Source organism: Pagrus pagrus (genome assembly GCF_965226575.1).
Source record: "Pagrus pagrus genome assembly, chromosome: 16".
NCBI classification, from domain to species: Eukaryota; Metazoa; Chordata; class Actinopteri; order Spariformes; family Sparidae; genus Pagrus; species Pagrus pagrus.
Genome location: NC_140200.1, coordinates 25,125,084 through 25,197,172, shown reverse-complemented (window position 1 = coordinate 25,197,172; position 72,089 = coordinate 25,125,084). Strand labels below are relative to the sequence as shown.

Here is a 72,089-nt window from a genome sequence, read left to right as displayed (position 1 = left end):
TGTGAAATGTTATTTTATTTGTGAAAATGCTAAAGGGGAGATTTCACCGTTTTTGTTTGATACCTACAGACCTCATTAGACCAGGTCCAGATCAAAAACCACTGTACCCAGACTTCTCAAATCTGGATTAGATTAATCTACAGGCCCTGGAGATTCATTCAGACACAGTTTCTGATCTGTGAAACCTTTATTCTATTTGTGAAAATGCAATAAAGGCAGATTTCACTGTTTTCTCAGCATATAGAGCAGACCACATTAGACCCGGTCCAGGTCAAAAACCACTGTACCCAGACTTCTCAAATCTGGATTAGATTAATCTACAGGCCCTGAAGATTCATTCAGACACAGTTTCTGATCTGTGAAACCTTTATTTTATTTGTGAAAATGCAATAAAGGCAGATTTCACCGTTTTCTCATCATATAGACCACATTAGACCTGGTCCAGGTCAAAAACCACTGTACCCAGACTTCTCAAATCTGGATTAGATTAATCTACAGAGGCTAAACATTCATTGTAACACAGTTTCTGATCTGTGAAACCTTTATTCTATTTGTGAAAATGCAATAAAGACGCATTTCACCGTTTTCTCAGCATATAGACCTCATTAGACCAGGTCCAGGTCAAAAACCACTGTACCTAGACTTCTGGAATCTGGATTAGATTAATCTACAGGCCCTGAAGATTCATTCAGACACAGTTTCTGATCTGTGAAACCTTTATTCTATTTGTGAAAATGCAATAAAGGCAGATTTCACTGTTTTCTCAGCATATAGAGCAGACCACATTAGACCCGGTCCAGGTCAAAAACCACTGTACCCAGACTTCTCAAATCTGGATTAGATTAATCTACAGGCCCTGAAGATTCATTCAGACACAGTTTCTGATCTGTGAAACCTTTATTTTATTTGTGAAAATGCAATAAAGGCAGATTTCACCGTTTTCTCATCATATAGACCACATTAGACCTGGTCCAGGTCAAAAACCACTGTACCCAGACTTCTCAAATCTGGATTAGATTAATCTACAGAGGCTAAACATTCATTGTAACACAGTTTCTGATCTGTGAAACCTTTATTCTATTTGTGAAAATGCAATAAAGACGCATTTCACCGTTTTCTCATCATATAGACCACATTAGACCAGGTCCAGGTCAAAAACCACTGTACCTAGACTTCTGGAATCTGGATTAGATTAATCTACAGGCCATGAAGATTCATTCAGACACAGTTTCTGATCTGTGAAACCTTTATTCTATTTGTGAAAATGCAATAAAGGCAGATTTCACTGTTTTCTCAGCATATAGAGCAGACCACATTAGACCCGGTCCAGGTCAAAAACCACTGTACCCAGACTTCTCAAATCTGGATTAGATTAATCTACAGGCCCTGAAGATTCATTCAGACACAGTTTCTGATCTGTGAAACCTTTATTTTATTTGTGAAAATGCAATAAAGGCAGATTTCTATTTATTTCTATTTGTGAAAGTAAAGCTTTCACAAATAGAATAAATGTTTCACAGATCAGAAACTGTGTTACAATGAATGTTTAGCCTCTGTAGGATAATCTAATCCAGATTTGAACAGTCTGGGTACAGTGGTTTTTGACCTGGACCAGGTCTAATGTGGTCTACTTTATATGCTGATAAAACAGTGAAATCTGCCTTTATTGCATTTTCACAAATAGAATAAAGGTTTCACAGATCAGAAACTGTATCTGAATGAATCTTTAGGGCCTGTAGATTAATCTAATCCAGATTTGAGAAGTCTGGGTACAGTGGTTTTTGACCTGGACCTGGTCTAATGAGGTCTGTAGGTATCAAACAAAAACGGTGAAATCTCCCCTTTAGCATTTTCACAAATAAAATAAACGTTTCACAAATACAATAGCGGGTGTCAGGCAAAGTTAATGTCTTACCTAAAATGTCTAAAATGTTTTTACATCAAGAAGTGTCACAAAAAACAGACAATCAGTGTACAAACAGTCGCACTGCACGTTACGTTAACTTCCTCTTAACTTTCCCCTTAAGTGCCGAATCGGAAGCTGGCGAATCGGAGGCTAACTTCAGCGTCGTAAAATAATCTTGTTATTGACTTTACGTCAAAGACTTAATACACTTTTTAAAAAATATATCTTCTGACTTTTACTGTGACATCTGCAGGAAAAATAGGATATAAACTTGTCATTTGATGCTTGCTACAAAAACCACAATATTTATCTTTGGTAGCCTGTATTATAATATCCTAGCTATAAGACCAGCCTATCTGATGGTTAACATAGTCCTAAAAGACAATATTCCTTCGAGTATCTTCATCCTAAAATGTTTGCCCAAATCCACTGTAAGTTATCAAGGGTAATCGCATCAACATTACTGCTAGCTAGTGGATAAAGCCGTGTTCAGGTTTCCTATTATCTTTGTTTTTACTGTATCCACAGAAAAAGAGAAAATTGTTCTACAAGAGATTTCTCAGTACAACTTCAGTTCCAAGAACATCCCTTTACAGAAGAAAAGTTACTGAAAAGGTAAGTTCAGGAGAAATAAATGCTACAGTAGTAAATGTATTTTTATATTCCAATGTTCAACCACACTGAAGCTGCACTTAATTCCTCTATAGTTGTTTCAGATTTGTCTTACAGATCATATTAATGCAGATACTTACCAAGAAGTGGAAAGAGAGAGACAGGAGGATAGAGAGGAAGATGGCGGAAGTGGACATGACAACAGAGAGGAAGATGGTGGAAGTGGACATGACGACAGAGAGGAAGATGATGGAAGTCGACAAGAGGACAGAGAGGAAGATGATGGAAGTCGACATGAGGACAGAGAGGAAGATGATGGAAGTGGACAAGAACACAGAGCAGAAAAGAGGAGCCAAGCTGGAAATCAAGATTCAAACCAATGGAAGGTACTACCATTTAATTACAGATTATATGTATATTGGTTATTTTACATTACATGTAAGTGACATCTCTCTTAATAGGACAACACTGTCATTATACGTTAGGCTTATGTTTCCTATTGTGTTTTAGGTATGAATGTGAGCAATCTTGTCTTGTATTACAGAAACACCATGATGATGATCCTGTATACCCAGGTGCTCCTCTCACAAAAGGACAGAGTCTGCTCTTACTCATGTCATATGTACTGAGGCACAATTTGACAGGAGTAGCTCTTCAGGATCTTCTTACAATGTTTAATGAACACTTCCCTGGCTTGGTGCCAGCAACCTCATATCTTTTTCATAAAGCGTATGGGCAGTTTGGCCACTATGTGCCCCATTTTTATTGCATCAACTGTGAAAGCTATATGGGACCCAGTGAGACAGCTCCAAAAGATTGTTCTTCGTGTAATGCTGAATTTGACATTGAGAGAAACTAAAGGGTTGGGTCTTACTTTCTTGTACTTAGTCTATCAACCCAAATAGTGGACATTGTGGAAAAATCTGGGAAGCATTTAAATGAAAGACAATCAATTCCAGGCATTATTTCAGATATTCAGTGTGGGGCTGAATACGAAAAACTCAAGCAGAGTGGACAAATAGGGGCTGATGACATATCAGTTATGTGGAATTGTGATGGAGTTCCAGTTTTCAACAGCAATAATTTTCAGATATGGCCAATTCAGTGTCAAATCATAGAGCTCTCACCAAAAGATCGCCAAGCCAACATATGTATACCATGCTTATGGTTTGGTAAAAGCAAGCCAAATATGATCACATTTGTAACTGCTTTTGTGGCAGAGCTCAAGGAACTGGAACAGACTGGAATTAAATGGATGGACTCTGAAAATGTAGAGCATACAAGCAAAGTTCATTTACTCCTGTGCTCCTCAGATTCAGTTGCCCGCCCCCTCCTGAGAAACACAAAACAGTTCAATGGCAGATATGGGTGTGACTTCTGCCTTCACACTGGCGGTGGTCCATATGTCTGGGAAACCCCAGAACCACCTTTACGGACAGAGATGGATCATTTTCGGCATGCTATGCTGGCAACACCTGCTAATCCAGTAATGGGTGTGAAAGGCCCATCCCCTTTGATGGAACTGGAGAGCTTCAAGATGATCACTGGATTCATTCCTGAGTACCAACACAGTGTCTGCCTGGGTGTCACTAAACAGATTACATTTCTGTGGCTAGACAGTAAGCACCATAATAAAGACTGGTACTTGGGCGGCAAGGTCAGTGATATAGACCAGGAATTGCTGACCATTAACACACCTGTGGAGGTCACAAGGGCACCAAGATCAGTGAAGGACAGAAAATTCTGGAAAGAATCTGAGTGGGGGTCATTTTTGTTGTTTTATGCATTGCCTGTTTTGAATGGCATTCTGAAAAAGAAGTATTGGAGTCATCTTTTTTTATTAGTTTTCGCGATACACACTCTTCTTCAGGATGCCATCAAAGTGAGACATGTGGATGTGGCAGAACAAGCTCTGCGAAAATTTGTGCCCAACTTTGAGAAACTGTATGGTGCTGCTAATGCTTCTTTTAATGTGCATTTATTAATGCACTTGGCAGCAGGCGTGCGTAACTGGGGACCACTGTGGGCAACATTCACATTTCCATTTGAATCATTTAATGGGACTTTGCTTAGGTTTTTCAGTGGCACAACACATGTGCCAACACAAATAGTGAAAAGATTCCTTCGGTGGAGGGGTCTCTCAAAAAAAGCAGGGACTACAATGGCAAATGTTAATGACAGCATAAAGACATTATTTGACAAACTTCAAAGTACCTCTAGCTTAAGAAAGAAATCAAAGGAGTTTCAACATAATGTCAGAGGTTTTGACTGCCCAAAGGAAGTTAGCACATCGGTGTTGCAGAGGATGGCTATTGAAAGTTTAATAGGAGTGACAGTTCATTCAGGTTTATTTTATGACCGTTTCATTTGTAGCAGTGTGGTTTATCATTCATATAATCACACAACTCTTAAAAAGAGAAATAATTCAGTTGTACAGTTAAATGATGGAATATTCTGCGAAGTTATGACCCTGGTGGCTTTTACATCTGATGATGGGGCCTCATCCACATCCACCAACTTCTGTATTTTAGTAAAAGAGCGTGCCAAGCGTGGAGGAAAGGTGTGTAGAGATGCTCAGTTAAATATATCTTCCACATTTATAAATGAGGTGTCTGACACCCATAATGTATTTGCTGTGCATCCCCAATCACTCGAGCGTAAATGTGTAATGGTTAAGTCCAAGGACAAAATGTATGTCATTCCACTTCCCAACAATGTTGAAAGAGACTAAAATTCTTGGGGAGCTACTACTTTACAGACATCAACGCCAAACCGACCTCTACATATCAGTCCTATACGCATGAATACTGTCAGCGACTTTTTGATCTATACACTCTCCAATTGGTCTTGTTTGCAGTAGCCCTGCTTTTTCTCCATTAAACAATACCAATGAAATGTTCTTTTTTGAACACTTGTGACAATGTTAACACAGTGTGAGTGAACTTCATTTTTTGCTTATAATTTAACCAGTATTAACTTGTCTGTTGCAATATGGGTGATGCTATCTGTTAAATCATAATGTAGCACTGCACCAACTTTAAACCACTTGCTTTTCAGCAGAACACATTTTTTGTGCACCTGTACTTCTGAAGTGTGCATTTAATGTTTTGTTTAATGTCATTTTGTGTGTAAAATGCATTGTATCATATTTTTTTTGCCAAACTGATTAAACATTACAGAACAGCTGCAATAATTGCTATCTGTGTACTTCACACACAGCACAAGTAGCGTGAATAAATTTAATAATAAATTAATAAACTTAATATTACAGTGTTGATATTAAAATGTGTACTTTTAAAATATGCTTTCAGTGTATGTTACATGGACAATTTTGAGCATACAATTTAAAATATATCAAAAATATGTGTAAAAACTAATTTCAAATAAGTACACTTTAGAAAGTACACATAACTTTCACTTAAAGTATATTTTAGTATAATATATTTCTATAAAGTGTAATATAGTATAATCATTTTAAAGTGTGTTAAAAGTGTTAGCGTGAAAGCGTGATGCTAGTATACTTTTTATATATTTACAAAAAGTACAATTTGTGTAAGTACATTTTCAACATACTATCGGAAATATGAATATACTTGAAATACAATAAAGTACCTTTTTTTTTCGCTTGGGCACCTAAAGAGAATTATTTGTGTGCCTCTCTTCATGCTACTGCTGTCAGCATCTAAATAATATGTACTCTACAATGTACTGCCACACATTTCTTTTAATGGTAAACACAACAATAAACAGCTGAGGGACTTTGATGACAACAAAGCGAAGGGCAGAAAAATGGGGACAAACAACAGTTTTAGTCTTCCTGGGCCTGATCCAATTTGGATGCAAATGCACAGAGGTTTTCTGCTCGGGTCCTCGGTTTATTCTGCTTTATGCAAATGTTACAATTAGGCTGCTTATCTTGACACGATGTGCAATTCCAAAACAATAGGAGATAATGGATACTATCAGCTGCAGGTCTCTTAGGGAGCAGGGGTAGATGACGTTAGCCCTATCCTCAGAGATGATGCAATCATGTTAATAAATTTGTGGGTGGGGTAGATCTGCTGATGGAGACAAACCCATGTATACACATTACTTCGAAAATAAGTGTTAGTATTTGTATTTAACTTGACTTGGCCATGTGTGTCACATACTGCAGGTCAATGAGCTGAGTGCTAGAAATTTTAGGCAATCAAGGCAGAGCACTTGATCCCAAAATATAGAGTGCACTTACTGCAGTAAGAACATTATGTCACATCTACTAACAGGAGAGATTTTTCTTACATTTTGGCTTTATTACTGTGCTATTAGAATACTTTGAAGGAACAGAAGCTTATTATTCCATCTGGTTGAGGCATCATTAAACTGTTCATTCTTTCCATTGTGTAGCTTTCTCATAGAGACAAATTAGTTAACTTGAATCTACAGCTGTGCTAGCAGTCCTGCAGGAGACTTTGAGTTAAGTGCTAACATCGCCATGCAGATATAATTATCATGTTCACCATCTTAGGGTAGTGTGTTGTGGAACAGTCGGGGGATCACCAGTGATTACAATTCTTCCTGCGGGAAACATAAATATCAGAACAAAATGTTGTGCCGACCCATATACTGTAGATGTTGAGATATTTCACTAATTAAGTGAAAACGTTGACCTGCTACAGGAAAAGTCAGTGGATCACCAAATGAATTCCAATGTATCCCCCAGGCACCATTGGTATCTGTACCAAGCCATCCAGTACTTTTACAGAGAACGTTTTTCTTGGGCACTGGATGAGTGTTCAGGATATCAGCAAAGCAAGAAAGATTTATCCTCTGCAAAGTTTAAAATGACAGCATTGTTCGTCTGTCAGTAGGCAGCTTATGTCTGTAGGCCTACCACATATAGCCATGGTTTACATCCAATTGTAAAGAACATGTATACTGTATCATGTCAGTCTTGAGTTCCAATGATCTCTACATTGGCACGTGTCTATGATGTTACGTGTGCAATGCTATTTTGCGGCATCCTCCACGCGACTGCATATCCCACTGAGTGTTACAGATGTGGCGCGTGCTGCCGGCTGATACAGAAGACCTCCTGACATTTTGCTTATTTTTTTCCTTATTTACCTAAATCCTTCTATGCTGAATGCCAATGTAGTAAAGTGAAACATCCCAAAATGGTACTGGGTGTTTTATTTTTTAAATTGACCAGATGCACTATGTTGTTCCAGTGTGTGACTTCCAGAAAACAATACAGACCTCACTTGGTTTATCAAGAAAGCAGTTCGACAAGAGGAACAAAAGTGAACTGACATTTCAAAGAAGAAAATATCGATCAACACAGAGCAAGTTCCAAAAGATTTTTTTTTTTGAGAGATGATGTGAGCCGGAACTGCAGGAAAAAAACAAACCATCACAAGGGGAAAAGCAAAAATGCAGAATAGGTTACTAAATGAAACCATAAAAAATCTTCATCGTAAATTCCTTCTTGAGAATCCATCAAGTCAGCTGTCATGTGCACTTTTCTGTTGCATGCGTCCTTTCTGGGTTGTCCACCCATCCATATCTGACAGAGAAACATGTCTCTGTAAAGTTCATGAAAACTTCTCCTTCCTTGAATAGAAACTTCATACACTCCAACTAATTGGGACATCTGACTTGGAAATCATTGCAAACTCAATATGCTGTGACCCTGTAAGCCAAGAATGCATGTATGGAGATTGTGCCAAATGCAGAGGCAATGTCTATCAGCTCAACCGTGACTATGATGCTGAGGCTCCTGTGAGATTTGTTCAGTGGACAAGTGATCTGGGAGAAAAGAGCCTCTTTATTTCCGGTGGTGAAGCGATGGCAGTGTTTTACTCCCGGTGTTTACAAGATCCCCCTATGATCACAATTAGTGACGTACATCGTCTCGTACAAAAGGGAACCTCTGCCCCAGGAGTAAACATGAAAAGGGCTTCAAAATGTATTTGTCCAGTTTCATCGACAACTATGAAGGTAAGTTATATCGCAAAGCTGTAACACTAGCTAGCTAGCTATTCTAGCTAACATGAGCTGTCAAGACAGCTGTAGTTGCTTGCTGCCTTTGACAACTTGACAGGATATCTAATCAACCGTAAAATGTTCAATTGATGTACAATTACGTTTTACATAAAATAAATAATGTCCAATTCCCACAGTTTCAAAAGATCCAGCAGGGAGAGCGAGCTTCAGGGCTACCTGCTACAGGTCAATGAGGAAACATGAAAAGCCTCATGACCTCAGAGTAGGGAGGAAAAAGAGCTTAATGTTAATCTATCGGTTCAAGTCAGGTAGTTTCTGGGGGTTTTATGTGGCTAGAGTTGGTAACGTGAATTCAGAATTTATAAACGTTAAAGGGATACTCGTTAAGACAACCTGCAGTTGCTTGATACATAACGTGAACCAACACGTAGCTTTCATGGAAACTCCAGAAACTGTTTGTGACTGCTTTTGTTCTTTAGAGCATGAGGTTAGACACGGAGGGTACATTGGTCAGTGGTAGGTATGTACTGATTTTGTACCCTGAATCTGTGTTAATATATAACCTGTTTAAGCGTTTACTGTTCACCTTTTTATGCTGTTATAATAAACAATTATTATTATAATTAGAGCTCTGGTCTACGATCTGAGAAAGATTTGAAAAAAGCACCCCCCCCACACACACCCCTCCCCTCCGAGCTCGTATCGCTCTCCCCTCGGAGCCCCGTGACACACCCCCTCCCGCAACAAGCACCAAGAGCAACAAGCCGGCAGAAACCAAATACAGCCCAGCTTTGAATGCGGAGTAACGATGTCGGATTCACAGATAAAGTTATTACAATTCACGTTGAAACTCACGTAAATCTTGTAAGTCATTACAATGTCCGCAGCTAAACTCCACAGCCAAGCTAGCGTAGCGTCATTAGCATGTTACAGCTACGTTACCTTACAGCTACGTTACTCTTTATCAACAGCTAAGTTAGCCACTTCTAAAAGTTATTGAGGGTCAAGAGACTAACAGATGCTGCCGTTAGCTTTAATCACAACAATCGCTTCCACATTGTGTCTGAAAAATAAACCTTCATGAGCCTCGGACCAGCTGTGTGTGTCCCAGCTGCTGTCTGAGTAGCACCAGACCGCGACCGTTTCATTCATCCATTCATTCATCTTACTTGCTGCTTCATTTAGCTGCCACAAGCAAATAAATAGGCTGATTTGGTGTAAACATGATAGCAATGTTTGCTTGTTGTTAGCTTAAATGCTAGCATAGAGGCTAACGTCTCCATCGAACAAGTAAACAAGTGTTGACAACACTGCAGAGACAGACACCGTCTAATAACACAGAAACAAACTAACGGCAGCTTTCACAGTCATCAGCAGCATCAGCATGAAAGTTATCTGTGTCACAACATCCACAATAAAGATGAAGGTTACCTGCTCAACAGAAACGCCGCTGTATCAGCACCGGGTCCATATCTTCACGGACCTTTCGCCACCATTCAAACGATGACCCGATGTTTATTCGGTTTGAGCCCTCTTTGTTTCACATCTCTGCTTTGTGTCTTTTCAGTGACAGACTTTCTTTCTTTGACTCTTTGTCGGTGGGGCGAGCAGAGGCAGCTGAACTGCTCAGGGCGAAACAAACCTCTTGTCCGCTTGTAGTTTCAAATGCGGAAGTGGGTCGGGACCAGACGTGAGCAGGAGAGTGAGCGAGGATTGGATCGGAAAATTGATCCAATAGGAGCCATCCGGGCCGGATGGTTCCTATTGGTCAATTTATTTTCAGTTTTACAGACACTAGAGAGAATGGATTTATTTGGTTCTTTTTACTCTCCACATTGTGTGGGTGGTACTATTGGGTCATAACCACCATCTAAATGATGTTAATAATAATGACAAATCTTTCAAATCGTAGACCATAGCTTTAAAGGACTATTGTAACTGTGTGACTGTGCCAAATGCTGATAATCCTTTTCCTTCTTTAGGTGTTTGTCCCAGGTTAGATAAGTGTACAGGTTCTTTTCTGGATCAGAACAGTTTTACTTTGTTGAACCTAGAAGGGGTAAAAGGAAAAGCTGTATACAGTTATACAGCACGATGGTGAAGTGTCTGAACAAAATAAGCTACATGATCGCGTTGACACACCTTGGTGAGGTCACCTGCACCTGGGAGGTGATGTCAAGCCTGCCTGGAGGGGGTTATACAAGCCCCTGTTAACGAAGAGGGAAGCTGACTTACAGTGGAGGCTCTTACACGGTACAGTAGCAGTCAATGCCTTCCTGTCTGTTATTAACAGAGGTGCGAGTGATGCATGTGCTTTCTGTCCTGATAAAGAAACTGTGTTCCACTGTTTCTCAGAGTGTGTGCGCCTGCTGCCATTGTTCATGTTGTTGGAGAGCTTTTTCATAGAAGTGGGGGAGATTTTCTCCAGACCAATGTTAATTTTTGGTTTTAAATACAGAAAGTCAGCCAAACACAAATGTCAACAACGACAAGCAAGATGGCTGTTTATGTGAGCAGGAAGAGGAAGATTGATGACTCAGTAGACATTGATCTGACACTGTTGTTCAGGAGGATGGTCAAAGCCAGAGTAAAGATTGACTTGAATTATTTCAGAGAGATGAAGGATGTGGATCAGTTCAGCCTGATGTGGACTCATGGTGATGTGTTGTGCTCTGTGAAGGAAAGCCAGCTGTTTCTTTTCTGAGGAGTTGTTGTGATTTTTTAAAGAAGACTGTTTATTTATTGATTTGTCTGTGTTTCTGAACATGACCTTATTTATTTGTAAATAGTTTTTTGAAAGAATGACAGAATAAAATTATTCTTAAAAAAAATCTCTTCTGTCTCACTCTCTCCCTCAATTCAATTCAATTCAATTCAATTCAATTCAAAATGGCTTTATTGGCATGAAAGTTTTACAACAATGTTGCCAAAGCATCAAAACACATCTTGTCCAAACATTCGGACAGAACATAACACATAACAACACAAACACTACACCAAGATTGATTTACATTAAGTATATACACAATATAGTGTGTGTGTGTGTGTGTGTGTGTGTGTGTGTGTGTCTGTCTGTCGGTCATTCACTGTCCCTCAGGTTGTGTGTGTGTGTCTCTCTCTCTCTTCTCCCTCTCTCTTCTGCCTCTCTCTCCTGCCTCTCTCTCTCTCTCTCTCTCTCTCTCCCTCTCTCTCTCTCTCTCTCTCTCTCCCTCTCTCTCCTGCCTCTCTCTCTCCCTCTCTCTCTCTCTCTGTCACACCCCCCTCTCCGCCGTCTGCCTCTCTCAGTTGAACTCTGGACTCGGATTCAGCCGGTGCGACTGTCCGTGTGAGGGAGCGTTCATGTTGTCCGGCATGTTGAGGAGGACGCGTCGTGTCTCCTCCAGCAGCGGACCTCGTCCTTCTCAGCGGGAGTAGGACGACTTGCGAAGCCGTTTCTAGGGGACCAGACGCGGGTTTATCCGTGCTCTAAACACGCCACCATGGATCTGTCCTTCATGGCAGCGCAGGTAAAGGCTTCACACGCTCTGTCTTTCTTCACCCATAAAAGTGAGTGGCAACACATGCAGTGATGAAGGATGATAACAAATAATCACAGAAACAAACACACATATGTTTTGTTATGTTGGAACTGTTTCCCTGTCAGAGTCGCATTACATAGCTGCCAGGTGGCTCCAAACCAAGCTGGTGAATGTTTGAGTATGTTTGGAATATATTAACACATAAACACACTGTACTGACTGTTTGATCTGCTACTCATTACTGCCCTAAATTAATTTCTTATTGAGACATGGCCAAGGCAATGAAACAATGTCTCTTGACATATGTCTTTATAATAAATATGGTGTAGCAATATTAACTAAACAATGACTCTGTGGGAAACATTTTATCCTGTTGTGGCAAGTCAGTCCAATATACTGACATAATCAGCAGGATAAATACACCATATGTCCTGATTCATTACTTTGCAGATTAAGATTTTACATCATGGAATCGTCACGGCTCACATCCACCGGTGTTGTGACCTGATAGTACCTGATTATTTTAATGATTTCAATCAAAAGTTGGCATCTTTTTTATTCTCTTTTCAAATTGTGTTTCCCCATTCTGCATGTTGATCTTCAGTGAAGTTGAAAGTTTCTTTGGCATGGGGGTAATGTGTGAACTTATGCTTTAAGTGGCACTTTTAGATTTGATGATTTTCTTGGTATATTTTGGCACAGCATCATACATTTCAGTAGATGGGGAGGATGTTTTGTCACCCTGACAGCTGCCTCTGGGTCTTTATGCAATATAATAATAATAATAATAATAATAATACTTCTGTGATTGCCTTTGCTTTAGGAAGTTATAGTAGGCCCTCTGCTCACACTGCTAAACCTGTTTTTTTCCTTGTTTGCTGACAATCTACCTTAAAAAATGTGCAAAAGGGGTACTGTGATGATCCATCATCAGTCATCTGTCCATATCTTAAAAAATGATGTTCTGTTGGAATAGTGGATGCTATTGCTGACCATGAATACAGATATCTTTGTGAAATGAACAGATCCAGATCTACCCCTGCTGTCGCCTCAGTCTCTGCCCACAGTCCTCCAGCTCTGACAGGCTGGAAGTGGCCTACTCAATATTGATGGTTTATGTAAGCTGCCTCTCTCCACGAGCTCCCGTCATACCTGACCAGGAAGAACACAGCAAAACTGTGTCTTGAGAGGTGTTAAGAATAGACGGCCTTCTCTTCTAAGCTGAGAATTAGTAGGGAGCAGGGGCGAGATGTGAGGCAGGAATAATTATAAGCTGTCAGCACTGTTAAACTTGACGTTTCGTCTCTGGTGCAAATGGCCTACATGCTTAATGTCCTTTTGTGGAAGGATTTTACATTGTGTTTCCTCAGTTCTTCTCCAGCCAAGATAAGTGAACTCCAATCCTCGGGCAAATGGCTTTTTTATCACTGCACGCATTGAGTTTAACATCTGGCCTGATTGCTCAGTAATCTTAACAATTACTGTTTTAAAATTTCTAGTCAAAATATCTTTAACAGACCGAAAGTAGCATTTCAGTGAAATATAGGACACATGTTTTAGACGATTTTCACTTGTCCCACCTGCAGTTTTATTTTTTACTAATTACAGGCAAGAAACACAGTGTTTTCATTATTGTCATTATGTTTCACATTCTATAAGATCATCACGTTTTTGGCGTTGCTTTCCTGTGAGATATCTCCTGAAGTCAACCTTTCATGAGCTCAGAAAAGCAGCCTGTTTTCAGCTTTGTGATTATGCATTTACCAGCATATATGGAGAGTTTAAAGAGTTAATGTAGTTTAAGAAGAAAAACCGTCAGACAGATATGGTGGAGTTAAAAGTAAAATATATGCCTCTGAGATGTAGCAGAGAGAAGTATTAAGTTGTACAAAATAGAAAGTTTGTTAATTTGCAGCGAAGCACAGCACTTGAGTAATTGCACCTACCACTTTGTCTTCGATCACTGGCTGGATGCCAGTGCCACAGCTGTGATTAATTGGGATAATCAAAGGACCAGTCGCCATTTTCTACTAAAAGAATGCTGTGTTAAAGGTTAAGGTTACTTTACGGTCTTCCATGGGAAAAACCTGTCCTGGATTGATGGAACTGCTGTATCAGATCAGACATAACAGAAAGAGCACATGCAAGAGTGCCTAAGATAAAAACAATTGAGCAAGTTAATCCACACTGCCCTTTCAAGGTGGGAATCTTGTGCCGATCATGGATCTATAATATCACCTGGATATGACGAAGCCTCTCAGCAGGCACGCTGATTTTTTCCAGTGGCCACTCGTGGTATTGCAACAAAAAATCCCATGGGGCCCAGAAAGCATTTTTCCCATAAACCGTAATAGTAAAAGAGAAGCCTGTAGACTGTTCTCAGGACACCTCCAGCTGTCACCACTGTTAATTGCTAATCTTTGTATTCCATATTTTTAAGTCATGGACTTTAAAACCGTCAAAAAGTTTTCTAAAGGCCAGAAAAGCCCCCCCAAAGTCTCATTTTGCATGGTGACGTCACAGCTGTGTGCGTGCACTCCCAAGCTCTGAACGGGGCTAAACGTGGTAGGAAAAGTGAATTAAATGACTCCAGGGTGGGTTTTTTTCGAGACAGAGTTGTGATACAAGTTTGATATTTTAATGTCATGTATTTTAAAGGCAATTCACAGTATGAAACACTAAACAGACAGTCGCTCTGGCCACAGGCTCAGCTCTCTCGTCTCGGTGAAAAAAAAAAAAAGCTCCCATCTCTGTGGCACGTGAGTCCGCGACACAAACGCACCCCGTAACATGTAATCTGTTGTTTATGACAGATCGGACTACACAAATACACACAACATAACATGTATATGATAATCCATCGATCCACCGATTGACTTCGCTGAAACAAATGCATACGACCGGGAGGAGGGTTAGGAAAACAGCGGAGAACAACGTTTTATCCTTACTTAGAAATAATAAAACAACACAAATTAACCACGTATAGTCTATAACCATGACTTTGAGAACATCATCGGTTGATGTGCGCTATAAATCCATCATTTGATTGTGTAGATCTGTGGTTACTGGTCAAACTCATCCACAAGCACTCATGAGCGCGCAGCGCATGTCCAGAACGAATTTGCTCGTTCTCATTGCCCCAGGGCATGATGGGAGGCCCCAGAGCATCATGGGGGGTGACTCAACTGCGCATGCTCTATGGGCCCCATACGCGGAAGTAAACCCGGAAGTCAGAAACTTTTTTGGCGTATGTGCCAGGAGAGCAACTCCGTTGAAATCAACGGCGGCCATTTTCCAATCCGGTGTCCACTAATAATACATCCATGGTGCCGATAGTCCGCCATGCCGTCTGTGTGAAAGGGACAGAGGCGGAATGCGGGGATAGTTTCATTCTGCCCTTCATCTGCCACAGGAGGTAGTAACACATGGCAAGACAGCAGAGGCAAGACCACGTCTGTGTGAGTGGAAATGCCGGCAGGACAGGAGTGTGACATTCTGATGGTGTTCACAGTCTGATAACTAAACAGGTCCTTCACTCATTAAATACAAGAGAAAAGTCCCACACTTCAACCCACAAAGCAACGTTACAGGAGCAAACAACAGCAATGTGGTAACTGGTACTGTCTTCAGCAGCTTATATGAGGAAAAATGCAGAATTTATATGTAGAAAAGTATCTGACATCCTGTCTCTCATCCTGTCTGTCCAACCGACTCTGTCACATTTCTGCCTGGCAGCAGAGCCAGGCGGCTCCCACAGTTGAATGCTGGTGATTATGTGACGTGATTTAGAGCAAAAAACGTTAATTCACCATGTCTTTGTCGCCTTACACTATTGTGTTGTTGAAGTAACTGTCTTTTGCAACTTATATAGAAAAAAGTCACCCCTCTCCAGGAGTGAGAGAGCCTGACAGGTCTGCTGTTTACCGATGGTGATTATGTAATTATGTACTTTAGAGCAAAAAACATAACTTTGTCACTTTCCATGATGCATGGTGGGTCAGGATCTCAATCACAACACATTATAACAGCATCCATATGATTATAAACAGTCGGTCGATACATGTTTAGATTTACAGGTAGAAACCAGAGGGAAATGCGTAAAAAAAACACACAGATCTCTGCGTTATGATGTGTACCGTCATGCCTGTTTTGGTTCCACAGCGCTGGCATGTTGTATGAAATGACACACTGGAGCGGCTTTATGCTGGCACTGCTTGGTTCAGTTTGAACAAACGAAGAGTCTGTGTGTGAAAAGGGCTCCAGTCTCCACTTGGGAGTATCACAGCGAATGAGGCGAACGCTACGTCACTTTCTCTTCTTTGGTTTTATAATCCCAGGCAAAATTCAGATGAGATTGTGGGACACTATTGTGCTTGTGACTCTGTGAATGAGGGGATGTTAAGTAGCAAAAAGAGAATCCTCCTGTGATACAGTGCTGCTGTGTCGAGTCTCTTTAGCCAAGACACTCTAGTATGTGTATTGCTTTGTCTGAATTAGCTGGCTCTTCCTTTCTTTTGTTCAAAGCCAGATGTTGTCAAACTGGCGAGGTTGCATTTGGTTCCAGGATCCGGTTGCAAACGCTCTGAAGCTCAGATTATGGTCAGCTAGTGGGGGGTTAAAAAAAGTCCTAAAAGACTTAACAATGATCACTCTTAAGTATTTACGGCTAAAAAAAAACCCACTAATACACGTAAGCATATTAAAAATATTTTTGCAATTTTGGGGATAGTGACCAGGGAAAAAATGCCTCTTCCTGTTTTGGTTGTGCAATGGCAGACGATTGTGCTGTAATTCATCCTCAATTTTTGCATGTCTTTTGCACAGTGAAAACAAGACTTCTAGGGAGCGGATCCATACACAGATAGTGGTTTTATTTCAACAGCCATTACACTGTGCAGTCAGTGTTTAGGCAGGTGGGTAGGGAACAGCAGTGAGGTCATCACCAGGAAAACACAGAGCCTGCAAGAAGATAGAGAAATTATGCAATCTGAACATGCACATGAACACAATAGATGTATGACTGTAGGTAAGATTACCTGAAAAAAAAAAAAAAAAAAAAAAAAATTATAGTAGGCTAATGAACTGATAGCACGTTTACTTGGAATGGAACTGGAACTTGAACTTGAGAAGACATCAGCTTGTGGATGTTTTCATGTATACTCGTTTTCAATGAACAGCCTTGAAGCAGTTTCGGTGTGGCACAAAGCACAAGTGGATGTTGCACTTGTCACAAAAGACGTGTGTCTTTCCTGTACAGTATGGCATCTTGCATCTGGTAGCCTCTTTCTTTTCATCATAATTTGGCATGTGGCCAACCATGTCATACTGCACTTCAGGTAGAGGCATGGTAGGTCTGTGGGGGACACGCTGTGGTTCTGGAGACATACTGGGTCTTCCACGTTTTGTTGCCACTGTTTTATGGGCTCTCACCAGACACTGGGCCACATTCATCTTGAAATGGAGGAGAGCCTGGATGTCTTTGGTCTGGATATAAGCACTCTTGGCATCCAGCCTGTACTCCAACCAACAGTTGACCACAGCCATGTCAAAAGCATGTGTCCTAGCTGCTTCCTGTGCTCTTGTGATAGCTCCATTGTAGTGCCTTGGTGCAGCAGGAAATCGTAGGCCATGCCACTTTTCCCACACAGGAAGTATATTTTCACCTCCCATGGGTGTGGCTTGCCTTTGATGCACTGTTAGTTCCGCAAAATGGCGGAAATGGCACCTCTCTGATTCTAATAACATAAAAATCACATTTTAACTCATTTTATGTATTCTTACTCTTGAACTATTATCCATTCCATTTAGACCTTACATATAAGACATTAAATTGATTTAAAAAAAAAACACACATACTAAGAATTAAAAACACTCAATAACCTGGTTTCAACCTCCTCATTTCCCGAATTCAAGACTGACTCCTCATTTCCCGAATTCAAGACTGACTGAGAAACTTGCAACAGTTAAAATTATACTGACAACTGAGCAACATACTGAGCAAATTTGTTTGGCCAGCATGAACATAAATTTATATTTTTGATTGAAAATGGGCACTTACTCCTCCCTCTCTGCAGTGGCTCCGCCATGCTTGTCTTGTCCGATGTCTGAGCACATGCAGAGAGAGTGACAAAGTCATAACATGATTTTGATTGGATAATCAGGATCCAATCAGTAACCAGCATTGCTGATCATTCAATTACAGAGTATTTATTGGTTTAGAGACAAAAATATGTCATGACCATTCCAATGGACACAGGGTCCGAAGGGGTTGATTACCTTTGCAAGACTAATGTGAAGAAGGCCACGTTTGTGAATATTTAATGGAACGGAGAAGCAATCCGCAGTAACAAATGAGACCAGCTGACCAACACACACCACAACATTAAACAACTTAGTTAAACTCTGGTAAAGAAAATAACTCTGCTTCTGCTCAGGGTCTTGTACAACAATGGACCCCCTGAAGCTAACAATGCAGCAGAGGGGCTGCTCTCACTGCTAGACTTATAACGTTAATTGTTATAATTAGGGCCTGAGCACAAATCTTGTGTGAGGACCTATTGTATCTGTAGACGGAATTCTTTTTATTATTATTCTTCCATCCCCGAGATCGCATATTTGGCGGCCTGAACATACCCCAAAACTCACCAAACACGATCATGTTGTAGTTTTGAGACCATTTTTTAACAAATATAATGATAATGGCATACAAATGCAAGTACAGCCTTTCAAAGACCAAAAAACAAACATTTCTAAAGAATGTTTAACATTGGAATGTTAAGAAGCATGTTAAAGTGCTGGCACACTGCAGCAGTTGTGTTTGGCTTTGAAACCAATTCCATGTTTGTCGTTATTCCTCCAAATCTCAAGTAGCGTTAGGTCTGGCCTGCTACTCCTGACGGGGCTCTCATGCTGCACTCTGTGGTACGGAAGGAGATGGCCCCTCCTCCCCATACAGAGACAAAGAGTGACTGACAAGAGGGTTCTAGTGAGAGACATGAGGAAAACAAACAAGCATGCAAATAGAAATAATTAAGGTTGGCCAAATTATCAAGCTCATTTTAATGTATCGTGCGATTAATTGATGTATTTCCTATCAAGACAGGCGTAAGGTGCTAAGACGTCTATGCGCCTGCTGTGTCTTCTTTGTGAAGGCGGCATGGAGAACATATCTGTGTAATTGTCCTTGCATGTAAATTCCTAAACAATTAGCTGGGCAGACAAAGGTAAATATTCGGTCAACATGCATGCTGTGCCAAATACTCTTCCCTAACCCACTGTTACACTGTACTTTTCAGAAGCAGTCATTTCTAATCTGCAAGTACGAAAACAAACATATTTCTCACCTTGCAAAATCGCCAGACACAGACAGGCAGATGAATGTCGTTCGAATATTGAGCTTTGCAGGTTGGACCAACAGAACAACATCTGCTCTGCTTCTCACTCTTTTACCTGCCTCGTCTATGGGCGGAGTATTCCTCTAAACCAATCGCAGCTGTGTGGAAGCGACTCCCGCTTCGCTGTGCGCAACGGGCGTGTCCGATTGACGATGACGTAGCTGACTTGGAGTATCCGTTGAAAACTTGGCAGCGAGCCTTTGACTCCTCAGTGTTCTGATTGGTTGTTTGGCAGCCAGCCCTGGCCATCTGCGGCTGCCTATAAAGCTGGCGAGGAGCCTCAGAGCGTCAGTCCGCTGCCTTTCTTCCCCACTACTACACGTAAGTACTTTTGGCTGCATGCTACTGTATGACTACAGCTAATATGCTCATATGCTAGGCTACAGCAGACATAGCCATTGCTAGCACTTTGTTGCTGCCTTTGATAGCACTCTCACAGTAGCCCTGCTGCTACTGCTATCCTGCCGCTGCGGAGAGTCGCTAAATCTCCGCCGTTAATACTTCAGAGTCAATCAGCTGCAGCTGGCGCTGCGCCTCCTTAGCAGCTGTGACTCAACACGTCACGTGAGACGGCCTCACTCACAGGGCCGGATGCTGATTTCTGAATGGAGGGTAAACTAACGTCACGTGAGTGACGGTCTTACTGTTTGCCTCACTTACATTACCCAACACGAGCCCATTTTCTCCGTCACCGTTGCGCGGCCTCTCCACGTTGTATTGTGAGTGCTTTCTGTCATTTGTCGCGTGCTGGAGATGTGTCATAGTCAGACGGACAGATTGACACACCCCAGCAGCGCGACGCCAGTTTTACCATTCACACTGCTCGGTAGTAGACTCATTTACACTACAGTGATAAGTTGTTCACATTTGTAAAAAATCCACTCTGTATGACCTCAAAACCAAAAAAATGTGATCGATTCATTGGTAAACAATTTGTATTTGTTACATTTGTGACATTAACTAGTAAAAAGCACACCACATCCCATATGCCCACTACGATTATTACTTTTAACACACTGGCATGTATCTGCCAAGTAACCATTATTTTCTGTCTACATATCACTTCACACTAACTACTAAAGAACAAATATTCACACTGATTTTTGTTTGCCATCATTAGCCTATTCCTAACCCCTAACCTAGCTTTTCTGCTTCAGTTTCTGTAGAAAATGGCAGCCAACACGTCCTGCTCTCCCAGCCGCTTCCCTGCCTGTGATGAGGTCTGTGAAGACCTCAATGACCTGAAGATGCAGTTGCAACTTCTCACTGTGAGTACTTGACATACTTGTGGTGCGCATTCTGTCATGTGTATAGTCTTTGTCTTTGTGTTGATCATAATTCAATACAACGTATGTCATGTCTCTTGCAGTATTCCTGCTTAGATGGCAACATTCAGCCCACTGAACGCTATACAATGCCTGTTTGCTAATAAGCAGACAGAGCCTGACTCCGGCACTGCGCCGCCACCGCCAGCAAAAAGCCGCCCTGAAAACAATTGCTACTCTACGCCATGAGGTCGCAAGCCTTAATGTCACCATCCTTCAGCTGCTGGCTCAGCTGACACAGCTGAAGCCCAGCCTTCTGCCTCCAACTCATGGTACGTAGACTTACATTGAGTGTTGGCTTTGTTAGTGTCTATGAAAAGTACCTCTGGGGAATATGTGCACTACTTCATGTTACAGCTCTGTCTTTGTGCCTATTTGCAGACATCAGAGATGCTGAATTTTTTAGCCATAGACGTAGCACACTGCACAGACGCCACATCTGACGGTAAGTTATACATGTGGTCCATTGTCACTTTTTAGGCATGCCTTTTATACATGCTTGTCTAGAAATGGAAGAATTTATGGGATTGTATTTATTTTCTGTTGTAGGAGAAGAAGTTGAAACACAGCTGTAGGACTAACGCTGGAGAACCCTGTGTATATAATCCCTGTAAATACTTGTACATAGTTATTTTTGTGGCCTTGTGAATAAAGTTGTTGGCTTGTATTTGGATGCGTCTCATAGTCTTTGTGTATAAATGCTCTATGCTGTGAAGGTGCTTGCTATTGCCATCACCGATGACACAGAAAACAAGCAACAACACTACGTAGGAAGTCGGCTTCATATCCATTTATCACACTGCATTATTAGAACATACTCAGAATCTGTATTCCTTTAGTGTCCCACAATGCCGCAATTTCTTTGCCTCAGCAACCACAGACCAGAATATTATAAACTAACAAGAACAATTGCCTAATATTCACTATATTAATTACAACCTTAACACATTCAATACACTTGTGTATATACATAGAAAGACGCTAATGTACACCATTAACACCAGACTGTTTTATTTCTATATAAAACATACATATGGGTGTGAAGAAAATACACCACATTCAATACTCCTATTGCACAGTGCTGAGTGAGATCTAATGGACCAGTGCTGAATATAGACTCTATAGTGTATATATTGAGATATACACTGAACAAAAATATAAACGCAACACTTTTGTTTTTGCACACATAAGACCATTTACCTCAAATATTGTTCACAAATCTGTCTAAATCTGTGTTAGTGAGCGCTTCTTCTTTGCCGAGATAATCCAGCCCACCTCACAGGTGTGGCACATCAAGATGCTGATTAGGCAGCATGATTATTGCACAGGTGTGCCTTAGGCTGGCCATAATAAAAGGCCAGTCTGAAATGTTCAGTTTTATCACACAGCACAGTGCCACAGATGTTGCAAGTTTTGAGGGAGCGTGCAATTTGCATGCTGACTGCAGGAATGTCCACCAGAGCTGTTGCCCGTGAATTGAATGTTCATTTCTCTACCATAAGCTGTCTCCCGGGCCCGCTCATCACTGCTTGCAGTTTTAATTATGCATGCTTTCAAATGAATTCATTAATTCATTAGCAGTACTTTGTGTTCAGTGCTCATTAGCAAATGCTTGCATGGGGTGTGTGTGGCTCAGGAGAGTGAGTCAAGGTCCGGCCACATGTGGTAGTGTGCAACATCCAACATGAACCTCAAATTGTTCCAGATGGTTTTTCCATTGGTGTGTGTATGGTTGTGTGCATTTCTCCTGATGACCGGTCGGCACAAGAAACTCGAAGTGGTGCAAAATCTGAAAGCCACATTTAATTCTACTACTGTGTAAAAAGATTCTTATAGGCTTTTACAATTTAAAGGAATGGAAACGAGAGCAAATGAAAGTGGCAGCGAGTCACAAGGAGGAAATGCCACAAAGTGATTAAGTCATCGAGTGAGCCAGCAGTTCTCTCTCTGATGGTGTCTGTATGGAGGACCAAAACTGCCACAATAAAAAATGGACAAAGAAATAAATGACTAAATTAATATGCCACTTAATGTACCAAAAGTAGTATTAAAACCAGAGTTCATATTTTGAGCATGCATTGCTCCCACACTGGTGGTCAGGCTGACTTTCAGACAGAAATCACGAGAGAATTGAGACTCTTAAACCATCTTGCTTAAAATGATACAGTTTTAACCCTCTAGGCTCCGTTGGGATTTTAAGATTTCAAAAGGCTGTAGCTTGGAAGTGGTGAGAGAATTCCATAGTGTAAATGAGAAAAATATTCATAATGACCTAAAGTTTGTGATGGGAGTAAATTTACTCATCTAATTTGCATATTGTGACGTCACCAGGTGACTGAAAGTAACTTTCAGTAAAACTGATTTTTGAACATATTTACACAGAAAAAAAAATATTTATACTGTCATCTCATCCTTAAAATAAAGGAACAGGAGTTTGATTGGAGTAAATTTACTAATCTAATTTGTATATCACAAGGTAAAATTCAGTAAAATGGAATTCTGAACATATTTACACAGTAGATTTAGACCCCCCCCCCCCATGAAAACGGCCCTGCTGGAACAAGGGGCGGCCGGCTCGAGTCACCCCGGGCATTGGCTGCAGAGCGGGGAGCACTAGTGTGCCTTGGTCTAGGCAGTGGTGCCTGGCGTAAGTCAGCAAACTGTTGCTTGACTTTGTTCACCTGCACACTGTGCTCTAAAGCCTGTTGGGCTGCAGGCCCAAACACCTGATCCGGAACGACCGGCAGCGTGTGGAGTGTCCTCCGACATGCCTCTGACAAGGGGGACTGGGCAAGCCACACTTGGCGCTGGGCCAAGGTCAAGGTGGACATCAGCCTCCCGAGCTCTCTGGTCATATAAGCAAATGCCTGGAGTGAAGCATCACTAAGGCCCTGTGCCTGGGCATCTGCATCAGTAGTCTAGAGAGACTGTGATAGAGCCAGAACCAGGTGGGAAAGGGAGTTACCGATACGCCCCATCCGAGCCGCTATATCATAGCTCTGGGTGAGGAGGTCATCAGTGATCCTACACTGTGGGCGTGGACACCGGGCATCGGGTCTAAGGGCCTGCAGTCACTTGGCAGGTGAAGGAAAGCCTTGGGGTCCGGCCAACACCGCTGAAGTTCCTCGATGTATGGCTCAGAGGGTGGAATCCTGAAGGAAGACGGTTGAGGGGCATGTTTGAAGAAGGCATTAGAGGGAGCGGCCTCTACAGGGGCAGCATCCAACCCGAGCCGTGAAACGGCCAATTGGATGGCCTGTTTAACTGTCGAAAGACTGGCCTCCCTCAAGGAGCCTGCACCTGAGCCTGCCACAGCGGCTGTCAATCTGGCAGCTGAGCGGGAATACTCACGCACAAGCCAACAGAAAACCAGCAAGTGACACTGTAAGATGAGCGGTGTAGCAGCAGGGCGAGACTCGTCCCAGTAAAGCACCAGCGATGTAGCAGCAGACAGAGGAAACACTTGGCTATGGATCCCGTCACACCAGGACCAGCCGGAGGTGTAGCCACAGAGCGGGAGACACTCGGCTACAAACACACTCGCGACGTAGCCACAGAGCGGGAAACACTCGGCTCGCGCTAAGGCGAGAAGATGGAAAAGGAGACGATCACTGGGTGCCGGCCCCCTTTGTCGGGTTGCTTGCGTCACCCAGGTCTCATGACTATGTTGGTGTTATGTCTCGATCTGCGCATGCGCGTGATGCTTATCCAGGTATTTCATACCGTCTCTGGCGGTCGGGAAGAATGAAATAGAACTGACATTACAAGCCTTTTTTGGTTGGTGAAAGAACAGTTCACTAACGTAGTCACCACTTAATGAGGAATGAGATGAGGATGAGGAACCTGCTGCTGCTGAAACTGAGCTAGATTCATGGCTGTCTGACTGCCTTCAATCTTTACAACTGCTGACATTAGCTTTAACTGTTCTTAAACTGTGTTAGCTGTGAGCTGTGCTCACCTTTCTTTTGAAAGAAATTTGTGATTAGTTGTCTTCCCTCTCCTTGCTTTCTTTCCCTTTCTGCCTTGTCCTTTTGTATAAGGTGCTCTGATTTTGCTTTCTTGGGAAAGACATGTCTTGATAAGCAGCAGCCACTCCGCTCGTTAAGCTGTTTAGAGACGCATCTTCGCACACCTGCCGCTGCAGGGGTGGACTGAACCATTATGTATTGTAAGGGGTGAGAGGGGATTCAGACAGCCCAGCCCAGTTTTTTTGTTTTTTTTTACAGAGTAAAGTCTCTCATCCGACTTATTCTGCCAATTTTAAGTTAGTTATGACACTAAATACTTATAAATGTTGTTTTTATAAAAAAAAATTGTTTCTATTTCAGGCCTTTCGAGGGCCCCCTCCCCCATTAGGGCCCTGGGTAATCAGTCCCACTTTTCCCCCCAGTTCGATGCCCCTGATTATTACGCATGTCAAAGTCTAATTTTGTTGATAGGACAGTATTGAAAGACGACAGCAGACAGGATGTGGAAGACATATGACATGCAGTGAATGGTGGCAGGTCGCACTCGAGCCCTGGGCCACTGCGGCAAGGACAGAGCTGTCATGATTCATTGGCTGTGTCCAAATTCAGGAGCTGCAGCCCACGAAATGCGCATTTGAAGGCCAATTACGTCACAACGCTGCGCGAAGGCTGTCCAAATTCGAGGGCTGCTTCAAATGCAGCCTGGCCTTTCCTCTTTTTGGAGGACGCACCGCTACTATCCTTCGCGGCCCACCATATCCCAAGATCCTTTGCGCGCCGCTGCTCAGAGATGATGGCGACATCAAGCGGTGCGGACGCAACGTTCACATGTAAGTATCGTGTTCACACTTGTGACTCATTTGAACATACAACTTCAGACATGTTAAACATCAAGGGACCAGAAAACCCCCAAATGCTAACTTTCAGTCATAATATGTGACGCTTGTCATGCTCAGCATTATGCCTTTGGATGTAAAGCCTTGAATGCCATCACTGTCTAAATGTTTGACGGAAAACAGAAAAAAAGTCCAGTCCAACGTTTGGATTGAATGAAGAGCTAAGTTCAGGATCATTATCATTATCATCATTGTCATCATTATATTTTTGCGACATTGGAACCCTTTTGTCTGTTGACATAACACAACACGTGTGTTTCATTTCATTTTGTCTTAGGGAGCAAGGAGCAGACGGCCACATTCATCGCCCTCCGTGGACAGCATGACCACCTGTTCACGGGGTCGAAGAACTCGGCCGCTGTTGGATGGAGGTAAGGCAATAACGAATAGCCCAGTTGTCAGTGTCCTGGTGTCACTTGTAAATCTTTGCTTCCCTGTGTGAATGTGGTCTTGTGTTCACATTTTCTCTTGCTTCTGTCTGTGTTCAGAACAATCCTGGAAGAAATGGGACAATTTGAAAAAAAAATACAAGGTAGGTGCATGTGTGAATGATGATGTGGAAACTACATTTAATTTATTTTACCCATGAAAGTTAATAAATAGTTTGCTGGAAATTGCTGACGTGATTGATGTCCATTGCCTTAGGATTGCAAATATCCAGCCAGCGGAGAGGGGGTCACCGGCAGCTCCACCGCAGCGACTTGGCCCTGGTTTGCCCAAATGGTACTAGGACAGAGGCTGTCCATTGCCCCCCCTGTCCTAGTTGCCTCGTTACCTGAGGACACACCAGGGCCAAGCGCGGCGGTGGACCATGCGGGCAACGCTGGCGACCAGGAGGAGGAGTGGGACGGGGAGGAGGAAGGGGGGCCCGGGCCAGGAGAGAGGAGGAGGAGGAGGAGAGGCAGGGCCTCCTCCAAGAAGGAGGAGGTCTGATGAACTAATTGAGCTCCTCAGGGAGGACATGAGACTCCAGCAAGAAGCTGACGAGCGGAGGGAACGCTCGAGCAGAGAGAGGATGGACAGACTGTTCTCTCTGCTCGAGCGGATGGCCGACTGTTAATTTTCTTATTTTTGGTCGGCCATCACTTTCATTTATTGTTAATTTATTATTTCTATTTATCCACCATTATTGTTTATGAGATGTTTTTATTTTTGAGTAATAAAAATTTCCACTTGTCATTCGTTGTCCATCCCATTCAGTGTTCACAATATTCATAATATGAACATAATATTAACAAGTCACAACATCAAACCTGTCTTCTTTCACTTTCTGTCCCATATTGCACCTTCGGCATACTGAATATAGCTGTTATTCACAAATGGGTTAATGTTAATTTTGCAACATAGTCCAATTGAGATTCGACGCATCTTGTCGTTGATTTTTGTACACACAAAAGAATGTACACGTTTGATAGATTTCAACCAAAACAGACTTTAATGCATCTCTTAACTTGAACTCCATTTGCAGGAGACATGAAGGACTTCTGATTCTGATTCTGATGAGGCATTCTTGGCCACGAAGGTGTCCAGAGGGTGGTTAATGCATAAATAGAGCATAAAAGACATGAGTAAAAGACATTGGAATCATAATTTAATCAAAAAGAAAAGTGTCATGAAATTCATGCCATAAGCTGTAACACAGCCAAAATGATCACCAAATACAAAAAAAAAAAATGTGCAAAAATGCCCGAGGAGGGCACAAGGGTTAAACAATGATGAACCAAATCGGTTGCAGTAAAAGGCTGAGCAGGAGTCCCTGGCAGTGCTGCTGGGCTGGATGGGATGCCACACTAAAGACCCTGGTGTCAGTGGGACATCATCTGGGGTGGTATTCAGGGTGTCTGGGGGGTGTAGTCTCCACTGTCCACCACATCGTCCATCAAAAGGGTTTGCAGGGCTGACTCGATCGACGGCTGCCATGCCACTAAGAATTGTTCAAGAAAGAGGTAAGAATTATGACTTCATAATGTGATCATTATATAATAATGATGACTGGTAGATAGTTGTGTTTGTCGTAATAACACACTTTAAATAGGAATAATGCCTTCAAGATTATTTTACTTGCCAAAGATAGTCGTGGTCAGGGATCACTTCCTCCAGGGCGGACACCTCCGCAGACAGCTGGTCTCGCCATGGAGCACCACTGGCTGCCTCCAACACGTTCTCCCCCTCATCCTCTGGCATGACGTCCTGTACTTCATCCTCTGGGGGCATGATGTCACCTGCCCCCAGGCAGATGTTGTGCAGGACGGCACAAGCTGTTATGACCTGAAATGTAAGGGAATTTTCATCAATTTTGATTTACTCTGCTTCAGTACTCAAAGAAACAGAAAATTAATCCTGTTATGTTCTGACGTACCTGAGGCACAAAGGTGCGGTGCACCTCCAGCGCTTGCAGGAAGATGGACCTGAACCTGGTCTTCATCATTCCAAAGGCACGCTCAATGATAGAGCGTGCCCTGGAATGATGGACATTAAAGCGCTGGGCTGCCACACCTTGTACAGGCCGCCTGTAGGGAGTGATGAGGGGGAGTGGATGTTGGAGGCACGGGTACCCGCCATCTGCGAGGATGAAGTGCCCTGGAGGAGGGTAGATAGCCCGCCTGTACAGTGGGCTGTGCCGGAGTACTCTGGAGTCATGCACCGACCCCGGCCAGCCCACGTACGTGTCTATGAAGCGGCCCTGATAGTCACAAACTGCCTGCATAATGATGGAAGAGAACAGTCTCCTGTTCCTGTAGCAGTGACCATCAGGGCCGCTTGGTGGCTTGATCCTCACATGGCAGCCGTCGATCGCTCCAGCAGCTTTTGAAAAAGCTCTGTGTCTTGCCAGCCCTGCAAACCCCCGAGTTACTGCCACCACCTCCCCAGTAACTCGGTGGACGATCCAGTGGGCGGTGGAGCGAGGCATCCCAAACACCCTTGAGACCACCCTGTATGATGCCCCACTCGCCAGCCAGAAGAGGAAGACCAAGGTCTCTATTGTGGCACCCCATCCGTGTCTCCGATCTTGTTGGAGAAGGTTCAGCAGCACTGCCAGTGACTCTCTGCTCAGCCGAAAATCTTGTCTGGTGTCCCTGTCCTCAAAATACCTGTCGAGGACGGGAACGGCCATGTTGACCCTGCAGTACAGGGGTCTGGTCTGGATTTGGAAAGGAAGGGATGAACAGGAGAAGGAAAATGGTTAATTAGACAATAGCTAGCCTACATCATTGTAGTTTTTTATATATAGGCTAATTGTACTACATTTATTATTTCCTTTTCCACTTTCTCATATGCCCTTTTCTGTTCCACAGGGCAGATTTCTCTGATTTTCTTCTTGTAGCACACTATTGTCCTTCTGGAATGTATTAAAGTTATTATTATTATTATTGTTATTAGTATTCCGTACGTTTTTCAGCACGCTTCGACTCCTACAAATTTTGAGCTACAGAAACCATTCAACTATCAAAATGTTCAGCTTCATGTTCAACTATCACAATCTTCAGCTTTTTCAGTCCATTCAGCCTATTAGGCTACTTTTAACCTTTTCTGCCTTTTCAGCTTTTTCTGCAAATTCTTGACCATTCATTCTTATAGTTTTATGCATTTCAGGCAAGTGTTTTCCAGCACATTCAGCAGATTTCCGAAATCACTTCAGCCTTCACACTGTATTTTCGCAGGAAATGCAATTTTTGTAGTTATTAAATTGAGGTCGGGTCTGTCAATCAATTGTCACGGTTATATGGCATTCACCTATGTGCCTTTCTACAGTTTATATGTCTAGCATTTCAGTATTGAATTGGCATGTTACTGACCCCTGGCTAATGATGATGATGATAACATTACTGTGGGTTTAAATGAAAATGTTTTACCTCTCCACGTTCCTCGCTCAACCGGTGCCGACGGAGCAGGATCTCCTCTTCCTCCTCTTCCTCCAGGATGAGGAATATTATGAAGAATATCAGTACTAGTACCGGATCAAACATTTTCGTCGTACTCTCTACTCGTGTTTTAGATTTCATGGGCCTGGGCGGCAGATATAGTGATGTACGGGTGGGGCGGGAACATCTGGTGGCCGACCAGGAAATGCTCCGAAGGCTAGACCGTCCCATTTCACAACGGTGGACGCGGCCTTCAAGGTCTCTCCGAAGGACCCGGCCTTCGTGGACCGCAAAGGCTAGGCCATTGAAGGCTGCAGCCCCTGAATTTGGACACAGCCATTGTCTTGTTCTTGCGTTTCCTGTTTTACGCTGGGTTCAGAAAGGACGCGGAAGCGCCGTGATTAGCTGTGAAGCGCCCGTGTTAACCAACCGTGTCGTTCACATAGGAAGCGCGGTGCAATCATTTCGGCGTCTGGTCTATTTTCTCCGCGTGCTGCGGCTAAATGAATCAAGCCGGGCAGGAAGTCAAACAAGGCAGCAACGAGAGAATCCGGTTGATTTTCAAAATAAAACAAATTTCAAAATAAACACACAAAAGAGAGAGAGAGACAGAGTGGGCTGGCTATAAGGGGTGGGGGTTGGGTGTCAAAATAGAATAGAATGCTTTTAGTGTCATTGTAGGCTCAGCTTACAATGAAATCACAGTTGCATCTCAGTCTGTGCATACAAGACATGACATAACATATGAGAATGACATAATAAATAATAAAATATATATGTATGTAAATCTACGTTTTTAGCGAAAATCTGGAGTTCTATTAAGAATAAATATATGTCTAAATTAAAAAAAAATATGTATTGTGCAGATATTGTGCAAATATGCAGTGGTGCTGAAATGTATTGTCAGTGCTTTTTAGTGTTGAGTGTGCAGATGGCCGTTGGAAAGAAGCTGTCTCTGTAAAGTTCAAAGAGGTGGTGGCCGGGGTGTGTTGAGTCGCTGGTTATTGTTTTAGTTCTGCTGAGGTAGCGGGACAGAGCAATGTCATAACATACACACGCAAACAGAGACAGTAGCCCTTTTCACACAGAGACGCCGTATTATTGCCGCAGCGGCAGTTCACCAATTCTCCACCGCTGGTTGTTCACACAGAGCCGAGCAGCTCTGGTGTAAAAGCCGAACCAGAGTGTAATTCACACAGCAAGCCCCGAAAGAGGCGTGACGATACACGTCATGGTGATGACGTGTTTTTTTCATAGTGTTTCCCCAGTGTCCTCCTGTTAATTTAAACATGTACCCGCTGACTGTTGAGAAACATATAGATGCTGTTATAGTGTGTTGTGATTGAGATCCTGACCCACCAAACATCCTGGAAATGACAGTTACGTTTTTCAGTCAACAAGACGCTGTCTGACTCTTTCACTCGCGGGGAGGGAGGCTGTTTTCTGGGGGAAAGTTCACTGAAGTCTCGGTGTAGGGCTGACTGTTGCAGTGATTTTTTTCACCGCGACAAACAGTTGGTGAGTTAAAGTTTTTTGACAGACACTTCTCCACGAATAACTGCTGTATTTTTTTTTCCTCATTTAAGTTGCCAAAGACACGACCAGTTACTACGTTACTGTTGTTTGGTCCTGTAATTTTGCTTTGTGGGACATTTCTCTATATTTTGAGTGATGGATCTGTTTAGTTATCAGACAGTGAATACCATCAGATCGATACACCCTCGCTCTGCGCCGCCAGCTTATCCATTCACACTGGTTCGGTTCGCAAATACTGCGCCTCTGATACCACCTCTGATGCTGCCTCCGAAAGCACATCAGAGGTGGAGGGAAATTTCACCCCTCACCGCATCTGAAACTTTCACACAGAGGTGGATGCGAAGAATTGGTGCAGGATCCCCGCATGCAAACGGCAGTGTGAATGGGGCTAGTGAGAGAGAGAGGCAGAGAGACACCAGAGTTGTTGAAGATGGATGATGTGAAGTTGATTGTGGAAGTGGAGAAGTACAGGGAGTTGTATGACCCCCAGCATACATTCTACAAGGACAACAGCAAAAAAGATAAATGTTGGGACGCTGTTGCCACAGCAATTCGATCAACAAGTAAGTATATTGTTTGAATCAACAACAAGTTCTGTGCATTTTGTATTGTTCTTATGTAGCCTCTACAGAAGATTGTTTGTAGTGTAGTCAGAAATATATGCCCCCCTTCAGATTAAATAATATAAGCAACACTGTGATCAAATGTAAGGTTACACCCCGCCTTTCCAAAACCCCGCTGTTCCGAAAATAGATGTCCATTCTTCGTAATGGCGGCGTTTCCCATTTCTTGTAAAGACCCCGCTATTCCGAAAAGGCTATTGTGGAACCCCTGACCCTAACCCTATTGGGAAGTAATTGGAACTTGAAAGTCGGATTCGAAACAGCGGTGTTTCGGAGTGGGGGTGCAATGGAGGGGTTTCAGAATGAAAGGCCGTCCCCCAAATGTAAACCACTTGCAGTACAGAGGCCACCAGGGTCCTTTAGCCATTTTCTCTCCCTCCCCCGCTCCACTTCCTAAAGACAACTGTTTTTATCTCTTAACACACTGCCCAAATCCAGAAATAAACTAATTAATGTTGTTTTTACTGCAATGTCATAACTGAACAAAAGTATGGTATTGTGAAATCATTTGTGCAGACAGTACTTTTAAAAGACTTTTTTAATTTGGCTAAATGTTATTTTGTCAATATAGTTACTGGTGTGAAGGCACTTACTGCTTTGGTATAGGCCTCAAAAATCCACAACAATATGGACATCAAGCTCATTTGGAACAGGTATTATATTAGTATTTTTTTAATGCGTTAATTAAGATTAATTAATTACACAAAAATTAACGCGTTAAAAAAATTAACGCATTTTAATCGCACTTATTTTTGCACCGCGGAACGTTTCTCACTGGATGAGTTTCAGGCGTACCGATTATACTGGAGCACAATTATTTAACGAGTTAAAAAGCCGCCGACACTGATCACTGCCCATGGATCTATAAAGTTTTAATGTAGCCTGAACGCAGCTCAAACCGACCCGGTGCCTCAGCACTGCGACCAAGCTTTGATAAACACACCGGATCCGCACAGTATCCTCCCGTAGTTTAGCCGGTCACTACTGGAGCTTAATTTAAAAAAAAATTTTTTATAAAGAGCTCGTCGCAGTGGAGCTGAGAACAGCGGAGTTTCCTCTGCTGCAGCTGAACAGCTGACATGTGGTCAAGACGTAGGTAGCCTACAGACCTGTCACTGTCTCACGGTGCATAAGACTTCAACCTCAGAGCTCTCTGTCTTCAGATTGTCCTGACCTGTCCCTGAACATCACACAGGGAAAACATAGAGCTGCCTGTGTTTTATTATTGTTTACATCAGGCTGAGTTCAACAAATCAGTTTATGCTACCGTGATTTAAGTAGTTAAATACAGTAATCATCATAGTGTAGTGGCAGTAAAGACCATTTACCAAATAACGTGTTACTTAAACATTTTTCATTGTGCTGTGCTCTAAAAATAAACTAACAAACTAGTGTAGAGTCCTGTATAAGGAATGTTCAGCTTAAATTTTCTCCTTAAATTTAGGTTCTCGGGAAAATCGCATCTTATCAGGTAATTGTTAATCGATCGATAAGGTCCATCAACTAACGATTAATGAATTAATCAATAATTTGCATCCCTAGTCTGTTGGTCTTGGTTAAGTACCACCTTGAAAAAAAACAAAACAATGTTTTGTTGCTTAAGCTTATGTATTCAGTCATTATTCAATGGTATACTAAAACCCATATGAAAAAAATTGCCTCTCACTGTTCTCAGGTCAAATATTTATATGCGATTAAAAATGCGATTAATTTCGATTAATTAATTAGATTAATTTTTTTAATCGAGTCCTGGCCCTAGTATTTTTATGTATGACAGATAGCTTTTGATGTAGTGTAATTACAACTTTGGCCATTATTGCCTCCCATAATGTAAACAGCCCATGTGCGCCTATTTAAATAAGTCTCATTATAACCAACAAAATTTACTCTACACTGATAGTGATGGAAAGTATGTAGAAAAAATTATATTGAAGCAATTCATAAATAATTCAATAAGGACGTTACTTCAACTTTTACACATGCAATACCTAGTTGTAGAAGAGGTGTAATTATTGAAATAATGACTAGTGAATGACTTTTTTTCAAACACAATAAACACAGCAGAACAATGTGCCCACATATGTCCCCTTAAATCAAAATGTATTTACATGTAGATGTGATTGAACAGTTCAGTTCAGTTCATTGATTTACAGCATCTTGTCCTGCCAGGGCCCACTTCCATCAGGGGAGATGAAGAATGCACTGAACTTTTGTCTCACATCATATGCATCCCTACATCCTCTGTTGCCACCCATGTTTCTGGCATCCGGAAGGCTTTCCCCTCGCTCTTCTACATCCTCCAACCACCTCTGATTTTCAGATGGGTTAAGTAGGTAGTTGTGGAGGATGCACACAGCCATCACAATAGTGTCTGCATGCTCTGGCTTCATTGCGATGCGTGTGTACAGTACTCTCCATCTTGCTGCCAGAATTCCAAAGGCGCACTCAACAACCATTCTGGCCCTGGACAGTCTGTAATTAAAAATGTTCTGCCATCTTCCAAGGCACTTTCCAGGAAATGGCCTCACGAGAAGTCTTTAGTGGGAAGGCAGCATCTCCCACCATGGTGAATGGCACTGGCCCTTGCTGGCCCGATCCTGGTAGGGGACAGTCTGCAGGAACCTGCAGAGTTTTATTTTCCATGCCCATTCCCAAGTCAGAGCCACTGTACACTCCTCCATCACTTGCTCTTCCAAAGTCCCCTACCTGGATTTTGATGAAGCGGTAGTCAGCATCTACCAGTGCAAGCAGAACAATGGAGAATGTCTTTTTGTAGTTGAAATATAGGCTTCCAGATTTGGGTGGGGCAGTGATGTGGATATGTTTTCCAATGACACCAATGCAGTTTGGAAAATTCCACTTTTTCCAGAAATTTGAAGCTATGTCTCTCCACATCTGCTCCGTGGGCCTGGGGAACTGTGATTCCATCATCCGCCTCTCTATTGCCCTGTAGTTCACTGGACACAGTGCTCTTCCCTAATCTATACTGAAAGCCCAGGCTGGCAAAGCTTTCCCCAGTGGCAATGAATCTGTGGAAATAGGAGAAAAAGTTATAATTAAATTACAGTTAATAAATAAATATTTAATACAGTATGGAAAAAAAGATGTGAGCCTGATCTGTTGTCCAGAGGAAATATGTGGAATGTACTGAAATAAGTATAAAATTAATTCAAAACAGCTATGCAAAGTTTTAGCCCTGTTAATAATTTGAATTGTATTATTATGTTATAATAATATAAATCAGGGATGGGGAACCTTCAGCTTCCGGGCCGTATACTGCCTGCGAGACTGTTCGGTCCGGCCCGCGAGGCAATCCATAACTGCACCCACAAACAATTAATTCAGTAAAAATTATTTCAAATGTGCAATTAAATGCCCCCGGGGCTGGTGTCTGTCTTTCCGGGCCATGATCAAGGTCATTGAACACAACATCAGCGTAACTGTCATCGCGAAACATGCTAAACTGGATGCCTTGAAAGGACAAGCGCGGGTGGATAAAGTTGCCACTCTCCGACGGAGTTTGAGGGACCAGGACAACGTGACGCAGGCTAGCTTCGTTGTCAGTAGCTAATTTAGTAATAACCTTATGAGACACCTCAGATCTGTCACTTTCAAGTGATTTAAAGCTTATTTGTCCCAGAGGGGCAATTGCAGACTCATGAAGAGTAGTACAATTAACAAGAAGTTAATGTTGGACTTTTCAGATGGCTGTATTTTTAATATCACATCAGAATGCACTGAAATGATTTGAGGTACATTATAAGGTTGTCTACTACCAATCTGAGGTGAAATTGTTCAGTGGAAACAGGGAGTTTTCTTTCAATAGGAGACTGAATTCAGGGGGAATATAACTCAGATCTTTCATTTTCAAGTGATTTAAAGCTGATATGACATTTTAGAGGGCTGAATTTTTTTAATTTCATGATTTGAGGTACATTATAAGGTTATTTACTGCTTAAACTACTAAACATCAGTGAATATAAAACCAACAGGAACAGATTATTAAAAAGTAAATTGGATTAAAACAATAAGATACACTGAGATGGATTACATTAATTAATGGTCATGATATTTATGTTATTGCAATTAAGTTAAGAAGGCCATAAAAATATGCTGTGAGCTGCTTACCTTTTAAAAAAAAATTTTCATGGCCCCTGAGGGATGGTATGAAAATTGAAATGGCCCTCGATAGGAAAAAGGTTCCCCACCCCTGATATAAATAATAAGGATAAATTGTATTGTATTAATTCATGTTTGTTACTGTGTCACAGTAGAAGAATGCAAGCAGAAGTGGTAGCAATTTTGTAAAAAACAAAAACAAAACTGCCCCGAGTGGGTCTGCTGGTGGCAGTTCAAAAGAATGGGAATACAATATTATGTCCGTCTTACTGCCACACATGCAGCCCAGAAGGTTAGTATTATTTTTCTAAATGAAATATTATCTTTTTATAGACATCTTTTCAAATATATTTAAAACTATCCATACTACAGATAGCCTATACTGGACACAATTCCACTGTAATCATACTTGTACATAGTTGTTTTTTTCATAATGTTGCTTCTAATATTTCATAACAACTTTTTTTTAAAGCTTTAAAAGTACTCTCTGGCCCATTGAAGACACACCTGCAGACTTCATCTGTGAGGACACTTCAAGACCTGGCACACCAGCATCCACATCATCTTCTCCACATCCAGCAGATGTAGGACAGAGGTCTGCAACCCCTACCCAACACACCCTAGAGTGCAGGCCTTGTTATCAACACAATCCACTCAACCTCCCAGAAAAAAAAAAGTCAGGGATCCACTACAACTGCTGGGTCAACTGAGCAACAACTATTACATTTTCTTACAGCAGAACAAGTCCCTGCCCCACCACATGTGCCTAAAGATGAGGAAGAGATGTATTTTTTCGGCCTCAGCCTTGTACCCAGGTTAAACAGGTAGCACCCAGGCATGTGCACAAATCCACATTCTGCAATACCTGACAGACTTGGAGAAAGAAGAAGAGAAACTCACCTGAGCAACTCAGTAACAAGATCAACCCCACAACATTGGCAACAGATATCTCAGCCACAAACCTCAGTTTCTCAGGGGTACCCATCAACATCACAGTATCATAAAGGTCAAACCCCACCCCCGGCTTCATATCAAGGATCAGCACACCCCCAATCTGTGTATCATGGCCCCCACCCAACAATTTACTACACCCCAGTGTCCCACCATCAGCAGGGACAATCTCATACATCGCAAAAACCAATCCAAAGAGGTGCAAAAAGGTCAATGCTGGAAGAGCTGGAAGACCCCTCCTCCCCCACAGCATTCCATAGTTTAGAGAGAGAGAGAGAAAAGCCTATGTAAATAAATCTTTTTTGTATTTATTCTAATTAAAGAGTTTGTTTTTTACATTTTTAAATGTTATTTTTTATATTGTTTTAATATATAAACACATACATTTTCAAAATATTTTATATGTAAGTTTTAGGTTGTAGTTTTTATAGTTTTGGACATTATTTCATTGTTAATAAATGTTTGACACTGAAAGCTATGATGAAAACACTAATTTTTTTGTCATCCTGGTTTTGTATGTCAGTATGCTAACAATTACCTCAGCGAAACTGCAAGCCGTTGTTTTGGGTGGATGGGTTAACGGTAATTTGTTGTCTGTGTGGTCAGATCAGGCCCAATCAAAGACAGGAGATGATCCATCTTTTCTGCAGACATTCTGAAGTACTTCAGATGGCGATCTCTGTCTAGGGACAATTCGGCCACAAAATGATGGGTCACACCAAATTCTTTCCTCCTTTTGTTTATTGGGTGGACCCACATTCTTCTCCTTCTCTGGCGATTCCTGCGAAGCAGCAGGTAAAGAGCAAGGGCTCTCTTCCTGTTTACAACTCTCACTAGGAAGCAGGAAGAGAAAATAACACATTTAATAAAAAATCAAGACTAGATAAACATGTATTTAACATTTCAGTTTTTCAATAGCAGCTGTATCTACAAACTACAACTACACAAGGCTGGTATATGATCCTGTGTGTGTACGTGTGCGGTTGTGTGCGTACTATAGATAACTATCTGCCAATTCATTCACAGAAAAATACTCATCACTATGAGTAATGACTAGGTGTCCTGTCTGAACCCAGTGTTATTTTGATATTATGCCCTCGTGTCACTTTCTTGCTTTTCAGTTCCTCCTGTGTGTTCTTCCCTTCCAGTGTTTTCCGTTCCTTCCCTCACCTGTCCTTTTCCCTCCTCACTCCACCTGTTCCTGATCCCCTCGTTAGTGTGTCTGTGTATATAGTCTTTGTTCCCCCTCATGTCTTTGTCAGTTCGTTCCGTCTTGGTCCGTCATCCTCCGTGTCCATCTGCCTTCCATCGTGTTGCCACCCTGCATTCTTCTCCAGTGTCTCCTCCTGTGTCTCCTCATTGGTATGTTCGGATTTTGGTTTCTTGGTTTTTCATTTGATTTGTACTTTGCTTTTGTTGAACTTTGTTTAAGCTTTTGTTGCAACTTTTGTCTATTGTGACTCGTTCTTGGTTTATCTGGATATCTTGGTTTTTGTATATTCAGCTTTAATTATTAAAGCTTGCCTTTTGTTCCCCTATACTGCCTCCCGTGTGTTGTCTGCATTTAGGTCCTCATCTCATTTAACCTTGAAACGTGACAAAGTGTAACGTAACTCCGTACATGGGGTCAGTGGCGCCGCCAGGATTCAATTTCAAAGTACAAACAGAAACGGCAAATACAACAAATGGAAAAATACTTTTTTAAGACAAAATCTAATGTTTTCAGTATCAGTGAAATAACAGATTTCAGCGCCCACATGATCTGTGAGACTGGTTATTCTGACACGAGTTAAATGGCTGCTGTGTGGAAAACCACGCTGTGGTCCGTAATCGCGGTGCAGATGAGTGAGTTTGGGGCTGACCAGAGGAGAGAAAAAAGAACGACATGACGCAACTGTAGCCGCCATGATATGACGACGTCGCCCCCACTGAGGAGGAACTATGAAGAACTCCGCTGTGATGGAAAGGCTGTGATAGTGTGCTCTACTGCTTGTTCATGTGAGCGATCTAACTTGTAATAAATAGACTGGCTCTTTCCTAAAGCAACATCAACAAATTCACCTGCGTGCAGTTGGGTACTACGGTGCGCTGGAGTTGACATATGTCTGGAAACTATTTTCTTTGCGTTACTCCAGTCAGTAAGTGGCTTTGTTCTCAGAACCATGTCTCCTGATGAGAAAAGTATACAAGCTACACAAAAAACGCCATCAACGCCTTTGCTGTAACGCAGAGTGGAGTAAATGCTCTCATCAAAAAAGCTCAGGTATTTTCTGCTGCTTCCCACATACAGTAGGTACTACTTCGTTGTGGCCGAGTTCACGCGTGATTCTCGCGTGAATCACGCACCTTTTTAGTGGCGGATCAATTGTGTTTTCATGAGAAGCGGCAATGTGCCCAAACAACCACCAGGTGGCATCTGTGAGCAGGAGGACGACAACATGCAGCAGCAGGGAGCAGTGGCCATGAACGGGAATGGACAGAGTTGCCTGATTTATGTTTCTGTTCGTTGTTGCTTAAATACAAGAATGTAGCTAATAATACCTCACCCACTCCACACCTCATTCCAACTCCTTCCTTCAACCTGTCGCTACAGGGTCCCTCTAGCAAGGACAAACTTGGTGAGTTGTTGATGATGTTGATGGCGGATGGGATGAATTATTTTTTTCACTATGAAGCCTTTTAAATTACGCACAGCCTACAGAAGTTTCAACGTCCATACAAGCATTTAAGAAATGATTCTTATCAGTTCCATAATTCAGCGAGGATTTTTACTCAACGAAAAAGTGTATAAAGATCAGTTTTTAGGTTGAAGACACGACAGCAGCACGTATGTCCAGACGCTGATGTGTCAGCTGGGGCAGCGGGTCGGTGATAAATGAGACACATGAACATATTGTGACTGATGTATAGCTCCCCTGGTAGAGCAGCTCCCTCAGTAAGCAGAATCACCCGCTGATATGAGTTCGAATCTCCGTATAGGCTGTAACTTTAGTTAATGTGTTTTCTTTTCTCATCATCATTATGATCACATATGGCTCCAAGTTTGCGCAAATAAATGAGCAAATGAGCATTAATTCTCCGCCGGCCGCGGCACCAGCTTTCCTGCTTGTGTACATAAAATACATTAAATTCTGACACCACAACTGTAGCGTACCGAATATCAATAGATAACCAGAAAAAAAACGTTCTATTGATCTGATTCACCGGCTTCATGGACGTTGGAACTATTTTCTGAGAGGGGGGGGGGGGGGCGGGGGAAGCACGCACTTTTATCAATGATTAAGGATTTGATTTGAAGTTATTTTATAATGGCGTGCAGTTATAAGAGAACTAGATGGATGAACACGGCATCTTTATTGTTAAGAAAATGAAACTTTGATCACTAAATCAAGCCATTTAAGGAACATAACAGCATTATTTGTACCCTTGAATGAAAAAAAGAAAAGTCTGCGCTCCTGACTCAGGGCTTTCATGCATATCCAAAAGTGGACCTTCTCTCAGTTGACCCACTGATGAAGATTTTAAGCCGGGTCGAGACATCGCTTTCATCCATAAGGTCACTGTGAACGTTCATAACGGTCAAATGTGTTAGTCTCTCCTGCGTCATGGTGCGCAGCCAGGTTTTCAGCCTGGCTGAGAAAGAGCGCTCGGATGCCGCGACAGATATTGGCAGGGCCAGACACAGCTTAATGAGCTTCTCCACCTCTCTCGTGGAAAGGGGGTCAGCTCCGAGGAGCCCACATCCACTCGTTTCCCCTGAGCCGCCTCAAGAACTGCCTGCTCTCGCCCTGCAGCTATGCGGAGTCCTTCCTGATCAAAACGCCGCTCCGCCTCGGAGCGCACCAGGTCCATATGCACATCCTGGATGGTGCTTACTTCTCGTATCTTCCCGTGGGTAGGGAGGCTGATGGGGTGCGTGAGTTCCGACGTCTATGACCGGCTTTCTTTCTTTCAGTTGTGGTGTCAGAATTTAACACAAATATTTGTGCTTTCTATTCCTTATATTTTCTACAACAGGCTTATAGAAAGAAGAACGAAGCCACGTCATGTCAGACAGTTTTCTCTAGCTTTATTAAAATACATAATCAGCAGCTTCACAGTAGTCGGATATACAGAAGGTTATTTAAAGCGGAGTGAGTCCCTGAAGCAGTCTCCCTGCAGGAGGAGATCCCTTGGCCAAGTGATCAATGTATTTGTTGCAGACCTCTTTGCTGTCCTCAGCGCGCGGGGGTGGGGGTGGGGGCGCTGGCGTAGCAAGCTTTTCAAAAGTGTGGGGGATGGATGTGGTCTTTCCAGTTAAGCGAACTTGTTCCAGATGCCTTAACATTTGCATTCCCACATACTGAGGAATGTGTGTAGGGGACGAGAAGTGAGCACCATCCAGGATGTGTCCATCCTGCATTCGGAGGTGGAGAAGCTCATTAAGCTGTGTCTGGCCCTGCCAATGGCCGCGTTTCCCAGATTCGTTAAGAAGCTCTTAAGTGCTAAGATCTTCTTAGGAGCGCTCTTAAGAACGCTGTGAAAGAAGGATGTGTTTCCCAGAGTCGCTCTTAGCTTAAGAAGATCTTTCACTAAGAAGGAAATGTAAGATCGAGCTGACCCACTCTTAACAGCCTTCTTAGTGACCACATGCTCAGTGATCAAGCCGCGTCAGGGAAATTTACATCCTCCACTTTTCGAAATAATAAAACAATGCTCAATGTTGAAATGCGCTCATAGCTGCGGACCACTGGCGCAAGAAACATAGGTTAATAGAAGGAAAAAAAAAAAACTTCTATTGAATTACACGTTTAAGTTTTCCACACACATCTGCATATGAGTTTATAGTACTACACATAAAAAACAACAACCCTGTGGCATTTCACAGATATCAAGGAAACAGATGTATTAAACTCAGCTGAACCTCATCCAGAGAGGCTTCACCTGCTACTCTATATAAATGCGTTGCCAAAGTCCGCGCGTGTGATAAACCATGGCTGCAATACAGCACATTCTCGCTGCGAACCAACAGCGTCGCCGTGCGCGAAGCCAGACGGTTTACATAAATGCATACGTGCGTCAGCACTTCTCCCCACTGGACGTGCTGTCAGACCGGGCTGTCCAGGCAAAGTACCGGCTGCCCCGTGCGGAGATCCAACGGCTGATCACTCTGTCTCCACACATCCAGAGAGCAACCCGCTGCAGTTTTGCCCTCAGCCCGGAGGTGCAGCTCCTGGCTGCGCTGCGTTTTTACGCAGTGGGGAGCTTCCTGGAGGTGGTGGGGGATGGCACTGGCCTCAGCAAGGCATCGGTGTCACGGAGTGTGGCAGCTGTGACACCGATTCTCCTGCGCCATGCCATGGGTGGCACCCTCATTCCAATCCACAATCCCTCCCTGGTGGATCCGTGCTGGATCGGTAGAAAGCACTACGCGGCCGTCAACACACCCGCACCCACACCCCACCCACACACACACACACGATACATGCGTAGCCTAATTGCACCTGGGGGGGAGGGGACGACCACGGGGCGCTGTGTGTGACTTATGCGCTGATAAAGAGGTGGGTGATCGATTTGCCTGGCATTGCTTGATCAGAAAATAATTCCGACGTCCATGAAGCCGGTGAATCAGATCAATAGAACGTTTTTTTTCTGGTTATCATCTATTGATATTCAGTACGCTACAGTTGTGGTGTCAGAATTTAATGTATTTTATGTACACAAGCAGGAAAGCTGGTGCCGCGGCCCGGCGGAGAATTAATGCTCATTTATTTGCTCAAACTTGGAGTTATATGTGATCATAATGATGATGAGAAAAGAAAACACATTAACTAAAGGTAAAGCTTATTCTGAGATTCGAACTCATATCAGCGGATGATTCTGCTTACTGAGGGAGCTGCTCTACCAGGGGAGCTATACACCAGTCGTAACACACATCAACGTCTGGACATACGTGCTGCTGTCGTGTCTTCAACCTAAAAGCTGATCTTTATACATTTTTTCGTTGAGTAAAAATCCTCTCTGAATTATGGAACTGATAAGAATCATTTCTTAAATGCTTGTATGGACGTTGAAACTTCTGTAGGCTGTGCGTAATTGTTTCTGCCTCCGCTTATTAGCCGTGGCTGCAGCGAGCGAGCAAAATCACGACCTCAGATGTCTTTAGGGTATCAGATATTTTTATTGGCCATTCTTATATTTAAGCAACATCCAGTCAGGCCGTGATATAGGCTCACGGGGGCAGACTGGGACCATAATTCAGGTCGGCAATTTTACCAGTAAACAAATGTTCCTTAAAAAACGACTAATGTAGTCTAGCTCTACTGTAAAACAAAGAAAGCACAAGTGATTATCCAAGGTCACCCAGATAACTGAGGTGTCCCACCGCTGTGAAACAATCAGTCTGAATCAATCTGATACGGTTTAGCAGTCCCCCTCCCCATTCACTCTACCTGTAGCCTAAAACAGCGCCACTCTCCATTGCAGCTACATTGTGGTCAAATGTGGAATTGTCCCAAAATCATTTCAGCTGCAATTCAGTACTATGCTTCCACCTAGTGGCTACAGTTGTCACTGACATTTCACGCGTTGCGTGAATCTCGCTCCCCGCGAGTGAAATGGCCACTTTGAAGTAGTACCTACTGTATGACTCTAGTAGGGGGTACACACCCTCTGGGAGGCTTGAATCTTGACTATATCGCTTTCAGTTTAACAGAGTCAGATGTCATTTTGAGTTCATCAGCCTTAATACAGCCAAGGTCATGTTCATATGCAGCAGTACTCGCCATCCTTTGCTGCTGCTGTGTGTCCTGTGTGGGCTCGGGGCTTGGATCTGCACTGACGGCGGCTGCAACCACCAAAGAGGCAGAAGAGCTAGCTACCTCATCTTCATGTCCTGCCTGTCTGCTGGTAGCGCCTTCATTCTCGCTGTGTGTTTGTGATTGTGGGCTTGGTTCTCTTTTTTTCAAAGGTGGTAAATACAGTGTATCAGAGGGTGTGGTGATTGTGCGCTTATCTCAAATTTTCTGGAACACTTAACATTTTAATAGTTTATTACTTATTTATTTCTACCTTTTAAATTATTATAAAGTGGTAATTGGGGTCTTGGAAAATGGCCTACCCTGAACACCCCCACCCCTGTTATAACCCTACACCACAGATTAATAGAATAAATACAAGGATGTGAAAGTAAAATGACTTCATTAGCCTCAAATTCATAGTTTGCAATAAAATAACTAAAAAACTAAACTTAAAAGTCAACATCATTGCCAGGAAGAACATGTAAAAGAAGAGGAACGAAAGAAGAGGCAGAAAGGACAAGCTGGACAGGCAAGACGGGAGGCAAATGTTCCCTGGATCAAGTTGACATTTCGGTCGAGATAAAAGTGCACTGACAGTAAGAAAGACGGACTTAAGTATTAAATGTTCTGTAAATCAACAGATGAAATTTCTTATTTGGTTCTAGATTGAAAAAAATGACTCGACACTCTTCATTCGATCATGTTTTTACTGAACATGTCAAGCAGTTGTTGCTGTCCTCAGACTTACCATCATTCGGTGAACAGAAAACACAAAGAACCTTGTTGTATAGAGTTGTATAAGAGCACACAGGCTTTTTTGTTGTTGTCTTTTACATTTCAGGCATCTAAGTGGCCTTATACAATGCATCTTAGAGCAAGCAGCAGTAGTCAAGCACTTTGCCAGAGGGTTAGGGTGAGCCTAATGTTTCAGCTGTTGAAAAGGTAGCTTGTTTGTTTAATAATGTTGAAATAATCTAACTCTCTTGTGTCTTTTGACTTCTCTCAGCTTGGCTGTCAGTTTACAGTAGTTTTTATTTTCTTAATTTGATTTCTGTTCAATATCAGTGGCTGTTCTCATAGCAGACTGATGTCTTGTTTTCCCTAGACACTTTTTTTAATGTGTTAAATTACACGCACCAGTCATTTTAAGAAACAATTAAGCATCCTTGTTGTAGATGTGTAATTTAGTGCATACTCTGTAAGACCATGCGAAGAACAGAAGCAGTCTCAGAAACCCAAACACATCACCAGTACTCTACCCACATACAACCCAATGAGCTTAGGCCTGTGCTTCAAACAAACTTAAATTAAGTCGACCAAGTAGCTGCTGAGCAGATCTCTGCCAGAGATGCCCCTTTCCACACCGCCTAGGAGGTTGCAACTCTGTGGGTGGAATGTGCCTGTGAATGTGAAATGGCACAGATGTGATCCAGCAGGCATACCCCCCTGTATGCGTCCGACACCTCTCACCCTGGGCAACTCGGGGGAAAAGGAGAGAGTCCAGCCTCTCTCCGGGAGTTTGGTTCCAGAACCAGCGCTGGACATGGAGGTGAGCCCAACTATATCTAGTTGGTACCACCTTACCTCCCGCTCCAGTTCCTTTCCCACCATGTAGCATTCCACATACCAAGAGCCAGTGTGTGAAGCCAGGGGTCAGGATGCCCAGGTCCCCGCTGAGCCCACCCAATGGGGACCTGACCAGCAAGCTCCCCTCCCTGGTCTGGCTCCAGGAGGGGGCCCAAGTGTCCCCATACCGGGCAAGGTACTCTGTCCCAGTGTTTGCCAAATCACAGGGTCTTCTTGAATCACTCCCTGAGATCAATTTGCCTTAGGAGACCCTACCAGGAGCTATTGCCCCCAACAACATAAGCACTCAGGGACAGACAAAACCATTACAACAATAAGGCGACAATTCACTAAACAAGTCAACTGTATCAAACCAAAACTAACCTTATCCCTCAGTAACCCAGTTCTCTGATACATTCTGAGAAATGTTTTGTCAAAATCTTGTACTCATAACATCTGGGGTTTTCTACCTGAGGTCATCTCTAAGTACTTAATTTCCCCAATGAGTCATCCTCCTGTTGGTACCAAGTGAGCACATACTGAACATGTGTGATTAAACCATTCTGCCTCTCAAAAGAAACTAACTTGTGCGACGGCCACACTTGAGATGCTACAAGAACACTACTATAGAGTTATAAAAGGCAGTCACACAAACCACAACTTTGCTGGTTCTGGATTGGAACAGGGCTCTTTTAGTGGCAAACCGCAAAGCCCGTAGACACACCCAGCAGATCTCAGACAAGTCCTTGGTGGCCGAACGCATTATGCTCTCAGACGTCACGTCTCCGTCGTTCCCTACTCGAGCAGTCATAGGCACAACCATCTCCCCTACCATCCCTCCGCCCACCACCTACGTCACCTGGCCCTCCAAGGCAACAGACACCTATCCCGGCGGAACAGGAACCTCTTATCTACACCTCCTTTGAAACCTACTACGCACACGAGATTAACACCATATCCACCAACATCACCCCTATTGTTTGATGAGGTGACATCTGACACTCACCCAGTTCCTTTATCCCTGCAATAAGGGTAGTTAAACAAACAACTGCTATTGCTCCCACCCCACAACTGCCTGAACCCTTAAATCTGTCCATTTCACCAGAAACCAAACGACAACGGATGGATATTGATTCATTGGAGGACCATGTTCTACAAGACTTTCTGAATGACATCCAAACTGAGGCTTCCTCATCCGCTGGCCCTAATGAACGCCAAAAAGACACCCCTACTAAATCTGCTCCAAACAAAACATCGGGATCCCTGAGACAGGTACCTCTGTACACCGACCACTGGAGACAAATACAAAAACTGGTTTCTTGAACCAAGAAGACAGCTGGTGATTTTGGGAGATTCCAACATATCCCGTCTCCCTAGCATTTCTGACGTGCAGGTTCAAGTGGATAGTTTCCCAGGCGCTAAAATAGCACACGCAGTGCATATATATCACACCCGGAGCCCTGGTGTGGGTGGCGGGGTGGCTGAGCTGGCTTGCGCCCCTGAAGAGTGGACGCTCCCACAACCCTGGTCATCAGGGACTCAATTGTGAGGCACGTCCGCATGAGGGGGGCGTTCACCATGTCGTTCCCGGAGCCACCGTTACGGACATAATGGGGAAAATACCCGACATCCTGAGCTCGCATCCGCAGACAAAAAGGATTATCATCTACGCAGATGCAAACGACGTCGCCAGGCAACAGTCGGAATTTTTAAAGCAAGACTTCTCCCACCTTTTTAACACTGTCTCACAGTCCCAGGTGGCTGTTTTTATCTCTGGCCCCACCTCCACCTGCTGCAGAGGGATAGGCAGCTTCAGCAGGCTGCTCAGCCTAAACACCTGGCTCTCCTCTGCCTGCAACTCACACCATGTCGGCTTCGTCAATAACTTTGACGTGTTCTGGGAGAGGCGACATCTCTTTGGGCCAGACGGGCTTCACCTGAACAGGACAGGTGCCCGCATGCTGTCAGCCAACCTTGCACACGGCATACAGCATGCAAATCTCCCCAAACCCGCACCAGCTGCTCTGTCCACCACCGATTGGTCCCCCAGGTCCTTGCTCCTATTCATTCAGTTCCACCTCTGACCATCATATACACAACACCGGACTTGGACCTCATATTCACACCAACATTTCACATAATAATAATAACCATTCCCGTAATCATTACACTCCGTCACTACATCAGACACTGCAACACTACCCACTCCGTGAACTTTAATAACCTTAGACCGCTCACAGAACAATCCACCTCCCCAGTCAACAAGTCACCTGTCACCATCAACATGGCACTTTTTAATGTTCGCTCACTTTTAAATAGAACTTTTTTATTGACTGATGTGATTTTAGATAATAAGTTAGACTGTCTTCTTTTAACTGAGACTTGGCTTGGCTCACCGAGGCTTCCCCACTAAATTAAATTTTTTTATTTTCTACTAGAGAGTGTAGAAGAGGAGGCAGGACGGCATCCATCATAAATAACTCCCTAGCCTCAAATGGAGTGTTTTTTAACAGTTACATATCATTTGAGCACCATGCCTTTACTTTTAGCAGCCCTCCAATTATCTGCATTACTGTATATACACCACCCCATCACTCTAGTTCTTTTATCAGTGAAATTTCTGAACTTATCAATTATTCACACCTCTTACAGCAGGATTTTAATAACTGGTGATTTTAATCTACATGTTGATGTTACCTCGGATCCGATTTTCAGAGCACTCCTGCTTAAATTTTACCTGCACCTTGTGATTTTATCGTTGATAATTTTAACAGTACACTGAAGTCAACTCTGGACTCAGTAGCTCCACTTTTAACAAAAACAATAAAAAGAAAACCTACACCCCTATGGAGAAAAAACGATGAAATCAATGAAATGAAAAGAAAATGCAGGAGTGTTGAGAGAAGATGGAGAAAATGTAAATTGACAGTTCATAACGAGATTTTAGTTCATCAACTCAAAACCTACAATAATGCAGTCTAAAAGGCACGAATTTCCCATTTCTCACAACTCATCACCAACCATAAAAACAACCCCCGGTTTCTCTTCTCCACCTTTGATATTTTAACAGGCTCTATATCCAATAAAGTTTTTATGACACCCACAGATGATCTCTGCGAGAACTTTGCAGACCACTTCAGAACCAAAATCAAGGACATCAGATCCTGCCTCTTATCCCATCAAGTTTTATCTGTTAACAGACCTGAACTGTTGTCCTTGCCTGAGGAAACACTGGAGAGTTTTGCCCTGGTTGATGCAAGGTCGAGTTTTCTCCCAAGTAAACCCAACAACCTGCCTTTTAGATCCAATTCCCACATCACTCTTAAAATCGTTTTATGGATTCTTTGAGGAACAGTTTTTAAACATCATGAATTGCTCTCTTCAGACGGGTCTCTTTCCCACCACCTTCAAAACGGCGGTGGTGATGCCCCTTCTTAAGAAGAGTAATTTAGCCCCCAATGTTTTCAATAACTACCGACCTGTATCCAACTTACCGTTTTTAAGTAAAATTTTAGAAAAAGTGTTTTTTAACCAAGTTAATGACTTTTTAAACATAAATACCATCTTAGAGAAACATCAGTCTGGTTTTAGGAGAAACCACAGTACCGAGACAGCACTTTTAAAGATTTTAAAATGACATCAGGTGGAATTTAGATAACAAAAAGCTCACAGTGTTGGTTCTACTGGATCTAAGTGCCGCTTTTGATACAGTAGACTATCACATTTTATTAAACAGACTCAGACATCTGGTCGGCTTCTCTGGTACTGTTCTTAACTGGTTTTGTTGTTATCTCACAGACCGATGCTTTTATGTAAGTATGGATACATGTTCCTCAGGAACCCATGAAAGTGGATGTGGGGTTCCTCAAGGGTCAATTTTAGGTCCACTTCTTTTTAATCTTTACATGCTTCCTCTTCAGGACGTCATCAGGAGACACGGCATCAGCTTCCATAGTTACGCTGATGATACATATACATATACACCTGACGCGCCAAACTTGCCACCCGAGGTGGGAATTGTGGAGTCATCAAGTCATCGCCATGCCATGTATTTGTTCTGCTCAGTCACTGAACCAGGTGCATTCACTAATTGGCTCACCTTCCTGGCCGTAGAGCTGTGCTGATTGGACTCAGCTGGTTAGGTGCATGAACAGAACAAATACATGGCATGGAGATGACTTGATGACTCCACAATTCCCACCTCTGCCGAATACTACGTCAAGTAATACAAACCCATGTACACGGACACTGCCCAAATCATAACTGAAGAACTCCAATCACTTCTTACATCTAAGCATATCACGAAAAAACAATGGACTTACCTCATCGGACAATCCCCACTTCGTCCATGCTATTTTTATCTTGAAAATGGTTCAGGAAATGAAGCTCAACTGATCCTTACCCTTTTCATTAATTATGTATCACCCTTCATCGCCAACACTAAAGGGCCGCCCTAAAAAGTATATTTTCTCCTTTCCCATCTTACCATTACTCTTTTCTCCTGTCTCACGTTTCTGTCACATTTCACGATTCCTAAACCCAACCATGTCCCTTTCACTTCTACACTCCCTCTTGATATCATACTTGTTTATAGTAGAATTCCTGTTCTTCTCCTTCTTGTCAAACCTAACCACCCTTACTAGTTTGGCCCTAACCATTTCGGCTTTCACATGCCTAAACCTAACCACCCTTACTAGTTTGACCCTAACCATTTCAGATGGGCTCTCAAATCGGAAAACCTAACAAGCTTCTTGCTTTTGGGGTTTCGCGGACAGGAATGTCCACGTTCCCTTGATTTCCAGTCCCAGTCCCTGCAGTTATCTGAGGTCTAACGACACTCGGGTCTGTGGCAAGTGGCACACAGGCGTGTTCCTACAGCTGGAATGACTTTTCTTGTACCAGTACTGAGCAGTAGAGATGTCTGTCATGGTGTCATGAGAGGGATCAGGCTCCCTTCAGCCTTCCTTGAGCTCTCCCTTGCACCCACCACATTCCCCCCTGGGGCTTAGCCCGCCAGACACATGCATACTGGCCTTAGTGCTGATTGTGTGTGAATCTGGGGTCCTGGCTTATAGGGAGGGATTCAGGTTGAAAAAGGTGTGCCTGGTTGACTCTTGAGAGATGGATGCGGATGCTATGGGATGCTCCCCGTCACTGTTCAGAGCACTCCACTTAAGCCTATCAAAGATTCTTCTTTTGTTTTTTCAACAAAACAATTCCTCACAATTACTTACCTTCTCCTTGTAATTATTCACGACTTATGGCTACTCTTGTCTTGCTCTCGCTCTCTCTCTCTCTGTATTTCCATTTTTTACTCTTTCCACTGAAGTACATTACAACATTTACTGTACTGATAGGCCAATCCTTATCTCTCACCCTAACCTTAACCTTTTCGGACTTAATGCCTAAACCTAATAAACAAAAAATTATTAGAAACATTGGTGCGCCTTGGCTTTGGTCTGTCATCTGAAAAAAGGGATAACTTGTTTTTTCACTGAAAAATCTCCCTCCCCCCTTCTCAATCTTCTGTCCGTGTCCTTTTCTCCTCTAATATGGCTCATGGTAGGAGGTGGGAGGTGGCCTGGGGACATACCTGTGCCGGCCCGTGCTTGCCTCTGTCTCCCACACAAACTGTGTTGTCGTTGGTCAACTTGGTTATTCAGTAATAAAATTCTGAGTTTGAATTTTTTCTTCAAAACTACATAGTGCCACTTTTAACTCCTAAGCTCCAATGCTATTCTGTTCAGTTTTCACAGGTTGTGAAAAAAAGTCTTTTGGACTATAACCTCTTAAATGTTATGTTGATAGCCACGGGCGTAATATCTGGCACTAAGAGTTGCTGTCCATTGATTGTTTAGGTATTTCCCAATGCTAATGATTTTTACATGGTAAAGAACCAGTTCACGTCTGATTATAAAACCTGTGAAAGCCACTCACTGACTTTATTTGGCTGTGAATCAAGTCTGTTGTTTCTTTCAAAATCCATTGTGCTAGAGTACTGACCCAACACAACAAAATAAATGTGTTACCAGCCAAATATCTACCAACTGCACAGTGTATTGTGTTTTCAGGATAACAAACACATCAAGTGAGTGCTCAGCCTGATCTCAGCTTAAAAAAAGATGCTGGAGGCTCTCTCTTGTAGAATACAGTACATCATTTCCTCTTGTCCTGGCCCTGCAGGCAATAGAAAGACAAGCTTTCAACCACAGAGAGCACTTAAACCCCCCATGACTGTCACCCAACATGAGGCTTATTTGTTGCCCATAGCAACATCAAGATGTTCAGCCTTTGCAACAGCAGCTTTGTAAAGTGCTCCATATGTTTCAGACCAGCAGGAGACAGACAGTGATATGCAAACTGTGAGGAACGTCAGCACTGAGGAATGAATACCTACTCCTTTAATGGCAGTGTGGCAGTGTATTTGCAGTGATAGACTTTATTCTTTTAATCATTTCATACATACTGTATGGTGTAAATGCTGTAGAGATGACACTGTCTTCTTCAAGAGAAGACAAATTGTGCAGGAAGTGTGACAATCACAGACTGAAAAGCATGGATGTGTGTGAAGGGACATTGAAATTTGTAATTGGGTTTACAGCCACCAACCATCTTTAGTAATACTGGAACCAGTAATCCTGATATGAGCACAGGGGGTGAAACCAAGACAGACCTGAGGTCGGACAAGTAATTGGCAACCACCATGGCCTTGTGCGAATGGTTTATACTAAAACATGTCATGTTTTGAGTTTGTGATTCTGTGATTTCCTGTTTTATTTTGAAATTGTGCCCCTGTGGCGTGTTTTGCTTGTCATTTCCTCCCTTTGTGTGAATCTCTGCCATTTTTCTCTGTTCACCTTTGTCTTTTTAGTCAGTCAGCCCTAGTGTATACTGTTTATACATTACTGGTTTGTACTTTGTTTAAGCTTGTTTGTTTCTACTTTTTTTTGTGAGGTATTTTTGCACTTCTTGGTTTTTTGGGTTCTATGGCTTTTTGATTTTTCAGCTTCTGCTCCTAATCCTGCCTGCCTGAGTGTCTTGCATTTTGCTCCTTAACATTTTGCCACCCATCACAGTATGAACTGACCAAAAAAGATCGACCCAGCAGACACCATCTTTTTTGGACTCAGACACCAGCGCACAACTGGAGGGTATGTGGGACAATCTGTTTTTTTCTTTCATTTAAAGAATAGCACAGACAGTGTGGAGAAGCCAAAGGCCATTGCCATTTTTGATATGAAGATGGTCTTTAATCCCTGGTTGCAGGAAGCTCCAGGCATGGTTAAACTGTTATCCAGAGTGGCTATTCTTAAAGAGATTTGGTCGGCCAAACTCCAGTGGCTCCGATATTGGTCTTAGCGTGGAGCTTGCTAGGCCTCAGCCCTGTGCACCCAGCTCTCAGCCCCAGGTTACCAGCTACCAGCCCAAGCCGCAGCCTCCAGCCAAGCACTCCCAGCTGTAAGGCTCAGTTTTATCAGCTTCTAGACAGATCCGGTGTCTGCTACCCACCAGCCCGCTAGCCTCCCGTTAGCTCCAGTGTCTGCTAGCCACCAGCCTGCTAGCCTCAGTCAGCGTAAGTGTCCAGCACCCCATAGCCAAGCTGTTTCAGAGGTAAGGTGTAGGGCTAGCTCTTTTAAGGTTGTTACAGCGGTCAAGATGAGGTGCCGGTCAGGACACAGTAATGAGGCTTGCAGGTGCGCTGATGGTGGCATTTATTGTGCACTCAATGTTGTTGTATAGTTCTGCAAATAGTAACAAACCACATAGCCATTATAAAAATGCATTTAAATAATAAAGGAATAGTAAATGGTTACACAATCAGAAAATATAAGTGTCTTTCCTTTATATGCAACAGTAATGCATTCAAACCAACAGGAGCACAGGTATAGGTTAACTAGTGGTCAATGGCTCCCTCTCCTGGCGAAGCAGGGTATAAACAAAAGACGACACTCAGCGCACATGGCGGCCTACAGCTGATAAATTAACGACCCAAACAACGTTGCATTACAACAGCTAGCTTGCTGGACACACACACAACACTCGGCTACCAGCGTTCATAGTAGATTCATGAACAATGTAAACACCACGGACCTCCATTACCGTCCGGCGGCAGAAAGCACACGAGATTAGCTAATTGTGCTGGTAAACACAGTATAACACAGTATGCAACGATACTCACTTCGTTCATTCACTTAAACATTTGGAGTGGCACAATAACCCTCTTCAAACAAAAAACTACCGTGTTTCAGGCGTAAAAAATACTATGAAGTCCACAGTGAGCACAGGTGGGAAAAAAGGAGGAAAGGGAACTCTGTCTGCTCGACTTTTCTGTGCGCTCTCACTTCTTCACTGGTGGTGACTGCGTAACCTCTTGAGGCGCTCCTTCACAACAAGAGCACGCTCCTTCAGAATAAGAGCCTTTGATACACAAGCCTTTCCAGCACCCCAGAACCGAGCCTTCCTAGCTCTCCAGCCTGTCCTATCAGACTCTGGTTCTCAGACAGCGGCTTGGCCAATGCCCGATCAAACCCTGACCTCTCGATGGCTCCTGCTCATCCTCCAGAGGGCTTCCGCCTTCTTTTCTGGCGTTGGTGGGCCAACACAAGCTCCTGTTCCTCTATCTCGCTTCTCTTTTCTCCAATCTGGCACGAAGTGTCCTGATGTAGAAACTTAGACACAACACCCATTTTAAGTCTACCTGGAACAACTTATCACCCAACACCACCTACAGTGGACACATCCCTTAAATAAACCACTGCAACTTAACACACACATTACAGGAACTTATAGCCAGCATTACAGTAGTATTTGTTGCTTAAGCAGCATAATGTAGAAATTGTCATTTTGTGCGATTTGGCGCCTCCCACAGTTTCTGAGTGCAACACCACTGTGGTAAATACAAATCCCAGGTCTGCAACAGAGCCAGGACTATTTTACTTCAGTGCTATTATCTTTAAACAAAGGTTCATTTTTCCAAACAAACTATTAGGAATTAACATAAGTATCATAGCTCTTTAATACAAATAACTAGGTTCTCAGTTAAACTGAAGTTGATGTAAGAAAAGTACTAAAAGTAGAGTAGAAAACTCCTATTACTGATACTGCCACCCCATGTGAAGTTGAGAGGGGTGAATGAGTGGATGTGCAGTCTTTAAATAGGGAGTGCACAGGTGAACATAATCAAGTAAACAAGGTGTGAACAAGAGTGAAGAAAGGAGCCAATGAGGAAAGGAGGAGAGGAAGTGAGGCAAGTGAGAAAAAAATAGAAGAAAATAGGACTCTTTACTACAGTGAGTGTAATAAATGGAAATGATCATCTGTAATCACTATGCCGCTCTGAGCATCTCCTCTTAACAGAAATAGTGTCTTAACTTAGTAACTATTTCTAGTCTGTCCTACATTGTAACTTTCAATGAATCTCAACACTTTATGTGCAAGAAGCCTTACCTACTGTATATGTATGTGTCCTGGCAACTATTTGAATAGCAGCTTTTCTAAAAATGGACGGTATAGTTTCAAGAGGAATAGTAGTGGTTCTTATGGCCACGCCCCTTTGTTTCTGTTCCCACAGATTCCGGTGATGACAGGTGCCTTCATGGACTCATCTCCAAATGATGACTACAGCACGGACCATTCTCTGTTCAACTCATCTGCCAGCATCCATGCTGCCTCCATGGCAGCTCATGGCCAGCCTGAGGAGCCCCAGTCCATGTCCGGGGATGCCATTTGGCTGTGGATCGCCATCACTGCCACAATTGGGAACATAATAGTTGTGGGCGTAGTGTACGCCTTCACATTCTGAAAGAAACTGCTCTAAGCCAGGGTGTTTGAAAGAACATGGGCTATAGTTTGTGTCTAGCTATAAACAGCAATGGGCTGAGTGCACGCTCTGACAGGAAGATGACTCATCAAATCCAATGTTGTCACAGGACTCATCAGCAAAATTACCAGCGATCATCACTCACAAAGGACTTGAGGTATAATGAACTTGGAAAAAAAATATTTTGCATATATTGTTACATATACTGCACAACTATGACGATGCAGAGGTGGTAATAGCAGACTAAATGTAAAATGTTGTCAGTGTGTTTATATGCTTTAATGTTTTTTCCCCTTAATTGCCAAAATATAAACACTTGTGAAAACGGTTTCCACCACTAGATAAGTAGACCTCGGGACAATTTCCAGCTGTGTTTGTGGCGACAGAACGTGTGTTTTTAACGAGCTGTCATAAACTGGCTCTAGGCCAAGACAGAGAATGGGAAAGGACATGGAGTGTGAAAATGAACATAAGTAATTTATTATAATAAACATAAGAAACTAAACAATAATCTGAAAGATGAGGCGTGTATGTCAGTTGCATCATTGGTGTGAACGTGGCTGTGTGGAGAGGTGGTGTATAATAGTATAGCAAAACCAAAAAGGTGCAGGCGCTGGGAAAGGCAATCAGAGTGAAGGGCTGTCAGCCACAAGCTTATATACTCTGGCAGCCAGAACAGGTGAGCTGAATCAAGCTGACAACCCTACTCCACCCACCAGGCTCCAGGAGGGAGGGGCTGGCTCAAGGGTCATCACTTACCAATTACTTCAAGAGAGTAGCAAAGAGGACACAACCAAACAGGACAGAGGGCAGCTGACACATGCAAGTCTCTGTCCTGTTAGAACACAACTTGAATCACCTGCAGGAAACAACCCAGAAATATAGACTCTGTAGGTTGAGACAGATGATTGACAGCAGTTCCGAGAGTAACCAAACTAACCTTCTCATATTCAGCTATTTGTGAATGTGTCCTCAACTTGTATGGCTCTGAGACATGATGACCCTTTTTTGTCTTACGAAACTGTTAAACTATATACGTGAAGGAGTTATCCTCAATTTACAGGAAATAGTAGCTTGTTTCTGTAGTAGCTGCTGGTTGGCATCACCCAACAACCATCATGCAGCCTGCTGTCGGCCCAGTCTAGTGTGTAATAATCTGGTAGCACAAGGAGAGCTTATGTAAACGCAAGCTGATGAGGGAATGATCTGAGCTTGTCTGTACAAATCACAACCTTATACAAACTACCATATTACACACATGTACACACTTTCACATTCAGTTACAGTGTGTACATATAATAGTAACTGCTTCAACCTGAAAGTTTGTTTCAATCTTGTGTGTGTGTTTGAGAGACAGACGGGCAGTAAATGTATTATAGGATGTACAGAATGAGGCTGCAAGATCACATGCAAACTTTAACTGCCAACCTACTGTGGTGAACAGTGTTCACTGTAAAAATACCAATTTATTTTACATTATATATTTGACATACTGTAAATAATAATGAGGTGTTTGGACTGAAAAATGATACATTTTTAGCATTTAAAATATTCAAAATATGAAATTATTTTGCTGTCAAATGCAAGGAAAACAAACGTTTCTTTCTACCAGACATTTCTACACTGTAAAATATAATCAATGATATTAAATCAACACTTTGTTTTGTTATTAACTCAGTGTAATTGGAAATATTTGTTCAGTTTCAAGCCAGGTAAGCTGGCATGTTACTAAAATTGAAAAATGTCATTGAACAACATCAACTGACTATTCACATAATCAGAGCTGCAATCAGTTTGTTTTTCCTTCATGAACTGTTTAAGAGACATGAGGTTTTTGTTCTTAGTGATAAGGTATGACAATAAGAAAACCCAGTATCCAGCGTAATGGACATGAAATATTTATTGGTCTCAGACAATTAAAATGTAGTTTTAAAATCTGACTTTGCCAAGTAAAATTGTACTAACCAATAAATGTCAGGGTTTTACACAGGACAATCATTTTTTTAATATATTTATAAAATAATGTTAAGTTAAAATAAATATGTATGCAGACCTCTCAAAGTGGGTGGAATATTAATATTAATATTCATCTTAAAGCAGATTTTCTGATTTCATCAACACAGAAAACACTCATTCATTCAAGATTTAAAGTCTGAGAAGCAGACCAAACTTGCCGTAATCAGCTAAAAATTGAAATATGAAAAGAGGAACAAGACTTCTAAAAGCATTTGTCCAATAATTGATCTAATTTAAAGACTTGGGCCTGTTAAAATAAAACATGTTTGATTCCATAAAACCAATCTCTTAAGGTCGTGAACAATCATTATGACTATTTGAATGTCAACTGCTGTGAGAAAGAATGTGGACTGTGGCAAAAATGACAGAGTTGTTGATTTTAGCTGGTCCATTAACTTTTTGTTTTGCTGTTAGGGTTCCTTTTGGTTGATTTCTGGTTGTTGATAGTTTATTTATTAAATGTGTAACTTTCTTCCTGCTACGTCTTGACTAGGTTCAATATGTTAGATCTTTTCGTCGTAAAAAGTCTGTCTGAGGGTTGAAACACATCTGTACATGGATTCTGCGATAAAACGTATAATAACAAAATACATTTAATAAAAATAATGTTTAATAATAATTGCTTTTCTATTAATTCAATACCCTATGTATTAGGAGCCTAGGTTAATGATTAGAGAATTTGACATAATCATTTGGAGAACCTGGAGAAAACCAAAACATGGGGATGCCCACAGAAATGCCCTGCCCCAATCAGTGATCACACTCAGGACCTTGCTGTCAGGTAACAGTGCCAACCACTGAGCCTCCGTGTTGCCCACAATGTTGATGGCAGCTCATCAATATCCAGGTAAGTAGTAATGGAAGGTGTCCGTAATCCGTCTGACCCAGATAGAAAAATTGTTTGTCTGTTGCCTCACTGTCACTGAGAATGACAACTGGTGAAGGCACCTCATCCCCAGATAGCAAAACTGTGTCAGACACATTCATCAGGCCCACACACCATGTGGAGTGATGGCACTTTGGCTGTCCGCTCCTGCTGGCTGACGTGGTCATGCTATGGCCTGCTTGTGGGTCAGATCTGGCAAAGGAGATGTTTTGGTTGATTGCCGCATTATATTCTTAACATGACATCATCATGTTAAGAATATATTCAGAAATATTTGAGCTTCTTCCAAATAAGGAAAAGTTTTGTGTGTGTGCAGTGCAATGAGGTAGTTTAGTTTTCAAATGAAAAAATCTCATCGACATAAGAGTCGTGGTCATTCAGGAGTCATGATCACTCAACAACCAAATGGTTGAACTATGTGCACACAGTGCAGCCCCATAGAACACACTGACATTTAACTGTCCTCTACTGCTTGTAGAGGTGTCATGATGCCCTGCTGTGGTGCCGCATCACCCTGCAAGTATAAGTCATATACCATAGTAAATTAGAATTGTGACCACTCTAGGCATAATTGTATTGATAGGTATTAGTGATCTGTGTTTTGCCTACATCAACTTGCTAATGTTGCTACTCATAGTCAGATGCTCATGAGTTCTGATGCTGAGGTTGGACAGATTTGCACTGATAGCAACTGTCATTAGGAGAGCAGTGTATAAACATTCGGCTAGCAGCCTCTCATGGTTAGCCTGAGCTGCTTGCCAATCAGCTGTCACTCAATAATAATTCCATGAGTTAAGTGATGTCAGGCTAGGATAATGACTGTAAGTAAAGGAAGAATGCAATTCATTTGGTTCTAACATGCTACAATTATGCTCTCGAAAAAGAAAATGTAAGACTATCAAAAAATTGATGTTTTTATAAATTGACATAGGTCTCAAATATTTATTTGTGAACATTTTTTAAAAAAGTGTAATTGTTTTGGATTTATGAGAGATAAAGTATCGGCATGTACCCTTTTGAGGTACACAACAATGTTCAGGTAAAATGGGCCAGCTGTTCAGTTAAATTGGGCCAAGAGATGTGCATGCTTGCTTTAAACGTGTGTAAGAAAACACCAAAAACTATGAAAAATTGTGTAAGCCTAGTAGCTGTGTGTGTGTGTGTGTAGGTGAATGCTCACTTCAAACATAGGTCAAACTTTTTTAACTTTTTGTTAAACAGAACATATTCAACAAAAGAAATAAGACGCAAAAAGTGTGTGTGTGTGTGTGTGTGTGTGTCTGTGTCTGTGTGTGGGTGTATGTGTCAAGCATTTTGTTAAAATTTTATCTCTAGTGATGGTTTCGCCCCCCACTATGCCTTTAAACACATTCTTTACAGATGTACCCATCATCATCATCATGAACACCATTTTCTTCTCCGTAGCTCATGTGATACCAAGAGTGGCACTGACAGCACTGCACCCAGTCCTCCATGGTCCTTGGGTCGTTTAGATCACCATATATATTTTTTTACAGGCTGTGCAGGGGCACTTCTTGTGTTTTTCCCCCTTTTTGCTCTTTTTTGGGTTGTTTGTTTTTTTGTCTTTCTGGTGGTGATGTAATTGACATTGTCCGAACTTGTTAAACAATAGGTGGGGGGCTTGGCCCTTGGCTTGAAGCTTCTTTCCTGTTTAGGGATGGTTATCATGTCACTGAAGGTGACTGGTTGCTGTCCTCTGCAGACCTCTGTGGAAGACCCAGAAGTTGAAGGTAATTCATCCTTCTACAGTGAAGTGTCTTCTTCAGGAGTGAAGACATGGAAGAAGGTCATATCCTCCTGAGAACTTATGACAACTTCTCCTGACACCACCATATCCTCATTGAATGTTAGGACAGGTGTGTCAGCTACCAGAGGCAGCTCAGTTGCAGTGGTCATACAAGATGTGGTGTTTGTGTGTGTGTGTGTGTGTGTGTGTGTGTGTGTGTGTGTGTGTGTGTGTGTGTGTGTGTGTGTGTGTGGTTATGGCTCTCTCTGTTGTGAGGCTTGGAGCGAATACGTCATCAGGGACGATGTTTTTATTCACAGGAAACATCCCTATCCCCCTGAACCCAGCCTGGGAATTTTCCACAGTGGCAGTCTTCTTCCAGGCCTGACTAAACAGGGTGAAGAACTCGTTTTTGGGCAGCTGCTCAGTAAACATCCAGGCCCACTCCAGGAACAGATCCCCATTGATCCATCCATTGTCAGAGACTCTTACTGCAACATTTTCTGGGCAGCCATAAAGCCATTCACTCCTGAGTTGCTTTCCTTTAAAGATTACCATTGTTCCGCAGAACTTTCCAGATGCATTGAAAGCTGCAAGGACTGTTGTGGTTTCACCTTTCTCTCCTGCTGTTATTTCCACACAGGGCTTACCCACCTCCCCAACAACACCCTTCCAAGTTCCTCCAGGAGGTCTTCGTACTGCTGAAACCACTGTCCTACCACTTCGGGGTTTAGCCCTGCTGCTCTTGCTGCTGAAAGAGCCTCTGGTTTCTTGATGCTGAGGTCTGGATTGCATTTCAGAACATTTTGAAACCAATAATATCCAGCAATGCCTTTTACCTCAGAGAAGCCTTTGATATTATTGGCCATTGCATAATTAAATGCAATTCTCTGTATATCCTCTTAGTGGAGGAGAGGAAAAGAACTGCATTATTCTGATATTCTGGCCAATATTCACAATCTTTCTTCAACTACACAGCACTTTTCACATTGACATTCATCAACTCAGTTTTTTACAAACCTGTTTCCTCCAAGGCCAGCTCATTCCTCCATAGTTGTATGTTATTTCTTCTCCAGCATTGATGTCCCTCAAAGCAAAGAGAAAGAGGTGTGGCCTGCCCTCTGATATGATCTTCATCTTACAGATTGGTTGAAGGTGGCTAGTATCACTGTCTAGTCTTCCCAGACTGCCATCTTCTTGAGTTGCATTAATACTTCAATAGGATAATCAGTCACTCATTAGGTTTCATAAAATGAAATACTTGCAATTTTTCACGTTCACTACTAGTAGCAGTAAAAAGTAAGCCCCGAGAGAACTACAAAATATCATAATCTATGTATTAGATTATTATTAGATGAGACATGGGAGGAACGCCAGGCCAGGGACCCGGACCTGTCCCAAGTGTGACATACCACGATGAGATGGGCCATCCCAGTAGTGAGAGAACATTGGCAGCCCTGCGGCAGCGTTGTTACTGAGGTAAGGGTCCCTTTACTACCAATTACCGTGTCATACCCATTTGAAGTTGTTGGGGTGGATTACTTGTCTCTGGGATGCTTGTTTTCAAAGTACGCTCTTGCAGTGCCTACCAAGTATCAGTCTGCCAGTGCAACAGCCCCAGCCTGATAAGTGAGCTTTGCCAGCTCACTTATCAGTGAGCAGCGTATCATCCCCAGGGGAACGGGGCCTGTGAGAGATTCAACCAGACCCTGTTGAGACTGTTAAGTTCCCTGTCAGAGACTGACCAAACACAGTGGCCCAAACAGCTGCCAGCTCTCATTCAGGCCTATAATAACACCACCCACAGCACGACAGGTTTGACCCCGCACTATGTGGTGCACCAAAATGTCAGAATGTCAGAGTGAGATCTTTTTTTTATTGCAAGCTTTGATCACTTGGTCCTTTTTTTATGTTGCATGTTTTTTTATACTCATTGGATGTTTTTATCTTTTTGCATGTGTGTTGTGATTTTAATCACCAGTGATTATTGCATGGTGTTTTTATTTATTCTTATGTATATCAAGGATTGTTTTAGAGCTCTGGACCGGGCTGATGAGGGATCGTAAACAGCTGGGACTAATTTCATCTCACGCCTCCAGCTCAGGAGTGGTGGATAAGACCCCTGGGTGCTGTTAAATTGGGATTGAAAACAGGTGAGCAGGAAAAGAGGGAAGCGATCGGTACACAAGGGCAGGCGGCAGAGACTTTTTCAAACTGAACAGGGACAGGTTCACCAGACACGTTCGTTGAGAGGAACAAAGGAGACGGCTATGCCAAGCAAGATAAAAGATGGAACGAGACACCGGACGGGTCGCCACGGAGGATCCAAGCTGAGATGGAGAAATTGGTTCAACGCCCACAAAACGATAAGTAAAGGAAAGCGACCCAAACAAACTAATTAAGTGTGTGACAGCTGCTGTTGGTGTGTGACCACCACTGAGAGTGCTGTCTTTATTTGTCTGTCCATAGTGGCGGCAAGAGGAGGGACGTCTGGCGGAGCAGTCTTTACTTCCCCCCCTTAAGACTTGAGTACCTCCAATCCCCATTTTTCTTGTTGAACTGAACACTGCCCTTGAATATTGGACTATAGTACCTTCATTTTATGCACCATTTTAAGTGGGTTTTTAACATTTGAATTGGTGTTTTAATAGTTTTAATAAATTATTTAAAGTTTCTCGGTGCCTCTTTCTTAAAGGTCCCATATTATGAAAAACACTTTTTCTGGGATTTGGGGTATTATTTTGGGTCTATGGTGCTGCCACACGCATACAAACTTTGAAAAAAGACCATCAGTGCTTTTTTGAGTGAGATACAGATTTCTGACGGTGTTTTGCCTGCAGTTTCCAGATGAGCGAGTCAAATTTCGACCAATTTGAATAATCCCACCCACAGTGTCCACCCACCAGGTACAGCGCTACCGTCTCGGAGATCCGCCATTACGCTATCAAAAGCACCACGTCGAAGCGCAACGAGAAGTGCTCTGTTTTTGTTTGTAAAAATCAACATAAGTGCCTATACTCTGTCCCAGCTACAGCAGAGACAGTGGGTGCGTTTCATTTTTAACGACAACGTGCCGGCTACAGTTCTTGTGAGTCTGTTTGTGTGTGCTAACATTTCACATCGGACTGCTTCAGTAACGAGGGTCAGTACAAAGCTGGCTTTGCCTCGACACTGACCCTCGTAAAAGGATCAGTCTCAACCATACGGGACCCAGCAGCTGCACCCGAGCCACAGGTAAGTGTCGCCACGTTTTGATAGTATTTACAGTTGCCTACGAGTTTGGTGAAGTCAGCCTGAAACTGGCTAACTAGTTAGCTCCGCTTCGGTCCGCTATGCAACGGCGTTTGAAGCGAGTTTAATGTTAATAATATTACGAGGGAGCTTGGTTGTCACAGTGAAAAGTCTGGAAACATCTGGAGACAGAGACAACGCGAACAGTGTCCAAGAGTTTGGAGACTGTGTTGGAGACAAACACAGCTTTCGCTAGCTGTTTTTAGATGTTACCTGTTGCAGGTCAGTGGGGGATGGGAGCCAGGTGGTTGTGTCGGGGAGTCCTGCTGCAGCCGCAGAGTCTGTATTTTTCTGAGCCTCTCCTTCTGGGTCCGATTCTGGGTCAAACTGGTATGGTTGAACGACAGCATCTCAGCGAGCCATAGTGATACATCCACCGTAAACATTAGCACATGCTACCGCTAGCGTGAACGGCATCCTCTTCCTGAGAGGGGCGTGTAGCAGGACGGAGCTCATTAGCATTAAAGCTGCAGGCACAGAAACAGCTGCTCTCAGCAGAGCTCAGTAGAGCAACTTTTAGACAGCTGATATTCAGGACCACTGATGGGTTTGGGGCAATACATTTCAAATACAGTGTTGTTGGACCTCTGACAGCTCTGTGGAATTGATGAAAAACAGTATAATATGGGACCTTTAACATTGGAGTTACTTGTCTGCATACAGACAAGAGGTGGAAAAGCTGGCCCTCATGGAGATGACAGTGGACTTCAGGAGAAGTCCCCCTACACTATTTTTCCCTTTTTAGATTAATGTTAAAAACTATTCCCTGTACATTGACATTGAGTCAAATTCCTTGTTTGTGTGCACATACTTACATGCCAATAAAGTTGATTCTGATTTGACATTCAAGTCGATCTCCGTGGAATCGATGTTTGAGTCATCCTTCGTACTCAGATCATTTAATAAATAAATAATAGAATAGCCTAACATGAAAAAGAAACTCAAAATTATACACATTTTGAGTAGATGTACTTACAGGATAAATAAACTACCACATTTTTCATGAAATTTCTACTCCATTTGTGTTTTAAGGATAGTTGGTGAAGTCTGAATAGATTTGGATGTGAGTCATAATTAAGTTACTTTTAGCCTCCTTTTCTTTAGTGTCCCCCTACCTGATGCCCTTGCGAGGCCTATGCTAAAACCGATAGCTGAGGGCAGGTCCTCTAACTACACCTCTGTATATTAACATATAGTTCATTTACGCCTGTTCAGGCAGAGAAACATGACAGGACAGTGACACTGTGCTTCCCATTTACCTAATTAGGCCATGTGTCACTACCCTAAGCAGTGAGGCAGCAGCATGAGCCTGTGGGCCTGCTGCTAACACACTGGCCCTACGTTTAGACATTGAATTGTTCCCACTGGTATCAGCAGGGTGTGATCCTCACAGGGCAGCTCCATCAGACAGGGACAAAGAGATGGAGAATTATGAAAAACAGATAAGCTGTTACTTTGGTCTTTGGTGCAGAGTGCTCTTCACTGATGTTTCCTCAGTACTTGTCAATCAAACCATCTTAGTAGAGAAATGTACATCACATTTCTTGGTGACTTGACCTTTGACAAGGTCGTCTATCACTGCAAACAAAACACTAGTGTTGCTGCTGGAGTTTACTGGTCAAAAACAGTGTTTGTCAATGAAATGCCAATACCGCCAGAGGCTTTCACAGCTTTCCTATGTAAATCCAACAAGTTCTAGGGGATCACAGGATAAATATACAGAAGCCCTGAGGGGCAAGTGAGAAATAAAAAAAATAAATAAAAAAAATTCATGCGTGGAACCCAGTTAGTTACCAAACAGTCAGGCCCTCTCCGCAGGGAATGTGATGACACAGCGCTGACTGAGGAAATATTGATTTAAGATTTGAGTTGGCTGATATCTTAACAACTGAAAGGTGTTGATGGAATAATTATTATACTTCACTACGAGCACAAATATGGGAGTGCACGTACGCAAGTAACACTGCTGGTTTGATTTTTTTTATGACAACGTGGATCTATAATGAACGTTTGATATTAAGTGATATTAAATGTGAGATGCATCATTATGTGTAAAATAAATAAATAAATGAAATGGGAGAGACATAGGTTTCTGACCAAACATGCTATAGCAATGATTACTGTTGGAATACAGAGCTATTTCACACTTACTTCCATAATAGATATTACTTGTAGCAGCGTTAAGCGTCTTCAGTTCATTCATTAATGCAAAACTGCCACTGTGTCACTGATTCTCTCTTATGTTGAGCTCATGTTGTCTTGTGTTGTCAGCCATGCCCTTTCACAAATAGAGACAGCCCAGGCCACGAAACAAACACTCATGGAGGGTTTTGTCAAAATCCCTGTGTTGTAGGTCTTATGTTGTTAGGGGCAAGATAATGAGTTTTTATTTTAGGGTGAACTTATCAACTTTTTTACTGAGCAAATGCAGAGCGGATCCAGTGTGTGTTTATCTGTTGTGAGATTCATCCAGAATCTCTTGTTGTGTTTTTTCTAGAATAAAAAATATAAAACAATGTATGTATTTGCGATTTGGATTCTTGGAGGCGGCAGACATACGTGCACAAATTGATTGTTAGTCAAATTCTCTCTTAAGCAGAGACATTTCTCTTTGCCTCAGTTCCATTCCTACAATAGGAGCTGGGCACAGGTTTGATTTTTGACTTAGAGTGTACCTAACAGCAGCATCAGTCCTTAATACCAGACAACTAACACTACTGTTGTAAGTCCAGTAGATGGTGGTGTTTAGCTGTATAGCCAGGAAATGTTGGTTACCAGTGAAGCCAGCAGGGGGCATACCCAGTCTACAGTGGAGCTGCAGTCATACAGTACCTCCGTTCCATTAAGATGCAAGGCAGAATTCAGGTTGTGATAGCACTAAATTTATGCTCAGCTCAGTGCCAGGGGCTTCAAAATGATTATGAGCCTTTAAGTATGTTTCTTTGAGCCAATGACATTTAGTGCTCTTGTCTTTAACTGTATGATTGACCAGTGTGAAATCAATTATTCTTGAAGGAGGTGTTTATGCAGTTAGTGGAGTCATTCTAAGTCATCAAATTGTGTAAAGTTAACTGCTGTGTCAGTGAAAGACAATTTTACAACATAATGTAACTGTGTCTACTTAAGTTATATGAACCAGTTTAGATTTACTGTTAGTTTAACAAAGGTAAATATATACATATATATTTTTATGCACACATATATATATGAACACATAGTGTGTGTGTGTGTGTGTGGGTGCGTGTGTGTGTGTGTGTGCCACAGAGGTGGTCACTGAGCCAAAGTCTTTGTTCTGAATTAACAATTAAAATCCTCCAAAGGAGACATAATGAGTTAGCTGGCTTCTGTCCACAATGCCCGAGGGAGTGAAAAAAAGCATACACACACAAACCACAAACGCACACACACACACACACACACACACACACACACACACACACACACTCCAGGGCTTTGAATGGTTAATGACCAACCAGATCTTTAGTGACAGTACAGAGCAGAGCCAAAAATTAATGAAAGACGAGGACTTAGTATTTTTTGTGGGGGTTTCTGTTTGTAATTCATATTATGAGAACTGGACTGGGAGCAAAATATGAGTAATATCAAGGAATGATATAAGGACACAGAGATGATGAATCATTCTCAATGTGGACTGTAGTTCTCCCAGGCATGCAGCAATAAGACCTATTTTTCTTCATTGGGTTGCTTTCATGCATTGAACAGAAAGCAAAAACATACAGTGAACAAATTAGTGTGAATTATACATAAAGTCTTCACTTTATGAAATATCAGAGCCAGAAAAGCTTGAAGTGAAGACAGTAAATGGAGTTTCCTCATCCCCCAGCCATTTTCTACAGGGTAGAATAGAAGAAATATGTATATATATATATATATATATATATATATATATATATATATATATGTATATATATATATATATATACACACACACACACACATATGTGTTTGTTTCTCAAATACACGTATGAATTAAAAGTTGTTTCCAAATCTGCATGTTTTGTATCTCAACTGATTCTGCCTAAAAATATAGTTCCAAGCTAATTTACCATTACAACTGTAAGAAATATAGTTAAAACTAGATGGCACTCAGTAGAGTGTATACCTCCGCCAAGGCCCAACAGCCCTATATAAATCAATCAAGCCTAATGCAATATCAAATAAAACACATTTAAATCTGCTCGATCTGGATTTTTATTTGGATCGGCATCACATTGTACTCGCTTGTGGATACCAGCAACCTACATACACCTGATCAAAAAACACCCTTTCTCACATTGTAAAAAAAAAAAAAAAGAAAGAAAAGTGAGAAAATATCCTGGATCCTTCCCTTTATCCAGATCCGCACCAAAATAGGGTCTGTTCTGAGCAGAGACCCATCCTCCATCCGAGTTTCGTGAAAATCTGTTGTCATTTTTGTATTGACATGTGCAGAATCCCAGGTGATGCTGTCCTAAACTGACAGCGAGTTAGTGACAACAACATGATGGCTTTTGGTCAGCAAAAAACAACAGATCTATGGACAACACGAAGCAGTCAAGAATGATTGAGAGACGACCTGTGACTAAAGATCTCAGCCTTGCTGGAGGACAGTTTTTCTGATGAAATAAGTTTTCAGTTTGAGTCAATATTATTTATATAGCCCCAAATCACAATCACATTGCAGCAGTGGGCTTTACAATCTGTACAGTGAACGACATCCTCTGTCCTTAGACAAAATAATCAATAATCAAAATAATGAATAAATGATGTTAGCTGAGTTAATGAGTCAGCTAATGTTAGTGTGCTGGGAGAATGTGTCTAAATGCACATTGTGTTGCTGCTGTTACATTTATAACCTACAAGTTCATTTATTTTTTATTTGGACGAGCAACTTGTAATTACGCTTGATCCTTTTTCACTTACTTTACCAGAAAAAGCATAATGGCAGCTCTGAAATGCAGCTACTAACTTGTCAGAGTGTTGTTTCTATGATGACATTAAAATTAGGCTCATCAGCTTAGTTGAATTAGGCATTCACTAAAACTATTGCAGTTAAAAATGACTAAAATGTGACTATACTAAATCTATATTAGCTGCCAAATTAACACTGTGCCCAGATATCCGGACAAGTGTTATAAATGGAGGTTGGAATCTTACTCTACCTTAACCAAGTCGGGGCTTTTTGCAGGTTTTTTTTCTTTGGCCCAACTTTAACCACAATGTTTCTCTGTACCTCATAGTCGAGCTGAAATGAAAGGTGGAGCTTTACTTGTTTCCTGTAAAAACAGTCAGTAACCAATAGCATTAGTGCTAAATGTGAGTCAAAGTGGACGACTCTGTTTGACCGGATCACCAGGAGCTCAGAGTGAATACGTTCAATTAAGTGATCAGAGGGCTGGCCAAACAAAAGCGGGACCTAACGCAGCATCTGAGACATAGGGAATACAGAACCAAGGTGGTTTTCTTGCCAGGTTTAGCTCCTGGCATCCCGGGACAGAGTAAGCTAATAGGATCGTTAACATTAGCTGATGACTAAACGAGCTAGCGGTAGCTGATTAACAGCAACTAAACTACATAAACCACCTTGGTACTGGATTTGCTGTTGTCAAGCTAGCCACAGCTGGTCTCAAAGTGGCCATGTTCACTTGGAGAATGGTACAATTAGCCGCTATTAGTGGCTGCTAAATACATCTGTTAATCAGGAGACTCCTTAAATCACTGAGACGTCAGGCAGAGCCGCAGGAGGGACAACCAAAAAACATTGTCTCCATTAAATACAATCCAGTTTGACCCAAATCAGTGAATACAATCCTAAATGTGTGTTTCTGAGCAGTGATCTCTGAAACACTCCACTCCAACTGCTTCTGGTAAAGTTGAATATTGATCGATGGGTACAGGCATGATATTATTGGTTGAAATTGGTTAGTACAAGCTTATGTAAATCCATGTGACTTTGAGTTTTACAGGAAGAAATCATTACCGATTTTGATATAAAAATACAAAGAAATAGATTTTTTTGTACATTTTTGGGCATATATTGTTGAATAGGTGCACAATGTGACCATGGCATTCAGCTCGACTTAAAGATCATGCAAAAGAAACTCACAGATTTGTTTCAAAATACATTACAAGTGTTGGAAACTGATTGTTGAAAACATGCTAAAAGAATATTTTACTATACAGTACTAAATTGTGGAGTTAGAAGGTGAACTGTTTCATCACCATTTACATGGTTTAATTTTTTGGGCAGGCCTAAACACATGGCTCGATGATGCATTGGAGCTATACTCAGCATAACCCTCCCGTTTACACTGTAGCCTTATAAGAAAGAGAAGCATCATGAGCATCTTTGGTTCTCTTGCTTGATCTTGAGTTATTAAACCGTCTTTCCTGCTGCCTTTTCGCTAGCTGGCTATGCCTATTCTTGCAAATCCATCTTTCCTGGATGCCAGAGTTTGCAGACCAGCTTTATTTAAATTTGAAGAATAGGTGGATTCATTTTGTCCTGAGCCACATTAATGGGGAGCTGAAGATCACCAAGACTTGCCTCTGCATTGACCACTTCACCCTGGGAATTGCAGACAACTGGGACTCGTGGATAATACTGTATTGGCAATGTAGAGAGAAGAAATTATAAACATGCAGTAGACTATGTCATTAAACATGACATGGTTATGGATATGTTATTATTTATGTGTGTGTCTGCGTGTCTGAATCCCCTTCAGAGGCTGGGTGTGGCTTCCTTGATTGGCGGAAGCTCCTGCCGCTCACTCACCTGCAGCTCATCTCCTCATTAGCAGCAGCTCAAAAGAGCTGGTCTTCTCTTCCCTGGCTGCCAGATCGTTAAACTCTCCACATAATGGTATTGATGGCTTCACTTTTCGAGTTACCGCTAGCAACCTTTTCTGAGATTCGCCTTGTTCTTTCTGAGACTAACGTGTTCCTTGTCATTCCTAGAGTCTGCTACCACGAGCTCCAGCGCCTCCCCCACTCACCCCTTAATTTGACCAGATCCGTGTTCGGTCCGTTTCCGATCCGCTACCGCAGTGGCAGTCTGGTTACACCCTGCTTTTCTGCAACCCCGCTGTTCCGAAAATAGACTTCCATTCATCGTAATGGCGTGGTTTCCCATTTTTTCAAAAGACCCCGCTATTCCGAAAAGGCTATTGTGGTACCCCTGACCCTAACCCCTAACCCTAACCATATTGGGAAGTAACTGGAAGTTGAAAGTCGGATTCGGAACAGCGGTGTGTCGGAGTGGGGTGTGTCGGGATGGAGGGGTTTCGCAATGGAGGTGTTTCGGAACGTCAGGCTGTTCCCGGCAGTGTATGTTTGTACTTCCACTGGCTCTGCTGCGTTTTGTATCTACTCTGTTGCAGCTCCGGCTGTTTTGCAAAGTTTGTATTTATGCCGGCACCTGGATCCCCAGCTAAGTCTGTAGCCCAGCCACATGCCAGCTGCAGCTTCTACTAACCACTGTGTTTCCAAAATAACAACATTTAAACCTTCCCCCTGCCTTTGGCCCTCACTTTTGAGTTCAATGATCACCTACACAAATTGTAAAGAATAACAAATTGTTGATGTTTGTTGTTAGGCAGTGACCTCATGTGGCTGTAGTTGTTTTTACAACTGCAAAGGAGAAGTAATATGAAAAGTGAAAAGTCTGTATAAGGATGAGGTGGGGGATGGATGGTTTGGTGAAACAAGCTTAGGATGTAAGCAAGGTGACCGTTAGTGTCCAGTGTGGAATCAGAGGTCAACAGTGAGTCCTTTTAACGTGCTAACATTATGTAGTGACGTCATATACATAACATAAAGGAAGTAGCGTAGGTACATTTTAATGGAAGTTGCAGCAATAACTCAATGATTTTGACCTAAACCATGTTTTCCTAAACCTAACAGAGTGGTTTCATTAACCAAACTGTGCCTGTTGCTGCTACGCTACAAGAAGTTGTTTTGGGAGAGGCTCATAATCGACCTATTTGGTCATTTAGATATGAGGATGTGACACAGTGAAATTGAAAAGACTCTTGTTGTTGAAAATATTAACCACAGACACCTCAAAATGAAGTCCCCTACTAGTCAAAGACAAAGTTCCTCTAGTTCTTACAGTTGAATGTTTGAGTTTCACTGTGTAGAATTATGTGTGTGCAGAGTTTGACACTAGAAGGCTGCTTTCACATTCATTGCTCAAAGTGTACATTTTTTTCTGAGCTCATTGCAAATGTGATTTTAAGAGGCGGGCCAACAAGCATGTTTTGTGACATAACAGATATTTGAAAGCCAATCCTGGTCAATATTCAGCAGACACAAGTGTGATGTGGAAACTGGGAACCTCCAGTGCACACACGAGAATGGACTTAACAGGGAAGTAGGAGACAACTTGTTTCCAGCAGTTAAACTTGTAAAATGAAAAATATTTGCATTTTTAATGAAGGAGAAGGAGTTGGTGCCCCACTCAGGACTTTTTTCCCCCCCATGTTAGATGCACACTCTAGAATTGTTTGTATGTGTGGATCTTTGAAGATTTATAACTTTCACAGCAACAGGAAACATTTTTATTTTTAATGAACATTACTGTAAGACCTGTGATAGCAGGAATCATCAAAGAATGTCATGCAATAATGCTTTGAAGGGAGGCTCAGTTACACATGTCTGTATGGAGTCAGATCAGGCCATTATGCTGCTACTTAATATAATCTGTTTGCTTGAGAAGTCACAATTATTCCTCAGTTCTGTGAGTGTTTCTGTATCTCTGCATCCTGATAGGTGAGAGCGATGAAAGGCAGCGCTGCCTGTTATCTTTTGTTCAGGCAGCTCAGAGCTCTGGCATCAGGTGTGGTTAGTGATAGGTAGCCCAGTGACTCATTGGGTTTTGTGGTCCGCGGCCCTGCTCCACCTTGGGTAAACCCTGTGGGATTGTTGTGGTGACCGTGTTTATCCCTCCTCAGCTGATAAACTCACCGAGCTAACAGCCTGAGCTTTGTCCAAGTCTTTGATCACAGCAGGACTGTGAGCATGTCTGTGTGTGTGTGAGTCTTGTCAGATTTTTAGGATGTTAAATCATATTCAATTAGACAGGTAATTTCTCCTACCACCGTGTAGTAGATAAGGCTTTCGAATGAATATGAGGCGATATTCTCTCCCGTCCAGTGATGCAGATTGGATGGTGCTCCCCTGCTTTCTGTGGCTGACTGCTACAGGGTGATTAATGTGTTCATTTCCCATTATTAAAGACTAGAGCAGTGCTGCAGGCTACAGATATAGGGCCTCGTCATAAATCTTAGC

The 72,089-nt window shown here is 42.4% G+C and overlaps 1 protein-coding gene across 5 annotated transcripts; it reads left to right on the top strand.

Annotated features, from left to right (window-relative positions):
• Positions 1–11,772: 11,772 nt before the first annotated feature.
• LOC311272088 (uncharacterized protein C14orf132) lies at positions 11,773–57,434 on the top strand. 5 transcript variants are annotated; one of them, XR_014624509.1, is made up of 5 exons: positions 11,773–12,009; positions 20,573–20,683; positions 20,785–21,012; positions 21,122–21,185; positions 21,290–21,407. XR_014624509.1 is itself a non-coding variant. In XM_084378212.1 (2 exons), the coding sequence occupies exons 1-2, from the start codon at positions 11,983–11,985 to the stop codon at positions 54,841–54,843; spliced, it is 258 nt and encodes an 85-aa protein (XP_084234338.1). In that variant the 5' UTR covers positions 11,773–11,982; the 3' UTR covers positions 54,844–57,434. The 5 variants fall into 5 exon arrangements, 3 of the variants coding, with proteins under 3 accessions (XP_084234338.1, XP_084234339.1, XP_084234340.1); XR_014624510.1 differs by lacking the exon at positions 11,773–12,009 and adding an exon at positions 19,657–19,736; XM_084378212.1 differs by lacking the exons at positions 20,573–20,683; positions 20,785–21,012; positions 21,122–21,185; positions 21,290–21,407 and adding an exon at positions 54,613–57,434.
• The last annotated feature ends 14,655 nt before the right edge of the window (positions 57,435–72,089 follow it).

What these genes read in the sequence shown, in the direction of transcription:
- LOC311272088 (XM_084378212.1), top strand. Translation starts at nt 11,983, where the DNA reads ATGGATCTGTCCTTCATGGCAGCGCAG. An exon ending in TGTCCTTCATGGCAGCGCAG is followed by an intron (nt 12,010 to 54,612) that starts GTAAAGGCTTCA and finishes CTGTTCCCACAG; the next exon opens with ATTCCGGTGATGACAGGTGC.